The sequence below is a fragment of the Zosterops lateralis genome (assembly GCF_965231275.1).
Source record: "Zosterops lateralis genome assembly, chromosome: 3".
Taxonomy (NCBI): Eukaryota; Metazoa; Chordata; class Aves; order Passeriformes; family Zosteropidae; genus Zosterops; species Zosterops lateralis.
The window spans coordinates 28,029,996-28,102,084 of NC_139764.1; the positions used below are offsets into that span (position 1 = coordinate 28,029,996).

Here is a 72,089-nt window from a genome sequence, read left to right on the forward strand (position 1 = left end):
AATTGCAGTTTGGTTTACAAGTAAAGTGGTAAAGAATGAACAGAATCCAGGAATATTTTGATCTTTTCCAGGATTATTCTAAGAATTTGTCTGGAATTTGACAACATTTTCTCCAGATTTCATTGGGTTATACAGTTAACATATTGCAGTAATGTGCAGGGAAAACTGTTGAACCACTACTGGATCCCATTCAGAAGTAAGATAGAGGATTATGCCTATCAAAAGGACCATAAAATCTATATATGATATTTAAAGGATTTGCCTGCACAATTGTTAAAGGTTACTAGTTCAATTGTTAAATTGTTACTAGTTCAATTATATTATATACAGAGCTGTTCAATCGATTTTTAGACCTACCAAAACATATGCTAAATATGAAATTTCTATTAAGATTTGCAGCATAATAAAACCACATAGCACAGCACACTGCCAAAACTGTCATGTGGCTGATATAGTCTTAAGGGACATAAAAATTTTGAAGTTTTAGAAGTACAGAATTTCTTTATGTCAAAGATGATGGCATTGAAACAAATAAGATTGATTAGCCATAAGGATGTCTTTACTAGTACTTCATAGGAAGTAGATTTCTTGTTCTATGAAAATTTAATGCTGAAAAAGCATTGATTTCCAACAGGAATACAAAAGAAAACCATTCTTTAATTTATTTTGCACTATTGAGTTGTATTTTTTTAATTTCATAATAGAAGAAAAAACCTTTTTCAATGGAAAACGATGCCTTTTATTTGTGAAAAGGAGCTGAAATTTCTTTATGCAACAGTTCTGCTTTATTTTCCTGAAATGTTATGTGAAAAATACACCTCATGAGGAATGGCCTACTCACATAAATATTTTTTATTTTATCAATCAGTAATTTCTGACTAGAAATGACAAAAAAACTTCTTTCAGTCCTAGACAATATAATGTGTACAGATCTGTGATAATTTCATTGGTTTTAATTTATTCTAATTTTTACTGTTGTAAAAAAGTTCAGTATCATGTCTCAAAATTTGCTTGAAACTGTGTAAATCCTTCCAGTTTCCTGATATAACAGTGATGTAAGCTCTCTGGTGAAGGTTTTTTTTTATTTTGCACCTGGATCTGAAAAGAGAAGACGTTTTTCCTTCTTACTATGACATTTTCAGAATCTTTAGTGTCTGCGTTTACTATAGTGTTTCTCTTCTCCCTTTATATTTGCTTTTATTCCAGCCTTGCTTCAATCTCTTGCATGCCACTGGGTTCACCGTTCCTCCTTTTTTGCTTCCAAACATTATAAAGGCAAGGAGAGCTTTCGTTTTAAAACAGTTGAACTGTGGGTGCAAGTAACATGGAAAAGCGCACCCTACTCTGTGTTTGATTTAGGGAGGCAGGTACAGGGCTTGACTTCATTTGGAACTGTTTATTTTTAGTTTCTCAAAACTAGAGGCTGGTACTTTTGTTCCATTTTTCCCTTATCCCTTTTCCAGTGTGCTTCATTCACAAGTAGAAGTGGGCATTTGTAAGGCAGAACCAGCAGCTGTTTAGAAGAGAAAGAAGCAAAGATTAAATCTGCCAAAGGGCCATTATATAGGTGGAAAAAGCTTAAGTAAGCACAATCAGTGCCTCACAAACCTGAGGGCTACAGAGCCATGGTGGGTCATTACAGTTGGGTTCAGGACAGCCTCTCAGGGAGCCCTATGTATGCAGCAAGTGAGCAAAATAATGATGAGCTGGAGAAAAAGAACAGACTCCTCAAATACTAATGACAAGACTTGTTCTGCAGCTCCTTTTCGTTTGTCTTGTTGCTTCCGTGGCAAGACAACCATCTAGGAAAGTCAAGGTTGAAATGGATTTTGTCTTCTTTGGAGCTGTGATGTAAGTGGTGCTTGAGGACAGTTCGCCCCAGATTTGTCCATTCCTCTTATGTACTCTTCCTCTCTGTAAAACGATTATCAATCCACTGCTATTCATATTGTCTTCTTTGCTTACCTGTGTCTTTTCTTGCCTTCAGAGAATCCTGAATTGAGTTTTTGGTACCCGATTTATTTTTTTTTTTTTTTTTTTTAAATTTTTTTTTTTTAAACTTTGTGCTGCAGCTCTCAAAAAGAAAGACTGCCTGCCAAGATGTCATCTCTCATTTAGGGGTGATGTTTATTTCATCTGGCTGTAGATGCTCTCCTTGTTCACTGCCTTTCCCCAGCAAGTGAGAGACATAGTCCTTTCCTCCAAGCCATATTTCACATGGGATAAATCTATCTCACACAGGCAGCATGAAGGGATTTGTCTATGCTGTGTCTCTAATCCAGCCTAATTCAGAGCAGATGGCTCAGGGAGCTGTGCATGTGGCCACCTGCAGCACTGCCTGACTGTCCCCACGCCAGCGTTTGCTCCCTGTCAGCCTGGCAATCCCCACACACCTGTGCAACAGCAGGGCATCCCATGCCGTGTCCCCCTGCAGGAGTCCACAGCATCTTTTCACATGTCTGCCTTACTTAATTATTTATAATCTTCTGGAATAAGGTAGTTAACCTTAAACCCCATTCTGCTCCTTAAAATCCCATGAGCTGGAGGATGTGGAGGAGGGCTGCTATCCGGTTAGTGGCTTAGTGTGCACTGGGGCTGGAGTCCTCAGGGGCACAGGGAGCTGCAGGTGCAAGGTGTAATGCTCAGCTGAGACACACTGAATCGACAGAGAGAAAATAACTTGCTATTTTCCTCTTGAAGAGTTGGGTTAAACACACCCTTGGAATAGCTGGAAATGGACTTCTCTAGTAGGGCCTGAGAAGGACTGACTTCTCTAGTGGGTCTCATGAAATCTCCAGCTTAAGTGTCCTACAGCTGGCTGTCAACTCTGCCAGGTGCTGTAAAAGACAGTCAGCAGGCTTTATTCTGAAGGGAGAAAGGGTGTGGTTTCCTTCTGACCCAGTCTGGTACACAGGATGGATGGCCTTAAGTTTTCAAAAATCATGAGCAAGGCTCACCAGAACCCAATCACAATATATTATGGTGTTAAAATAACAAATTTGGCATTTGAATTACCTTCTGATCTTCAAATTTAGCCAAAAGATTTTTTTTGCTATAGTCTGGAGGGCTAAAAACTTACTTTTTTTAATGGAAGCTGACAATCTGTCAAAATAATTCATGTGTGGGACCTTTATGAAAGACACCAAATATAGCAATGTCCTGATAAAAATCACTGACTTTGAATCCACTTTTTGCCTTGAAGCATACCGACTGACAGACCTCAGAATTTTCATGGCAGCAAGAGTAGTTGAAGATCCTATCATTACTTACCTAAATGAAACATATAACCCTTTTACTGAAATATTTTCAGGTAGAGATCAGCCTAATAAATTAGTGGGTTCAGACCAGGTACTTATTCTGTCCCCATCAATCCAGCATCTAAATGGATCATAAAATTAAAATATACTAAAAATTTCAAGGTCACTGTCTGTTGGCAGTAATTAAAATAGTCTCTCTTCTCTATGAAGAACTATTTTCTTTACTTTTTTTTTTTTAAACATGTGATTCTGCACTTGATTTTGCTTGTAATCTGTTAGCGCTACAAGTTTATGGAGTGATCATGTTTAAAAGAGATAAGATTTGAATCTGAAATCAGGGTAGTTTGTGATTTTGGTTATTAATCAGTGTAAGGTCAGCTATACCAAAAAAAATTTAGTGTTTATGATCTCTGTCTTGGTAGGAAAAAAAAATCTCTTGCTCCAGTTGAATAGGGATGCAAGACAGAGTTTTAAGTCTCCTATTCCTCCAGTGTTGGAGACACTGCAGATGAAAGCAGGAGACAGACACACATGAATGATGAGAGCTCTTAGGTGTTAAATAAATACTCCATGGGTCATCTCCTGGATATGGAGGTTGAAAAGCAATCAGACTCAATAATCTAGATGCTTTTTTTAAGTATTATTTGTTATTAGGTGGCCTAGATATCTTTGTAGGCCCTCTCTCTGCTAACAAGAACATGAACATAATGCAAAGTTAAAAAAAAACATGAATGAGGTTTGACTAAAGAGTCCCCCCTATTTGGAGTCATTAATTCAAAGGACAGGGGACAGTTTTCTAGGTAATAAGTGTTTTGTGATATTCTAGAAAAATAACTCTTCATATTTGTGTATGAAAGGCCACTGCTGAATTAAATACAAGCTGTAAATGTATACCCTCTGTCACCAGCATGCTGTAGTGCTGGGCATGGGCCATCAGACTGTCCCATCAGTCTTTCCTCTCTTCCCTCCATTAGATAACCACTCTGACAATGCTGTAGACTGAAGCAGGAAAACTAACTGTATCTTCTGTCCCCTCTACCCGATTCCACTCCCTGAGGGTAACTCAGATCTCACTGTGTTCAACTGCTGACTAAGCAAAGGCACAGGGAGTTTGTGCCTAATGTGTTAACAAGAAAATACATTCAAATTCAGGGGCACTTGACAAATCCATCTTTCTCTGTTCTAGGATTCAATCCCCACCGATACCCTGGGAGGCAATTTGCAAGTGATTGTGTTCTGCAAATCTACTTTGTTTCCCGTGATTCAGAGATCAAAGTTGGGAGTACAGTTCTTTAGTATTTAATACATAAATCCTTCCTGCTTCAGAAGTGTCTACTTAAAAGAACACACTGGCAGTATATAGGCACGAGTATACACACATTTCCCACACAGCAGGCAGAAAGAAGAGCAGAATGTCACATTAAAAAGTGTATCTGACAAAAAGATAAATTCAGTGATTAAGTATTAAAATTGCAATGCACCAGGTGGGAATAAGCTCAGAAACCCAACACATTTATTGCTATTGAATTTAATTTCACTCCTTTGCTCCACAGTGTGGAAGGGAAGAAAATCACAGGAAGATCACGTAAACCCATCCTGCACCCATGAGTCAATCAGTTTGTTTATCCTGCCTCATCTTGCTGTATTCTCATTTTCCTGTCTCGTATTGACCTGATTCACACTGGCTTTACAGCAAAACTTGAATCCCAATCCCTGATGCTTTTTATGCATCCAGTCATCACAGAAATGAAGAAGGAAACCATACCTAAAGGGACAGTGTCTGAAATTCTTCTCTTTTGAAAAGAGGTATTCATCAGAAGGGAATGAAATGTGGTGAATAGAGTCCCTGATTTTTAGTAAGGAATTAATAGCATGATCAAAACTAGAGACAGATAGCTGTTCGTACAGAGTCTTTGCATCCAACCTCTCTGCTTGGACCCCATCCCTTTCCATAAACTTGGGCATTTTACTTTTCTTTGGTGAGAAAAATGAAAATTCCATGTCTGTCACTGAATCCTGACAGAATTATTATATCGATGTGTGCACAGATGTGTATATATGTACAAGCTTCTCTGGGCAGCCTGTTTCTGTGTCTTTACTTCACAGTAAAGAATTTTTCCATTACTGCTTTTTTTTTCCCCAGACATTTACAAATTGCCTGTATATTTTCATAGGCTTAGTGAAAGATAGCAATCAAAATCCTGCATGTACATTTTTTCTTTCACACCAAACCTACAAAAGGGGTATCCCAAAAGGAAAGGAGTGGTTTGAAATCTTCCCTGGAAGTAATAGAAGAGTTGCACTGTCAGTACCTGGATCAATGCATACCTATATGGTGTCTGAGCTTTCAGTTTCAGACAGAGAATATACAGTCATATAAACATATCTTCCAGAGATAAGGTGCACAATAAATTGAAACAGAAAATTTATATGTGTGTAAAAGGGAAGAGAGATCAATGAAGAGGCAAGGACATGGTTCATTTCTGTCAGTTCTTACTGTAAATTTGAGGAAATCAGCTGTTGCCACCTGTGATCAGAGAACTATGTGTAAATTCAGTTTTTAGACAGCTTCAGAACTGTACAGTGGTCAGACAGGAGTGGAAACAATGGCTCTGTGTACTTTTAGTGCCTGAGATTTATACAGTCAGTCAGCCACTGACAGATACGCTGAATGGAAGTCATATATGAAAACTACTGAAGAAACATTTTCATAGAAGTTAAAAATCTTTTGCCACGTACTGGACTGCAAAAAACCCAAGCCCTGTTTTTGCCTGCTTTTTATCTCCCACACATGGAGAAATTTCCACATCTTCTCCAAGGTTTTCTGCAAGTCCAGCACTGCTGGGTCATTGGCACCCTGTTATCATGGTGACAGGGACCCCCCAAGAATTCAGGAGAATTTTAAAATTGTAGATTATCTCCTGCAAACTTGGGTGACTTCCTCCTTCTGAGACAAGCAGAAGGTCCTAACAAAACATGTTAGTTAGGTCCTAACAAAATGTGTGGAGTATGAATTCACTCAAAAATCTCCCATTGGAGTAACTTTTCTCTGTGTGCTGTAGGATGTCTGCACCTTAAGACAGGTCAAAATTTAGTGAATAGGAGACCTGGTCAACACATCTAGTGATTTGATTTTTTTGCTTGCTTACTGGAGCAAATGAATGTTTGCTCTAGGTCAGAAATTTTATTCAAAGGCACCCTAGGCCTGATTCTTTAATTTAGATAAATTGAAAGAATTATTCAATTAGAATAATTGAAATTCAGATTATGCTCATATATACAAATTGAGAAGTGTCCCCAGCTCCTCTAGCACTTCTTCACAATGTTTTAAAAGAATTCTACCTTTGAATGAGAGGGCAATACAGCCAGGAAAAAAGTGTGAGTGAAGTAAAACTTGAACACAGACTAATTCAGATGTTTTTATAAAGTCTTGCAGACTTCTCTCCACAAACCATTAAGTCCTAATTGCCACACTAATGTTATTTTATATTGTAAGTGCAGCTCCTGAGTCCTGATATTATGGCACCCAGTGGAATTAAAGCAGGCACTTAGCTTTACCACCTTCTTTGTGGTAACCTTTTCAATCTGTGATTATTATTCTGTCAATGCACACTTGTTCATTATTACTTAAAGGTGTCGTCCCTTCCTGCAGGAAGACACCCTGCTGTGTAAATTAGGGCCATAACTAACCTCGTTCAGTGCTGAAGCAAGCGCCTTTCTTCTGACAAGCCATGAATTAAGGGCTTCTTTCCTCCCAGTGGAAGGAGCCTCTCTCCTTCATTCCTAATAAGGGCAATGCTGAGGTGGATTTAAAAGGCTCTTTTCTGTTAAAGGAGTTTGATCTGTGATAATCTCCTATAATCTGGATACTAGGAGCAAACCGAGTATTAGGTCTGGATGGCAAATCCACCCTCAGCCTTTTAAAAAATAATTTATTTATTTCAAAACTCATTTGAATACATTACCTTCCTTTTCCCTTCCGTAAAGGACATTAAGGAAATGCCTTTCAAATTAGGATTCAAATTTGATTAACTATTATTGGTTAATCCCAGTTCTGGTAATTGCATTGCTCCTTCAGGAATTTCATGACCCTTTTAGAAGCTGTACAGTCTTGGGTTGCAGACTATAGGCTATAATTCCATGTCAGCTTCTCAGCTCAATTTCTTGCTCAGAATGTATATGGAATAGATGCAGCACAGTTCAGGAAACATTATAATTTCCATTTTAACTCACCAGTAAAGCTCTTAGAGTTACATCTTCCAGATAAATCATCTAATGAAATTTGTTTTGTTTCTGTTGTGTTTTCATTTGTGAGTTGCCTCTGATCTACCCTAATGTTAGCAAATCTTTTGCACAAGTCTCATTTACATATTTTTCCAAAAAGAGGTTTTAGTCTAGGATTTGTGATTATACTGGTAATTTCAGCTGTTACATTCCCTGTACAGCTATTTGTGGTAAAACTAATGTTATTACTTCTAGTCCCTTACTGTACCAGAATAAATTTGTCTATGGCCAAGTGATGAAGAAGACAAGATGAATAGCAAATAATGAATGGAGAATACTTGTACTCATGTGGGAGTACTGTACCCTAAAACAGGCAGTGGTTCCTCCTGCAGTCAAATGCATGGAAAATAACTGACAAAGACATTTAAGAGTTGAAGCTAACATGAGGTGAGCAAACCACACCAATACCACACACATTTTAAGTGTCTCTGGGTTGTCACTAACTGAAGTAGTAAAGAGAGCATCATTCCTTCATCAGCTGCTTTATATCAGGTAAAAAATAACAGGGGACAAAACATCCAAGGGAAACTATTATCTTTGTGGGAAAATATCCCCCGGCTCTTTTGGGAAGGACTGCTAAATAAATCCTGCTTTGAGAGAATGAATATTACAGAAAAGGGGAAAAAAATAGACCTGTAGAACTGCTGTATTTTATACAAGTTTCTAGCAATGGTTAGGTTATACTGTGGGCTGTGAGAGAGTTTAAGACTGGAAGAATTCAGATCCACCTCTGTTCAGAATATTTGGGGTTGAAGTTTTGGACAGAAAGCATATGTGGATATTTCTGTCAATAGCTATTTCATATTTAGCTCTTATTTTCCCACTCTGGTTTGTACTAAGAGTATAAATTATTGAAAGACTAGATATTTATTTTGGTGGATTTTGAAAAATATATGGTATCTGTACTGCATTTCATTCTGAACAAGAGTGTGGCCCATCTATATATACCACAAATAATATGGATAATGGGAACATGCCACACTGTATTGTACATTTATGGGAGTGAAGTTATATAACTACATAAAATAAATATTTACAGTTATTAGCTTACTAAACATACAGAGCAGATACTCAAAAATATTCAGGAGGGGATAAGGCACCTGAAGGGTAGGAGATCCTTTCCTCACTAAAATGACATCCAGGTCACCTGTCCTAGAGATTAATTCTGAAGCTCTTTACCTGGTACCATCCATTTTAATGCCAGATGCAATTTAAACATGGTGACATAACTATATGTCACTAACATATCTGACATAATAATACATTTTAGCTCTTTAAAAACTGTCTCATTGGTTTGATATTCTTGATGTCTATGCTTTATATCCTGTGGGAACAATGGTAAACCTAGGGGGTCTGTTTAGTCAGTGTATCTATGGTCAATTGCTTGCTCTGTGATTGTTCTGGAGAAATCATCCTGAAACGGCCAACCCCAAATTATTAATTAGGAGTGAAAATATAGCAAGGTCCCCAGTATTGAACTGAGTTCATGGAGCTACTGAGAGAACACTAAAGGATAATTACAGATACATCTCCAGAAATTTGGGTCCTCAGTTTGTGAGTGATGAAGGATATCAGTTCATTTGGTTGTCTTGTTACACTGAATAATTCAAATAACTGTAATTGTAATCATCAGTCAGGGCAGCCAGCAGCAAAGTTGCAGCAGAGTAACTGAGAAAGGAGCATGACCAGAGAGCACATCAGCCTTGTTCATCCTCCTGTCATATGCAGCTGCTTCATGGCACTGACTGTGCATAACAGTCATGACTGAGAAAAATAGCCTCCTACCTGAAATCAAATGATAAATCAGTACAGACAGGAAACAGAGAAGGAATGAAATCTCATGGGATGATGGCAAAGGAGGCTGGAGGGGTAGGACAGAAGTAGAGGTGGGGAAGGTGATGAGTACTGGAAGGCCAGGCTAGAGATGTAAGTTCATTCCATCTCAAATAAACTCAAGTTCTTACAGGCTGACCTAGATATCAGAAATGGGGTTCCCGTTCTGTACTGAGGTTCTGCAGGGTTCTGTAACCTAAATTCCCCATGAAGGGAAATTTTCTTAACCCTTATTCAAGATTGTGCTCGGTGGTCTTTGTAAAGGAAATACAACCCAGGTGGCTTTGCCCCTCAGGTTCTGGTGGCCCAGGCCAGCAGTAACACTGATTTGGGCACCCAGCAGGTACAGAAAATTGTAGCCCAGAAGTTGCAGCCAAAACTGTATTGGTCTCATCTGCATTCATGACATCCAACCAGTGCTACCCATTAGTCAACTCTCAGCATATCATGGGCAGCTACATTTCAATCGTTTGGGTCTGTGCAGTCATTTTGGACGTGTTTGTGTAGCAGCCCAGCCATACAGCAAGCTGAGGCTCTCTGGCAGCTGTTAAAAGCATTTGTACTAATGGCCTCTGGCCTGTTTGCATTTTCATGCACCTGCTGAGCTTGGAATTGGCCTCACAACTTGATTTTAAAGGTCCACAATCCCGCTGGGATTTTTTCAGTAGAAAGCCATCACTTATGGCTTTGTATCAAACAATAAAAAAACCCCAACTCCTACTGGCCCTAAATTCAGGAACACAAGTTTTTCAGGATCAATTTGGCATTATATTGAGTGTTTCTTATCTCATCTCCAGATATTACACAACCTGGTAGTATGCAATTATCTCTTAGCAGATGAATTTTTTTATTATATGCACATCCAGAGGTGTATTTGAAAACAAGAATGAATATCTGGGTTTTTTTTCTCTAAACTATGTAAGGAAGTCACTATTTGAGGTGACGGGGCTTTTGTTTGTTGTTTTTTTTTATTTTTATTTTTTTTTTTTTCATTATGGCCCAAAGTTTCATATTTTATAAAGTTGCTAATGTGTTTAATGTTTCTGTTGCCATGCACTTTGGTCTGCACACAGTGACAGTGATGCACACAAAAGGTGCACTCTATGCTTCTTGCAAATGAGGAATATTCTCATCATCTCTGCAAATACTCACCTGTCCATTTCCAAGTGCCTCAGGCAACCCAGTCTCAGATGACAAGAACTATCTTGTTTTAAATTCAGGCTTGACAGGCTCAAAGGTAGGAATTTTAAAAGAAAAAGCAGCATTCAGAACTTTTTTTTGGTCCTAGTATTATTAATTCTGCTGTGCTTTATTTTTCAGGGTGTGAATTTTGGAAAGAATTCTTTGCTTCTTTATGGGAAGGGGATAAGGATGTGCAGCACATCAGACTTTGGAACAGAGTTCTCTGAAGTTTTCCTAAAGGTATTTTCTCTGAAATAACTAGTGTCCTGTCACAGGATACTAGGACAGAATTATTTATTAGACATGGAGAAGCTGGGTCTAACATGTTCCTGCATCTCCATGCCTCCTGTCTCAGCTGTGACCTATGCTGTGATCCTCTCCTGGGGATTCTGCTTCAGTAGCCTTTGTGCATGATGGTCCCACCAGTGATCAGCAAACAACTCCCTGCTGCAGCAACACTTGGATCCCATCTGTCTGATGAGCACCATTATTCTGTCTGCAGCATATCACACATATGAGACTAATTATTTGAAGCTTCTCATCTCTGAGTCATGTTTAAAGGAAGGAAGATTAACACATCTGCTCTTTGGATTTTACTTTAAGTCTCATCAAGACTCAGGGTATAAAGCTGGAGTTTCATCCTGCCTTCTCAGATCCTTCATTTTGTGCCTGTGAACCAACACTATTGTCAAAGAGGAACAGCTTCCCTGAAACAACAGTCTCTTTTTCCTGTTTAGATACCTATCTTGTGATTTGAGACTCATAAATGGTACAGGTGGTGTTTAACAGCTCAGCATTAAACTAGTCTTCATTTTTCATTGCAGAGAAGAGGATTGGAGTATTAATACTTTTAAAATAGACTAGTCCAACAGAAGGAACTTGAAAAGTGTCATCAAAATGTCCATTCAATTTCTCATTGCATGAAAAATATTATGGGCAAAATTTTGCCACAAGCTGATGCCCACCTCTGTAACTGTACAGGTAACCAATGGAGCACTTTCCTCTCCTATTTGCAAGCTAAGATTTATGGATTTAAAAGTTAGGAGCTATTTTCTTCTCCTACAGGCCATTGATTTTCAATGTTTCTCTTTCCTGCCAGTTTCTCTAGACTTGCCTCTAGGTGCCTCAAGTGACTGAGCATAACATGAGATGCTGCTCTCTCCCAAGAAACAAAGTAACTAACTAAAGCACAACCTTGTCACAGAGCACATTTAAGAGCCCATATAGGGACAGCGAACTCAGAGCAGTAACTCCTGCCTGGCTGCCTGCCTCTCTGCAGTGAGGACAAAAGTCATCACTGACAGGAGACTTATCTGCAGCATGTGGTGGGAGCATCAGCTGAATAAACGCTCTAATGGAGGAGTTGAGCCTTCACTGTGGTCTTAGGAAATGAATGAATGCCTTCACTACCAATTAAGATCATTTGAAGCACTGATGTCTCCCAGCTGGGATGAGATGCAGCTTATCAACTAATCTGCTTCTTATAAAGAAGAGGTTTCTGCTCTCTCCCCCCCTTTCTTCCATTAGTATTTAAGGAAAAATGTAAATGTTCATTAATTCCCAAGGAATAGGGAATACCTTTATGTCATGAGCCATACACATAAAGAGCACAACATGTACACATGTGTATGGGAATGTATATGCTTGACTATGAATGCCTGCACTTGCTGATATCTATATCTGGATGTGTATTTATATCTCTGACATTTGCCATCTGTTGAAAGTGCAGTACCGGGAATAAGCATCTGGCACTGTTTCGTATAGTTGGGCCTTTTGACAGCTGATGCTAAGGAATGCTGTACCTTTGGGGATTAAGGAGTAATTAATTAGGACAAGGAAAACATACTGCAGAACATAAAATCCCTATATTGAAAGCAAGAGTTTCAAGGAACTCTGATTTGGTTTTCATCTGGCCCACAGCTTAAAATAAACCCTAATTTAATGTTTTGAGAGGGGTACCATCATCATGATATGGGAATTTAAAGGTGAAGTATGCAATATATTAATAACGTTTCTTGATAATTCCACATCCTGAATATTATTACACATCCAGAATTGCCCAATTACAAACACTGAACATGGAGAGTCACTGAGAAAAGGTTCCAGATAAATAGGCTGCAAGGGGTAGAAGGGTGTGCTGTGAGCACCATATGGTGTACGGTGGGTTACCCGTGGGTTAATGGGTGCAAAACATTGCAAGCAGATGTGACATTCAAGCTGTTCAAAGACTAAAATGTTTTCTTAGCTATTCATTGCCCTCCAGGTTAGAAAGTGCTTAAATTTGCTGTATTAAAGTTGCTGCACTTATTGCACTCATTCAGAAACCTGCAAGGACTGTCTTTGGTTGTCTGTCTTTGCAACTTTTTGCTGGGTGAAGGTTGAGAAATGAAAGAAGCAGGCATTTGGAATATTATTTTCTTCTCTTGCCAGAGCAGATCAGTCCCATGATTTGGAATGTAAACAAGTTTGGCAAAAGAAAATCTACCACATTTTCAATCTCACATCATGCCGGGCAGAGACACCTCTTATTTCTTGGTTATGCATTGCTTTAAAAGTGAATTAATCCCAATTACAGACAAGTGCAGTGTGTAGTTTAGAGACATACCAAATGGGTTATCTTCCTCTAAGGAAAGTAGGAACGTTTGCTGTTCACTAGAGCTGGCAAACTCAGAAAGAACATTTGAAACCAGAAATATATTTCAATTCATGAAATCTGTAAGGATATAAATGTAAGGAAATAGTCTGGTCTGCTATGCATAAGTACATACACAGGCACACGCACACCCACACACACATACACACACACTTTTATTTTCATTTCATACAACCACTTGGTTCTTAGCAGACATCAAATGAAATCCACATAATTACTACTTTCAGAAATTTCCATTTTGTCATCTTGTTTAATATTCTCCAAGATGATAAGATGATATTTTGGGGATTTAGGTTGGATTTTTAGCAGGACTAACTGTGTGGAATTTAACAGAGGAATCATATCTTCTTCTTTCAAGCCAATGACACACATTTTTAGGGGGAAAAAGCTAGTTCCACTATTATAAAACATGTAAAAAAAATTAACTTACAAGATTACATATGCAGATGTCTTTAATTATTCCCATAGGCTTCACTTTAAATTCTCTAGCACTCTTAACTTCTCAGACTTCTCTTTTCCAAGAGCTCCTGTTGATCTCCATTGCTTTCTTTACTATCTGCACTACCTGACTTTTGCCCCTACAACATGGGTAGTGCAGCTGTAGATCAGGCTACCCCGTATTAACTTGTGAGACACCATATAAACTTCTCAGTGTAGAAGTTCTCTTTTCTGCTCTCTTCTGAGATGAGAGGAATAGGCCATTGGTGCTAGCTCAGCTCCCAAATGAAGAGTGAAAATATTTATTGCACCAAGTGGGTATCGATGTATCATTTAAGGCACCACTGATGTGCAGTTGTGCTCAGAAGTGAGGCAAGAAAGGATCCCCACCACACAGCAGCACTACAGAAGAATAATCAAATCCAGAGGTGCTGAGTGAGGGACACACAGGAAAACAGAGGCAAGGTAGAGATGAGGTTGTGTGTGGAGGACCCTGAGGCCTTAGCAATAAGGGAATGGATTCAGAATGTAACCCAAACCACAGAGCTGCCTTCAGCTGCTCTCACAGGGGTAAAGAGGAAGCTACAGGATAATTCCAAAGGCCTGCTTGGTTGGAAGTGGAAGTAGGGCAGCCACTGGTGGCACCTAAAGGAAGATCACAACCCATAAGCAGCTCCAGCCCTCTCTGAGGAGTGGCCATTTGCTGGCTCAACATGAGGCTCCCTGCCTCACCTCTGAGTCCCTGAATCTTCTTCCTCCCAAGTACTGTAAGCATCAAAGGTAGTTGCTTTGCACCTGTTAAATTTTGCTCAGTATTTGCAAATCATCTGATGTAGATTGAGCCTCATTTGTTAAAGTTAAATGAATTAATATTATGATTAACAGTAATAAATGCAGTTGCTACAGTGTGGAATTTATTACCTTGGTTCTTTGGCAACTATCCATTATTTTAAAACTGTATCTGTTGGCTTACTTCCTTTAATTTTATATGAGAATGTGAAAGAGTATTCCGCTTTATGAGAGAAAACAGTGTGTGATATACTTTGAAAATTCATGGCTGCATATGCTGCTAATACTGAAGATGAGCTCAATGTCTAAATTAAAAACGACCCAGATATCATGATCAGAGCAAAGCAGCAACATAATAAAAAAGTCCAATTGCACCACAGTGAAACAAGGACAAGAAAATTACTAACTTACTACATGAACATCTTTAAGAGTTTTCAGTGCAACATAAATGTATATGTCATTAATGGTTAATATGAAATGCCATCTGGACAGTTGGATTATGTAGATTCTGGCACTGAAGGTGTCATTCGTCTCAGAAAGCATGAGAAAAAACAGAGAATTTGAAAAATATGCCAAAATAAAGTTTGACTGGAGCTCTCTTGACTCTATTAATGCTGTTGGTGAGCAACAGTCTGAGCAAAAACCTACAGAAATTCAAGTCCTAAACCTAAAAATGCTACCTCTTCTGTCTGCAGATTTTAGATCATAGTTGAGAGTACTCCAGTAATACAGACCTGTATAAATGTAACAAGAGAAAAAGAGGTGAAATGCCTTTTACAAAATCTTTTCTCATGCGTTCCAAAAAGGTATATATCTCCTGATTCCTGCTTTATACCTAAAATCCTGAAGTCAGACAGTTTGTGGGAAAGAAAAAGCAAATGTCTAAATTTTAAAGATAATTTCAAAAACAATTTCTTCTTAGGTTTCAAAGCAGACCACAGAATAACAAAGAAATGAAAAGCAGGTACTTTTTTTTTCCCCAAGGATTTTTTTTACTGTACATTTTGTAGCAAAAAAAAAAAAAAAAGAAAAAAAAAAAAAAAAAAAGAAAAAAAAGAGAAAGAAAATAACGCAAAAAATATTCTGATCACAGGGATGTCATTATCTAAAACTCCAAGTAGGAAACATGACGAATACAAGATCAAGTACACAGCCATGTCACAATATATCTCTGAACCTTTAAAAAAAAATATACATAGAATTTTTCATGTGTTATTTTCTCTGTGCCTTGCACACTTTCTCCACCTCTTCTACAAAATCATAGTAACAATGTGCAATTTCAGAATAGTTCCCAACAGCTGATCAAACAAATAAATAAACAAATGAAAGGACATTTGCAGTAGCCAGCAGAATGCTAGAGATTGCAGTAAAATTGGTAAGGAAAATAGATTCTGCTGGATAGGCCATGTGTATTTCTACAACCACAGCAATGCTCACTAAAAACCAATTTGAGAATCCGTTTACAAACCCTGAAGAGCTCCTGTTGTAAGTATCTTCCTGAGGATGAGAGAGAGGGGAGTAAGAGTGCACCATACTGGGGAAGGGCTATATCTAATGGACGGGGTACACAGGGCATTCCCAAATTTAACTCAGCTTCTGTGGCTAATTTGGAACATAACCAATCCCCTGAAATATGCAAAACCTTAATTTTCCTGATGTTACTAATACAGTCAAGACGTGTCATGGTGACTGTACAGACAAGGAGATTTAGTCACAGTAGGGTGCAAGTCTGACATTTTAGCGGAGTGAGAGCATGACCTCTACTAGAAGCCACTGCTATTCATAATGTGTAGTTCCCAGGAGCTACTTTTGTTTTCCCTTTCTTTATCCTTTGTTAGGGTATCCTGATAACTATTTTCCCCATCTTTGTTAGCAACATCCCTACAGATATCAATATCTGCTGCAATCTGCCTTGAGCATTGACTAAAAGAAGTTATGAAGGAGATGGAAGAAAGAGGATGATTTTTTTTTTTTAATTTGTCTCTAGATTTAATTTTTCCTAGGACAAAAAGGGATGGTATTAGAAGTGGGTTATACAGTACATCAGATATTTGACCTTTGTACATCTCCTCCTTTCCATCTGGGAGATTTGATGAGGCTGAAAACAAAACCAAAATATGCATGGAAACATACCTTTTGTTGTGGGAAAACAGCAACTCAAAAACAGTAATAAATCAAAACAGACAAGAAATAATTAAATACCAACCAAAAGTCCATTCAACAACAAATATTGTTTGCCCAGATGTCACAGTTAAGACCATGAGATTACACTGAATAATTTACTCTGATCTGCCCCTGTGGGTGCCCTGCCTGCACTTTTGAGAAAATCCTTGCAATGACAACCAGATTCTAGCACCATAGCACCAATCATGTCCACAGAAATGTATTTCTGTGGGAAAAACAATAATAAAACAAAAACAAAAAGAGAAAGAGAAAGAAAGAAAAAGAAGAGGTGCCATTAATTAAAAAAAAAAAAGTAAAAAGAAACCCTGTAAAATTAAATTTCTGCTGTTAAACCCCTTTTCATCCTCCTTGTTTAATCTTGTGTGAAGGTTCACCAAGAATCTGAGTAACTTTTGGAAAGCAATGCTAAATACAACTAGCAAATTCCTTGAAACATTCACGCATGGTTTAGTTGGGGCCAGACAGGAATGGTACCATATGTGCCTATTCACATTTCATGACCTTTTTTTCTCTTTTATGATTCCTGTAACTTACTTGCTTGCCTATCTTTTTGGCCAGTACAACAGAAAATGTTTTCTCCCCTCTCTTTCCAACTGCATGGCTCTGCAGCAAACCACACTTTTTAACACATGAGGGGAGAAGAGGAGGGGGGAGACACTGATATTTACACCGTGCTTTCCATTACCCACTCTGAGCTCCCAAAAGTCCCTTTTGCCCCTGTTAGGTCATTGTCATCATACTGCAAAAGCATGCCGTTGACCGAGAGGCTCCTCTTTGTCCAAATGTTTGTTATCTTTTTTGGGTAGGTGCAACACTGAGATGTGGCAAAGTCCCCCATGTCAAAAGAATGGCTACGTTTAGTTTTGCCCTCCAGAGGCAACATGAGGAAGCTGCGTAATTTGGACTCTGTCTGGCCCAGCAGTGGCTCTTTGTCCGAGTGGCGGGCCACCGTGGAAGTTCTGGAGTCTGTCATTTCCTCCTTTTTCTGACATTTCAGTTCCAGGGAGGCAAAAGCTCCCATTAGCCGGTCAATATTGTGTTTTGACCGGGAAGGAGGCCTCCATTTACTGGACAATGTGCCCTGTTCACTTTGGAGGCTGTAGTTGTCACAGTCACGGCTATTTGCAGAGCTGGAGGAAGAGGAGATGCTGCTCCGTGCAGACTGACAGTTAAACTCCATAAGTTCATTTCTCACCACCACTTTGGGATTGACTTGGGGCAAGACTCCATTCTGAACTGGTTGTGCTCCATTTGTCTGTGAATAGACGTTGCTGACATTAGACATCTTCCCTTGGGAGTTGTTGCAGACCTTGTAGCGGACCATGAGAATTACAATGAACACCAACAGAGTTGCCACAATGATGCCTCCAATGATCAGAATCATGGTCCCACCCAGGAACTGGCTGTGCATTGACTGGCACTGAGGGTACTCTTCTTTGGTGAAGAACTGGGCGCATCCCACAATATTGGTGGCAGTAAGGGTTGTGGCCGTGTCATCCCACATTGCCAGGACGCAGAGGTCATAGCCTGTTCCAGAAACAAGGTTGGTTACAACAAAGGCCTTGTTTGTAGCTGGTATCATCCTTGGGGAAAAAAAAAAAAAAAAAAAAAAAAAAAAAAAAAAAAAAAATACAAAAGAATTGGTTATTCTTGACACAAAGGTAAAAGAGAGAACAGAGATTAGAACAACATTATGTTAACTGTTCCGAGTACCGGCAGAGATGAGCCATTAAATTCAGAGCCATAAAATTCGAACAAGCATTCCAGCTTTCCCAGCTCCTGAGAGTTCAGCATCCCAGCATTCAGTAACACGCAAGTTTTGAGGGCCACCTCTCAACTGTGCAATAAAGGGAATAAGAAAAAGCAGGCCAAACTAAAGAAGAGATTCTTCTTCTTCTCACTTGCATCTGTCCTAATCTGAAATATATTCAAACCTGAACAAATAACTCAGAATAAAAGCATACAAAGAGCAGTTCTTTCTGAGTATGCAAATGACCCTTGTGCTTGCTGAGTCTCAACGTGGCAGGTGTCACATCACTTCACAGGTGCCTGAACATTTACTGTCTAACATCAGCAGGTTACTTACCTTGTGAAGGCAAGGGTTTACACTTAGTTTTCTCATTGACTGATAATGAAAAGCAGGCAACCATTTTTCTCTTTTTCTCCCGCTTACTTTCCCCATCCTCCTACTCCCCACTGTGGGAAATATCTCCTAAAAATGCAGCTAGCATCATCATCTTTGCATAAATTTATCACTGCAACCACCTTCCCCTGTGTGAGTTAGAAAGAAACACTGGTATTGGCAGTATGGGCTGTGGAAGTGTGAGGAGAGGCAGGAAGATATAGATATGGAAATGAGAAGGCTTCTTTAAAATAAAAAATTCTACTAATGTATAAATCCATTTCCAAAAACCAAATAGCTAGGGCAAAGCTCCAAGTTGGGATATCTAGGGACATTATTCTTTGCTGCCACAAATCTTAAGCAGTCATTTGAACTCATGCAATATTAGAGCATCACTAGCATTCAAAATTAGCAGATGGGAATGAACATGGTCTACCCCCATTTCAAACTGGTGAAAATTGCAGCACATTAGTGGAACACAGTGGAGAATCTCAGATTTGGTGTCTGGTGGGTAGCCAAGAATAACACCAAGGAGATTACTGCTCATTACTGCTACATTACAGGCTTGGGTGAGAGAAAAAAAGCTGAAATTAAAACAGCCCATTATGACTTAGATCTGCAGGTCTTTTGCACCAGCATCAAGGGAGTCCTACAGGCACTTAGAGCACACAGTGAGCTGGTGTGACTATTTGAGATGGTAAGGCCTGGGCACAGGAACAAGGCAGACTCCTTGTGGGAGTGCCAGGCTTCCTCAGCCTCAAATCATTGCCACAGCTAGCACAAACTGCAGCTCTGCAGAGCACTTTCTGTGCAGTGGGAGGGAACAGACCTGCACAGAGAAGCAGCAATGTCAAGGCACTGCAAAGATGATTTTGTGATCATCTTTGCATTTATGCATTCACGCCACTTACTCAACCCTTCAGTCTGGCCACAGGCGAGGATGTGGCTCCTTTTTAAAAAGCAAACACAAAAATAAAATTCTGTAAGGAAAAGAAATATCGGTGAGAGACACTTGGAATATAAACATCATCTGTCAGGTTTACTCAATGTTGTATTTGAAATTCTAGGCACATTTATCATCCTAATGGAGCTGTTTGACACAGATATAGATGAGCTATTCAGAATGAGCCGAGAGGTCATAAAGCAGCCCTCATACAACACTGAAGATACTGTTGCTAAAATGGTTTCCCGAAGTTGAAATATTTGGTCTCAAACTATTTCTAATTGTAATGCTTTCCCTGTGGCTCTGTGAACAAAACACCTCTGCTCACAGCAGACTGCACTTTGTTGAATTGTTCAAGTATATAAATACTTTGCACACACCAAGGATGATATATGGAATAACAGAATACTATTGATCATCGAACATTTGATTTTAAAACCTTGAACAGTTTGACCAATTGTTTCCTATCTCCTTCTGTAGTCCTATACTCCACTTTTCACCACCACTCCTAGACCAAAGCTTAAAAAATTTCTGCAGTTAAGTCATACAGAAGTTATTTCACTGTAAAACCTCATTACAAACAAGTTGCACTGTTAGCAGAAAGAGTAGTCAGCCCTACATACTGGGTCTTGGACTTGGGTCATAACTGTTGGAAAAACAGGACTATAGCACCATCTGTTAGAGTGGTTCCTTTGGCTTTGCACTGATGGAACACAGAGACAAGAGAGACCATTGTCTCTGAGCAAGCAGCAAACACCTGGGTTTACACACTTTATAGCTTTGCATATGTCTGGTCATCTGGTGCATTTTTGCTTTCTCACCACTTACACAGCCCTTCAGTCTGGCCTCAGGTAAGGAGGTGTCTCTTTCTAAAAAGCAAACAAACATACAAAAATAGAAATACAGTTGTTCAGCCTCACACACTAATGCCCAATTTCAGTGAACACTGATAGCCCAAATCATTTACAACTTGCTTTCTTCAAACACAATTACAAAGAAGCTTCCAAGGAAGTGTAACTGCCTAGAATATTTCAAGGACTGGCAGGTAGTGAATAGTTGCAAGAAATGTATAGCCAATCCATTTTTGAATGTACAGAAGTGAGGCCATAACTAGTCCTAAAGCCTGGACAGGTTAACTGTGTTGAAATGTGCTATAATAAAAACCTCATCTTAGCCTTAAAAAGAAACAGGGGAATTTCTAAATTCAATGAATTCTGGAAGCTACATCTGTGATAATATTTGGACTAATAATGTGTTTTTAAAAGATTACTGTTGTAATGCCAATTAAGGAAAAAGAAATCAACTCTCCATATGCATCTAAAATTAAGAATTTTGGATGTTTCTGTAAACTTTAAATGCTCTTGTAAAATATTCAAATTATTCTGCTAAGGAACAGCTAAACATAGGAATAAGCAACAATTTCAGGCATACTAGGAGCTGGGTAATTAATTTCAGACTTAGTTTTCTATCTTACAGGGAAGGCAAACTTGTTCTCTTAAACTTGCCAAATTTTAGGAGTATTTGGCATTGCTCCATGCTTCAGTCTACCCTCCTCAAACATGCTGCCAGTCAGATATGATGGATGACATCTCTCAATGCGCCCCACATCTAAAATCGATGCAGACACATTTTCATTCTGGGATATTGATGACTCTTTATTTGATTGTCCCTAACACAGGTAGCTGCAAGGTGCCACTTCAATCTTTGCTTTGCTGTCTGAGAGGGGGTTTCTCTTCATGGCTTCTCCATACGTGGAGTGCCATTAATCGTGGACCACCTGCCCTTAGCTCTGGGACTGAACAGCACAGAGCTGCTGTAAACCTAAGGAGACCCAATAAAACTGGGTCTAGGCAGAGATCTAGCAAGGTATTGTTCAGTCACTCAGACCTAAACACAGAAAGCTGGTTTCAGATAGCAGGGATCTGGCGCACTGGAGGTCAAAAATAGCTTTTTAAAGTCGTTAGCTTCTAGAACTCAGAAGATCCTGGTGTTCACTTGCCAGCCCTCAGATAGCAAACATACTTCACAGTTGTGGTATCTTGAAGCAACAAGCTTGATATTGTCCACCTGCTCCTCAGGGCAGAGTGACCTTGCAGAGATGCTTCTTATCACAAAAGAGGAATAAAGATCTAAATTTGATAGTAGCATTTCTTCAGGGGAAAAGCATGACAATTGACTAAGTGTAGGAGGAGATCAACTAACAAAAGGCTTGCTTATAGATTATAGGTTATTAGGTTTTAATCTATCCAGTTTAAGAATTTGTGGAGCAGTGAGGACTGGTGAAGCAAACACACAAATAGGTTTATAGAGAAAGTGTAAATTTAGTTCCAGTTAGGTCAAGGCAAAATTTGAAAATCTTATGGAAATTTCTAGATCCAGACACATAAGACACAGTAACTTCTGCCTTTCTTGTTTGGTTTATTCTCTTTGGAGTAGGAGGAGCAGGCAAATCTCTACATTCCCCCCAGGATTTTGTTATCTGATTTTTAATCTAGCTTCTGAATCCTATCTGAAGGTCAAAATATCCCAAAGAAAACTGCTCATATATTAACAAGGTTCTAACCTCTCTGAAAATCCTGCCTCTATAAGGAATGAAATGAGGATAGGGGTTTTACAACTGACCTTCTTAATGTACAAGATAAAGCCCCCTTCTCTCACCCTTTGGCACAACAGCTTTAGTTACTGGAGGAGGAGGAGACCTATGGCCAGGATCGGGGCATGGCATTAGTGTCTGAAATAGAACAACAGCAGACAGATGCTCCTTGGAGAGTTAATGTGTGAGGAAGAGCTGTGGAAGCCATGAGGGTTTGCAGGGCTTGTTCAAGCTATGCATTCCCTTCAATCCATGGAAAATGGTGCCTCATTTTGTGAAAGCACCAAAATGAGTCCATGAGACACTTTCATAAAAAAGGGAAGGAGAGTGCTAGAACTCTTATTTGAAGTCAATCTTATTTTGTATCATCCCTAAAATGTCCTTGTTATGTCCTTGTGGACGCAACATACAGAAAGCAAGAAATTTTGTGATTATTCACTTTGGAGTGTGGTGATATTAAGAAAATTAGAAAATAAATTAGTTAGAAATGCAGGGGAAAAAGGTTTGCTGCAGACTGCTGTCATAATCCCAGATGTAAGTGAGCACTGAAGCTTGCAGAGAGTGAACTGTGCTGAGAATTTAGGATAACTGAGTTTTATTCTTCCTTTATCAGCTTCACTGATATCAGCCTCCACTTTATCAGTAACTCTCAGTTCCTGAGAAATCATTTTGCTGTACTGTAAGGCTCCTCATTTATAAAATGGAGATAATGCCAAGCAATCTCCTTTCAAAAGAGGCCTGTAGTGTATCAGAGGAAATTAGTAGATATTGTGATTACACTGTAATATACAAACGGTTCTTTTTTTCTGTGTAGCGCTGGAGATTAGCCGGACTGAACTGCTGGTTAATACTGTGGCTATGCATAACAGACAAATTAGACAAAACTCAGATTAGGTTAATTGGCTAGGCAATTCTCTTCCTTTTCTCCATCAAAAGAGGGATATGATATGATCTAGTTTTAGCATAAAACTCCTTTAATCATAGAACTTGCAGGGATTTGTCAAGCAAATTCCTTTGGGAAGGTACTTGCAAATTCCAAGACTCGTTTTAAAGTAGCATGCTGTACTGTGTTGCTTTTCTAATAGTATTTTTTTTTAATTATTCCATTTTTAATTACTACCCAGGACTATATACTACCTATGCAAAATTCTTGTTTCATTATCTGGGTCTATAGACCACCTGTATGCAATTTCTCCTTCTGAAATGAATGCTAGGACTTTAAAATAGAGTCATGCTAATTTATTAAATGATGTATCAGAAAAAGGTGGGCAAAAAAAAAAAGGTTAAAAAAGCTTAATTCCTTGGGTGTGAATTGCAGCTGTTGTATACTATACACTAATTATGGAGCAACTGCCAACCGACGGTGTCAGTAGGCACTATAATTTGTAATGAGGAGGAGAAAAGAGAAAGAGGGATGCAAGGGTGAAATAGCAATTGCTTTGTAAAGTTATAATCCAGTTAATTATCACACTATCGTTTCTGTGTAATAAAATCTTACTGTGAAAATATCAGTCTCACTGTACAATCCTAAACTTCCTCTTAGATAAAGTTGTTTTCACTGGAGTGCAAAATATTACTCTCAGAACTAGAAATCAATCCAGAAAAGATAAACACTGGAATCTGAACAATTTTCATTTTTCAGGGAAAAAGTCTCATGAGAAAAATGATCCTTTTTTCATTAATATGTTTGTCTCCTATTTTAAGATATTTGTGGTGTGTTTTTTTTTTTTTTTTTCCCTTCAGTCCCGTTTCATATATTTTTTTTTTGAGGAAAAGATAAAGGATTCCAGGTAATTTGCCATTGAGTGTTGTAGAAGGGTCTGAGAGAGTCCTACATTTCAGGTAGAGTGTCCACCTGCAATCTCAGTAGGATAGAAGTAGGATGTTAGAAAAAAGGGAGAGGGAAAATGTCAGTGGGGGCATACTACAGAAAGATTGACTAAAAATCATGTAAAAATATGACCTTCCAGGCGAGTCAAGACAATTGTAAAGATAGTAAAGTGAATCAAGAGTGGAAGGACTTCAGATGGTGGACAGAGATTAAGAAATCTGGAGAAAAGGGCAGAAAAAGATCAGAGGAAGACTAGAAGGATCTAAATTGAAGTGAAAATGTCACACATGATGTATTGCCTGGGAGAAAGAGCATGCAATTGACAAATTTGGGCTGCAGACTTAGCATTCTTTTTGGCTGCCAACTTTTGTGATTTGCTTGAAAGTTTTATGAGATATGCTGGGGTATTTTTTTTCTGCATTTTTGTCCTGGAAAGCCTCAGTTTCTGCAGTGATGGAATAAACAAAGAATCAAAAACATTATTAAAAATTAACTAAGCTAACAATGGAGATTAATTTCTGACCCTCCAGATTTCAAAAGTAATCCTTGAATATGTGTCTTCAGATCATCCTAAAGCCTCAGGAATAAAAGGAAAAAAAAATCCAAAACTAAAAACACAGGTAAAAAGTACCAAGTATATTTATGTATGAGATCTCTCTTTCGGCACCTGATTCAAGATTTTTTTAATTTAGAATCTGGGAAAGACAGAGACCTATTGTGACCTGCATCTTGAAAAAATGACAGTTTTATTTCTGGTGTCCTGGGAAAATAGATGTTTGTTAGTATTAGCAACAGGGTATAATTCCTCTGTCAGTCATGTCAACATAAGGAAATGTCAGATAATACCAGGAGGTAGCCAGACTTTTTCAGTAAACACTAAATCAACCCAGCATGAATAATTTCCTGCATTTTTATTTTATTAGTTTTGGGGGCTTTTATGATATGCAATCATAATTTTGCCTTCAGATGGAACATTTATTATTAAACACAAATCCCTTCTTGCTTTTCTGAAACTTATCTTCTCATCACTCATTCATCCAGCTGCCCTTCAGAGAATCTGTCTTGTCAAAAGAAACACATAGTATGTATAATTTCATCATTATTTCCCAATTTGCTTATGTTCTTTCCTGCTCTTTTGGGGCTGAAGGTGGGGAAGAGAAGGTAGAGACCAAAGCAATTGATATGCCTGCCAGAAGATGGTGAGCCAGAGAGATACTGATACTTGATATATGCCTTATGCTATAAGGAAAAGTAAAAACCAAAACATCCCAAACTTTAAACTATTGGCTCAGAGAATATAAATTTTTTTGATAGGCTGCTGAATAATGTCCCCTGAGGGTACTTTGAAGTAATTTATCAGGTGACAGAGGAAAATGAAGGCCTGTGGGGGATATCACAAGGCTGAGAAAGGGGAACCATGGTATAAGGTGCTCTGCTCCCCTCCATTGCCATTGTTCTAAGGGAAAACTCTCTCCTCTTTATAATTCTCAACAAGATCCTTGCAAGCCTCAAGGAGCTGCAGTCAGGCACAATGGGCGAGGCACTTGGATGAAGATCACCAGAAACATCTTCTGATTCTTTGAATCAATGAAGGTGCCCACTTCAGCTGACCAGGAGCAAGCCATTGCTCTGGGACAATCTCGTTTTGGTTCATGTTGGTATGACAACACAAAATTAGACTTTCAGGTTCCCTGATCTATGCTATAATTTCTTTCATGTGGACACAACAGCAGCAGACATTTAATGCCCTGAGCTTTCAATTTTATCTTTAGAGGGAAAGCAGATACACTCTAGGAAGCCTTGTCAGTACTAAAGATTAATCCAGTCACACCCAAGCTATTCAGCAACACACAGAACACCTTTCACCTCATTATACTAACTGCCTCAGAAAAAAAATTTCTCACACTAATTCAAATCCAACTAAAACATATTTAAGCTCATTAGCAGAGTAATTGAAAGCCCACACAATATTTCTGTTAGTAAATGTGAAGCTGAAGTATTTATGGAAACAATGCAGAGGCACAGTAATGAATTCACTCTGTATCTACACATAAATGTAGAGTTAGAAAGCTATCATAATTCACAGCAATGTTTCATAGAGCCAGCATGTATATTTCAGATTACTCAACAGTAAAGTTAGCAACTGACAGTGGCAGCAACATACTACAACTACCCTGTTTCTAAAAATGAGGAGAGGCAAAAGTTTTCCATGAAAAGTGTGCTCCAATCATTAGGCAGAATTGCAGACCTGGGAGACAGGTTTTTATAGACAAATGTCTGCTACACTTGTCTGAAGGGTCATGGTTATTCTCTCTGACTCAAGCAATTCTGAATTCTTTTTTGCAGTGTTGGACAGTTACATCAGAAAAGGTCATCATTCCATACCAGCAGAGGTTACCAGAAGGGAGCAACATTAGAAGTAATGAGCACATTTAGAAACTCAAATGAAATTAATTTGGAAAAGGGAATCTGCTATTTTCCTGGCAGAACACAGCTGTCAGATTCTGCCATATGTTGTCCTTTCTTGAGAGTTACAAGGGGGTTTTCCACTTATTTCCAGGCAGTGAAATCTGTGTAAATTATAATGAAGGGATCCTTTTTCTCTGAGAGCTCATGTGAACTGAGATGAATAGGATCCTCAGTGACTTACTAGCAATTTTGTCCATGGTTGCAACTCAAAGCAGTTATGCCACGTTAAATGTCCTGTAGAAACTTGGTGTCCTACCACATGGGATAATTTTGTGTCTGGAAGGTCGTGCTGGAATGACAAAAGCTCCAGGCACTGCCTGAAGTTATGTATGCCCATACTTTGTAATTGGCTGGACAAAGCAAACTCCAACATGCTGTTTCAAGTTCTTCTGTCAAAAAAATCTTTGTGCTCTCGTAAGAGCAGTGTGGAGTCAGCCAACAGCTGACAAGACTATTCTAATTATTCCAACCAAAAGAAAGAATCGTGAAATGAAATGAAATGAAATGGGCATTACTACCCATAGAAACTGTCTATACACTGATACATCAGCCCCCTTCTCTCACCCAGAAGAGTGTCTCAGCATTAGTTTAAGACACAATTTATGCATTATCATTAAACACATATCATTCAAGTATTTCCCCACCCCAGTGATTGAACCTGTGGATAGTCTCAAGAGATAAGAAATGGTTATCTACCAGAATCTCAAGCATCTCTCTTATCATAAAGGTTAAAAGAATAGTTTAATTCCTAGAGGAGAGAAACGGAGAACTGCATTTGCCAATTTCTGTAAAATGAGCTAAAGGAATATCTATCAACTCACCAAAGGCACAGCCATAGTTTACCTATATTTAGAGAACCTCTCTGGCAAACTCTTTACTCAATTATTAAACATTGGAATTACCTTGTGTTATGTAAAAGGGATACAAAATAATTGTTTGCTTCTTGTAAACTGAGGAAAATTTTGAAAAACAGAAGCAAACAATCATCGAGCTTCTAGATTCTGAGCTAGAAGAGAGAGAAAATTTTTTGGAACAAAAATTTCCATGAAGCATGCACAAAGTAAAGAAAACCAGAATGATTCAAGGTGACTTTTGAAGTAACATTTGGGAATTTTTTTTTCCATATGCAGAATGAGAACAAGGGCTGCAAAAATCACTAATGGTCAGAAAATATTGCCTCATAAGGGTGAAAAAATGCCGAAAACAAAAAAGAAAAAAAAGTAACATAAATGCCTTCAACATAATGAAGGTATTTCCTAAAAGCAGAGGTTTGGTATTTTGTAATTTTCTGGGTATTGCACATAAGGCAAAGGAAAAGGTAGGCTAGAAAGACTGGATAGCCTAGAAAGATGAGGAGATGTTGAATTTTGGAATGCTCTACAAAAGAATGGAACACAGTTACAGCCTTTCAGTTTGTGATACCAAAGTTAGACAAAAGAATTGCTCACCAACCAAAGACACCCTGCTTTTTTTTAAAGCTGAGACTCGAATGAAAGTGAAGAGTGACAAATCCATTACTGAAAAGGAAAGTAAAACCCACCCAACAAGAAAACAAGTTTTAGCTTGTAATTACCTCAGGAGAAAGAAAATGAGAAGTCAGTTATAGCTCCAAATAGTAACATGATCTTATTGTCTAGAAATATGTTTTATCATTTAGGAATATATTTCTCTGATAAAGGATCTTATATAAGTGTCACAGATTTCTGGTACATAAAATTTAGTAAAAAGTAGTCTACTATTTATTTACATTCTACAAACTCTCTACAACTAGGAGTCTAAAAGCAGCCTAGTAAAGAACAGCAGTCCAGAATCCAAGCTATGCATCTCATTAGTGAACTCATTTGAAAGAGGAAAGCTTGAGCAGTGTTTATTGGATTTTTGTCTCTTCCAGGTATATTGCAAATATATTTTTGGCCATCCTCAAATTAGTTCTCACTCACAGAAAGTATGCAGAAGATTTTTAAATATCAGAAAAGGAAAGAGATCCTAGTCTTTAACAAAGTTGCATATTAAATGAGTTTATAAATATAGGACAGCTCAAATTGGGTATCTCCCAGTTATTTAAGAGAACTCCAATTGTTCTCTTTAGGTTCAATGGTGTAACACTAAGAAGAGAGCAGAATTTCTTCTTATGTTTCAACTTCCCCAACTGAGTAAAGTTTTCCTGGCTCCTGAGATTTACTCACTAATGGCTAAATTACTGAATATGGTTTTAAGATCAAATAGACTCAGACAGTGAGCAGGTGACCAACAAGTTGTTTGCACAAAATCCCCAAATACAACTAATGGTAGGTATTGTATCAAGTCTGTTGATACGGCTACCTCCAGATCTGCTACGTTTATTTGCCTTTACCATGATTAATTGCCAGCCATCATTCCTGGAGGTTTTTGCAGGCATGGATATTTCATTGTTTACCAAGAGAATAAAAGCTTTTACTTGTTATAGACATCCATATGAGGTCATTACAGACAATAAAAAGCAGCTTATGAATAATTTTACTGAAAAACGATAAATTCTGTGGAATAACATGTAAGAGTGCTCTGCACTTTTGAAAGGGAAATGAAAGAATGGATTTTTCTTTATCTTTGCTTGAAAAACTTTCAAAGAGTAATGAAGGAAGAGACTGACAGATTGCTCTGCTTTGGAGAGCTTCAAGGGTAAAGACTGAAAACCTCAAAATTTTCACTCTGTGAAATCTTCTCTGAGCTTTCCTGCTGTTAAGTCCAGATAGCCTTAATAAGTAGAACATGCAAAAATTACCCTGAGAGCTAAAAAGGAGAGTGGAATAAAATGCAAATCAAATGCACAATGGTACTAAGTGCACAACTTTTGCCTGCTTGAAGAATACAGAATCATTAGTCACCTCTACTGTCAGTCAAGGGAATGCTGTCCTCATCCTGTCAAAATGAGCAGTAGTAGAAATTTGCCAAATGTTCGTTGATATTTAGGAACAAAAAGGTTGTGCTGAACATTGATTCATTACACCAAGCAGCATCAAAGCCTCAGTGTGATCCCTTTAAAAAGACTAAGAAGTCAAAAGTCAGACTCATTCCTAGAAAAGGAGCACAATAAATACTTTTAAAAATCACTATATAGAAATATAAGATTTCAGGTTTCTTTGGAGAGTACAGCCAGCACTGTGTTCTGGGTAATATTAGTTATAGGGCTCTGTTTTCCCATATGTGTGTTTGTCATGAGTACTATTAGTACAGTAATCAACACTTGACTCAACTTGTCTAATACCCAATGTAAACCTAAAGAGGAAGCTTAAGCATGATCCTCTGTAACCACTCTGAGGGCTGGGAGATTTGTTAGATCCGCTGTGATTAAAGAGCAAATTATGTTGCACACGGGAAAGCATTCTCCCCTCTTTTGTCAATAAACGGTTACCTTAGAAGTACCAGAGTGCAACTCTGAGTTTATGAACATGAGAATAAGGAAATTTTAGTCCCTTACGAAGCACTGCACAGTTGTTCTTCATCAGCAGATCTGCTGATTTTGGCTTGTTTGCAGTGGGCTGGGTTAGAGGGAGTCCTAAACTTGCCTCTGTACCACTTGATACACAGCTGCTGGGCTCTGAGTTCACCTCTCTAAATGACATTTCAGGCCCCTTCCTGGGTCTCACCCAGGGCCAATCCCATGATGTGGAATTAGAATAAGTGGAATCATCAGTCTGTGGCAGGACTCTAGCAAGGCATAGTATCTGTCTTTGGCATGAAGAGAGAATAAGGGCCAGATGAGCATCTTGATTGATGAGATGGCCTTTCCTTGCTGAGGAAGTCAGCCAGCTTTGTAGAGGTTTTAAATTTTTTTTAGAAGTTTAATTTCCTTCCTTATTTCTCTGTCTCACCAAAATGATGGAAGGATGGTCATCCGCAAAAAGAATGAAGCTGCAAACCTGCTGAACAGCAGCTCTGACTGTACAAAATGGGAAGATGTAGCCTGTACCCAACTGCCTGTCAAACGAATCCCCACATTTCCCTCATATATGTAGTAAAAGAAACAAAGTGGGAATGGTCTAATAAAAGCTGTCTGAAGATCTGCTTGGGAGCTGCCTTTGTTTCCATAGTGGCTGGAGACACCTCAAGCAGAACACATCCCTTGTGCTTCTCTCAGGAGATAGTAGACATGTAAAAAATCCTGTGTCCAAGTGCCTCAAGGGCTTTTCATTCACTTTGAGATTGCTTTCAAACCCATTTAGGGTGTAGTCATTTCCCTGCCATGTTCACTCTGTCTTTGCAGGTGTGTATTTGTACCATTCCCCCACATTCAAGCGTGAATCTTTTACTGATATTTGACATTGATGCTATTGATGTTTACCTTACTCTAACAGTGCCAAAAATCATAGTGACAGTGCCAAAAATCATAACTTGGTGGTTGGAAAGGATTGCAGTTAGGGATGAAGTGGAGATAGCTGTGGTACTGCAGAAAACTTCTATGAGCTATTGGCTTTAACAAAACTCTTAGAATTTACTATTTAATATGACTCATATGCAGACTAAAATTAACTTACCTCAGACAACAGATACTCCAGATAGAGCCAAATGATTCCTCACAAGGCATGTGTTTTTCTCTTCCACAATAACCTGACTGTAAGCTACAAGTCAAAAATGAGTCTGATCCTAAATTCATGTGGCTATGCACTTAATGAAGATAAAACTGTGACTCATAGTGATTAAATTTCAATGAAATATTGAAGAATGCTTAATTGGTTTCAATACTTCAGCAGTAAAAAGAATTTATTCTGTCATGACTAAAATTCATAACCATGTTTCAGAAAATGAGTAGGTCTTTAATGACTATGATGGCAACATTTTGCAGTGCCATAGAAAAGGTGAATGATCAGAAAAGCTCCTATAAACACCTGCATAATTTCTCACTCCACAGTGTAACTATATGGTAGCCTGCCACAGATTTCACTCAGGTCTTTTTTCCTCATGTGCACTCTGGGTTTGTTGGCAAATACTGGCCTCTCTAAAGTGTCCTAGAACTTTCATAGTCATATTTCTGGTGCCACTGCTATGTGGATATTTTTTTCTTACCTTGCTATGGAATGAATCACTCCACCCTCCCTCCAGCACGAAGACAAATGTGAATGTTGCTCCTGAACATATGGTAGAGCCTAAAAAAAGGGTTATCTTGTAGGAGTGTATCTGTATGCCTCACTTATCACACTGTCCCCAACAGAGAATTTAAGAGATGATAGCTTCTTTTTTTCTTTGTCAAACTGCTCATGTTCAGCATTTCTCTGTCTACAGCTTTCCAACATGCTCATGATTCCTCGAGAGAGGAAAGCCCACTCCCAGTACAACTGGCCTTTTATGTATTGCTCAGCAAACTTGGATTTGCTCTGCTTTCAGGGACAAGTTTTATAAGGTTCAAAAACAAATGTACAGAAATTTTCCTCCTTTGTGTGTTCATAATTCCTGTGTGACATTATAGACACTTTTTTATCTCTGAAGACTGCAACCTGTAATCATATAAAGAGACAGATTTTCGAAGTTACAAATTTCTACACTGCTCTCAGTTTGAGAGAGAAGGTGTTGGCATAATATTTTATCCCAAAGCAATCTTCTCAGATTACAAAGTTTGTCTCCCTCAAGAAGCTGTAGACACCTTCAGAGTGACCCATGTGATGACAGCAAAGGGCCATTTTTCTGTGAACATTCACTAGTCTCAGGCAAATACTTTGAGGATTTCAGAAAGCTTTAACCAGTGTTGAAACTATTTAACCAGAATAGTCTCTAACGGAAATGCTTTCTGTAACTCAAGTGATAGCTACCGCGAGTTGAAGGAATACCTGGCTCCATTTTTGTTTATAAGACAATCCTATACAGGTGAAGAAGGCTCTTCCAATGGTTCTGGGTAAAATAGATTTAAAGGTGGGTAGAGAAATGGCTGCTGTAGTTGCCCATACAAAAGTTTACAAAGCCGTTAAAAAAGCAGACCTAGGCTAAAAACTGAATGAAACACAACCCCCTTACCTAAGCAGAAATCACAAGTTTGATGTCAGAAATGCACACTTCTAAGGATGGGAGGAAGACAATTTTGCCATAGATGCAGGATGCCTCAGATAAAGGTGAATTTTAAGTCTATGGGTCAATATGACTATAAAAGAAAAAGTATAAAAATTGCAAAGGCATCAGCATTTTCATCTTGGTTTAAATCAGAGTAGAGTCATGGGTATGTGCACAGGGGCCCTAGTGAGCTGTCTGGTACTGAGACTGCTCACCCATCCACAAGCACACTGTGTCTTAGTAATTCCTTCAGTGATGACCAGCAATCATTTCAAGGCTGAGTTTGTGCTCACTAAACCTGGCCTAATATGCACCACTGCACTGAGCTTGTAATTATTTCTTAAAATGAGTCTGCTCATGCAATCTCTCACCTGCAGCCCTGCTGCCTTTGCAATGCTTGAAGCCTGCACACAGACATATCAAAAACAGAAGGAGAAGCAGCAAAGAGGGTGACAGTGATGAATGGCTTCAGGGACCACTGACCATCCCAGACAGCAATACACCCCAAAAGACACATCTAGACCAAATCTCTTCCACAATGAATCACAGCACAGAAGGTATCGTGAACGGCAGAGAGGTGTGTGTGCAGTGATGAAAATATCCTTGGATGCAACAATCAAGGGACTGGCTAGTGAAGAACATTCCTATAGTGAAGCAAGAAAAAAGCATACATATTCATATTTTTCCATCTCGGATGCAGCCCAATGCAAAGTGTCATAATATCCTCTTAGTTTACTCAAGTACAAGTGCTTTTTGCAAGCTGTACCCTGATAAAATCAATCCACGAGATTTCAGTGGAGCAGGATAGGAGACACTTCATGGATCACAGCTTAATAGCTTACCCAGAGAATAAACAAGGATAGGGAAAGAATTTGATCCTGCCTTATGCTTTCTGCACCTGTGGACACTGCTTAAGGTTTGGTAAGACCTTTCCTACCACACTTCTAGACAGCCAACAGTGTCTGAAATGGTCAGTACCTGTGGTTTCCATCAGCCTTACTTTCAGCAATGTTCAGGAAGGGCTGGTACTTGGAGACAGCCCCTGCCATGTCTGGTATAAAGGCTCTCAAGGAAGACGAGGCCATATAGTGCCTTTTTTGATGCAGCCTAAGAAGATCTATATTACTGTGGTGATGTGACTTCCAGTTAAAATAATGAGCATTCACTCACAGAAGTTAAGGCAACTGAAACCTTAATGCATTCAACTGGAGAGAGATATTCAGTTTTATTGAACCTGCTGACTTCACCAGAAGAGTTTGATTGATGGTTTGACTGCTTTAACCTTGCCTTTGTAAGGGGTGGTTCTCAAATGTTAGGAGCAGTATGGGTAGTCATGATCATCTACTCTGACCTCCTGTTCAGCAGAGTCCAGCACAGGCTGGGGCCTTTATCCAGGGACTCTTCCACTGATCCACAGCACTGTGGTTTACTGGACACGGGGACTAAAGGATTTCTCGGGATGAAAAGCTGTTGGCTCTACCTCTGCCTACTGGTTCGTACCACAACATCAAAATGTCACATCTCATTTCCACTTTGAATATATATGTCCTTGCTTCAGCCTGAGTAAGATAAAGAGTGGTTTGCACATCTGCATACAAAGAAAAAAAAAAACAAAGAAAAGACTTTGAGGCAGGATGGAGAGTCTATTTTGTCTACATAGTCTATTTAAAGCTGTTGAGATTTATTAAAGTTCTGAAATTTAATTTTGGAAGAGTCAGGGTATGAATTTCTATACTTGTGGAGATTTGGAATATAAAAAATAAACTCATGGGTGATTCTTGGTCTGTAACTGGCCAAGATGACTGGCTAAATAGTTAATGGATTTTTATAAAATCACTTTTATAAAATGATTGAAGGGCAGACTTGAAAAAGCCTAGGTGGTTACAGACAACCTGTCCAAGGAAATGATAAACATGAAGACAAGTATCAACAGTTTAATTATGGGAAAATACCTAGGAAAACTGGTTGAAATTGAATTGGATACAAAGACAACATGGAAAGACGAAGTCCAAGATATTTCATGCATAAAAGGTATTTAAAGTCAGTTCTAGAGTGTCCAAAGATAGGTTGTTTTTTGTATCCAGTTACTTCCATTTGAAACATGTCTGTGACTGTGAGGAATTTCTGTGTGTTATTATCACTATTAAAAGTTGCATAGAAAAAGTCCCCTAAGATTTAGCGGCTTTTTCTGAAGGTCACAGGACCATGTGAACACAGAGGAATGTAAAATCAGCACCTTTTCAGCTTAGTTTCTTACAGTACTACTCAGTTCTAAAGTGATTCTACTATCACACGTGTCAGGGAAGTCAGCATCGTTCAGCCCAAGGGTTTTGTCCAGCAGATCCTTTCATGACAAGCCATTTTCAAAACTTCTGTTGTGTAGATGAAACAAAGGTGACCTTTATCCTTTGCTTTTCTCCATTTAAGGTCAGCAGCAGTTCTCCAATCTACTGACAATTGCACGTGATGCCCATGGAGAATATCCCATTGTTACCAATGATTAATAATTGCATTGCACTCCCCTCAGGGTCATAGCTACCCAACACCTGAGAATTTGAGAATGATGGAACACCCCAGGAACAGATAAGCTTAGGAATCCTTCCAAGCCAACAAAAAATCACCAGCTCTCTAGGAGGTTCTTCACAAGTCAGAGTATCATTCTCAGAATAACATGTGCATGTATCACAAGATTGGGGAAACCAGACCATAGGAGGTACCAGAGAAATAGTTTAAGACTGATTGTTGCCACTTCTTAACTCTGTTCACTATTGTTCACTTTGCAGAAAGAAAATGTCAGAAAGGCAGTAATTTATTGTCCACTCTATCTGTGTCTTTGGCAGACATTTCATTTGCAGTTGTGCTGAGAAGTGCACTCTGAAACACACAACTTATCCCAAAACCAGCAGTATAATAACATCACGAACCAGCTTCCAAAAGGGCTGCCTGTGGGAGTAGTGTATCAGTCACTTGGAGATATAGCTGCCGATTTTAACCACCAAAAACTTTTATTTCTGGTAGCTCTGTAGAAAAAAAATTCATGCATCAAAGAGAACTGGACTATGTTTAGGCTGGTGAATTGTGTAGAAATGGCTCAGCCACTAAAGCTCAGCCTTCCTGGCTGCTAAGAGCTCTGAATCACTATGTAGAGACAGAGCCTTGCCCCTCTCCTGGCAAGGTGAGGGGCCAGCCCTGGTGATTCCAGCTCTTGGGTCCACCTGAGGTGTGGCCTCCAGAAAAGTGGGAGTGCCTCTCACCCGGCCCAGCTGGGCGTGGGAGCTGCAGGAGGAAGAAAGGCAACCCTCCTTGGGCTGCCTCTGCAGCCATTGCCTGAACAAAACACTGGATCTTGGGGATACAGAATCCTCTCCAGGGGAGCCAGGCTGTCTGTTTGTGTAGGCTGACAACTACACTCAACTTTTTCGTAAACAAAACAGAAGGCATGTGAGATTGCCAAAATGCTAACTCTCTGCTACACACTGTAATTTTTGGCTGTGAAGTTCAACAGAGCTTTTCTGGATTCGTAACAGAAAAGTATCTTGTAATTCTCAGAAGCTGCAGTTCATTTAAAAAAAAAATTAAAATGAAGTAGTTTTGTTGGCATCTTTTGTTTTTAATAAGAGTACTCATACATTCAAGCAAAAAAGTAACCCTGTTTAGATACTCATTTTCAAAAACAGAACTTAGGGAGCTTGTTTTTCAGTGAAAACCTTTAAAATATTAATGGAATAGAATATTATTTCCTACATATTTTTCTTACACCTTCCATAATTTCACTTTTCAGTTTGGGGGAAATAGATTTATAATTTTCTAAGTTGTTCTACCTATAGATATTTAGAATTAACAACAGTCTAATTAAGAAAACTTGAATTTTTCATTGAATAGTCACTCTCCACCAAGTTTTTGTGCTTATCCAGATCTGATTGAACAGCAGTTAAATTTCCATAGTTTCTGAGGATGGAAAATAGGACTGAAACCCACAGAAAAGTCTGTTCTGCTTCCATTTCTGGTCTGCTATACAGCAAAAGAATCATTTTACCTCATTTTACCTCTGTGGTGGAGTAGAGAATATAGTGGATTTTTAGAGAACTGTGTGTGTTAACCCATCATTGGAAGCAGCACTGAATTTCTAATTTCCAAGTCTTCATAGAAGGTTATTTCACTTGTGACTATCTCAACTGTAGTTACTATTATGTTTGTGATAGACACATGTATAAGGAGCATCCTATATTAGCTCATGAAACTGTGTCCTAAGTATATATTCATCTATCTATGCTTAGTAAAATATTGCTTATCAAAAGAGGTGTCCAAAAAAAGTGGGGTGAGAAGGAACAGCAGAAGGATAAACAGGCAGTCAAACCATAAAACACAGGATCAAATTACTTATCAAGCAGAAATATTTAAAGAAAAAATCTACTACAGAAAAGTCAACCATAATAGATCTTAAGGTTCACTAGTTAGCAAAAAGTCTCACAGACCTGCAAGCTTGTTAATTTCTGAAAAGAAAATAAAATCAAAGAAATTTCAGTCTAGCCATAAATTAAATCACAAGTGGGAAAAGAGGATCCAGTCCTGACAAAAGGTCTGTTGTTACTTAACACTAGTAAGCTCTTGATTTGTAGAAAAATCCTGAGGGGAAGAGAAGGAATACATTAGGCAAAGTTACATGTAATCCTTATTTGGGAATGGAAAGGAGGAGTAAAGATAAATAAGACTTTTTCCTCCAAGATTGATCCCTCTGCCTTCACGTACCTTTCTATGTGTTCATGTCACCCTTTTCAGATTTTATCTTCCATCTTCATTCCTCTGCCTTTAGCTAAATGTTTTGAAGCTCTCTGCCTTTTTGAACTGTCATTAAAACAAGGTATAAGAGACAGCACTGCACATAAACAGCAATGCATGTCACTTGCTGAACTGTGCTGTCACTGCCGGCAAAAACCCAAAACATCACACACTCAAAATTGGGCAAAACATCTGAAAATATATGAGGGCTTTTTTGTTTCACCTGTAGCAGGGAGTGTGCAGTTGGGACAGGACAAATGTGGTATCTATTGCTGATGCCAGAGAAAGGCTGACAAATGTGATGACTCCCAGGACAGGAGCTTCAGCTGGAGGTTTTTAGCTCCTGCAGCTGTGACTGTGTGAGGCAGAGCTGTTTGGTTTGTGTCTGGCAGATGGACTCATTACCTGTGCCAAACAATTCCCTCCCTCAAGGACCTTGTGTAAAGAATTTTGCATTACTCGGATGTCTCCTGGACCATGTGCTCAAAGCTCCTACAGGCAGTAACTTTGGATGCTAGTAAACCCATGGTACACTTTGACTGTAAAGTTGATTGGATATTTCAAATTAAACATATTTTTAGTAATAAAATAGGAGGCTCTGCTAGATCCATTTTTTCTTGCCTCTTGTAAGAAAAACGAAAATGAAAGCTGTAGCTGTGGGGACCAACAGTGTTCTTCCTCTCCCTGGCACCTGTGAGGGGTGCTCTGCTCTGCCCTTGCACTGCCCCTCCACCATGTCCTCTGCTCCTTCCCCACTCACCCACGAGCACTTGCCTCCTCTCCCTGCACACTCCAACCATTCCTTTGCCACTGAAGGAGGTGAAAGCAGGGACAATACAGGCTGGGAGCAGAAACTCTGTGGTGAGGGGGGAGAGTGCAAAGTGAATGTGATGAATTTAAGGAGTCTTACATCCAGAAGGAGAGTAACTCCTCAAGTAACTCCTCAACTCCTCATGCATATGATGTATGGTGGAAATGGGGCTGTCATTCTGAAAGCTGTAACATCCCAAAGAGATTGATAGCAACACTTCTACCTTTCCATATGAAATGCTTTTATTTTATTATTTTCTTTCCCCATAAGCAAACAAAACAACTGGTATGGAGAATTTTCAGTCTACAGAAACAGATGTTGCAATATTGGAATTTCCCATGGGAGAGATATTCCAGCATTTGTTCCATTTTAAACAAGGCTAGAAAATAAAACTGAGTTGATGCATGGTTTGTTTCCTCATAGCCATTGCAGAGGCAGGTGTTTGGAGGGTGTGCTAGACAGATGTTGCACACTGCTGCAATGACTGTAAGACCGATTACCGTTGATCTGGGTTTTTAAAATCAGCTCCTTGTTCGATGTCAAGAACAGTCAATTACATTGTGGTTCCGTCCCATTACATGCCAGATTAAGGTTTCCTTTGGCTAAATTGAGGTACTAGATTCAAAACTTCCCCAAGATAACATCTTTTGTTTGGGAACTAGTAAATGTGACCTGGTTTGGAAAGCAGCCTGCAGCACTTTTGAGTATATGCCCCCCGGTCCTCAGCAAGCTTTAGCTGGGGTTAAGCAAAGGAGAGGAAAATTACAAGAGCCAAGAAAACTCAAATCATGTCCTCGGAGATTTTAAGTAGGAAGGACTCCTGTTAAGTTTCTATGGCTTTTCTTGGACTCCCTTTGCTACCTTAAAACCACAGAAAGTTTCTGGGCTGAAACCACATAAAAAGGGTAGAAAACAGGTTTTAACCTAGTGCAGACATACATGGTTTCACTAACAAGTGGATGTGAAACTTGGCAAGCACATTAACCCAGCCCTTAAATGGAGAGGTACAGGGACCAGCAAACTGTCAGGAGCTGCATCAGAATGGAAGCTATTTAAGACCAATGAAATAAAGGACTTAGTCTGAAAAATAAGCTCTGGCATAATTGGTTAATTAAACCACAGCCAATAAAATTATCTACCATGAAAGAGCCCAAACAGGGAAAAAAAGAGGAAAAGTGAACCAAAAACCAATATTATGTTTCAGTGAGAAAAAAACTTACCTCCCAAAAAACACACAGCTAAAACCTTGTATGCTTTCACTAGGCAGAGTTTGTATAGCACAAGGCCTTCCACCCCACACCAGCCTGTACAAAGGTGCAGCACTGTGCCTTGGCATGGGACTGCTGCAGTCCCTCAGGCTGTTGTTAATACTCCTCACAAGTGGGAATTCTGCTCCCAGTGCTCATTTCATCTTTCCCCTTGCAAAGAGTTCTTCACCTCACAGCAGTTGCTAGTGTCCCCAGAGAAAAAGAAAAAACAACAATTTAACCTATTGGCCATACATATAGCCTTGTGTGCTCAATGGGGGTCACTCCCCCAAGCAAACCATTCAAGAGACAGAAGTACTTCTGCACTGTTTTATTCTAGCAAAGAGAGTGCAGCATTTCTAGTGCCACTGAGAATGCAGGAGGTTTGTCTGACACCACCCAGAGAGGACAGAGCTGTCCCTGCCCCTTTCTTCAGCCAGCAGCCTGTGACAGCAGCCAGCCTGGGCTCCATGAGGCCCTGGGCAGGAGGAGCCAGGTTCTGATGGTGACTCCCTTGATGGCTGTTCCTTCTTCTGCCTGCCCAGGGGCAGCCACATCATTGACTGAAACAGCAACCAGAGGAGGCTGCAAGGACCCAGGGGTGGAGGGGAGAAGCAGGGGTCCTCTTGCCTTCGTTGCCTGCTCAGCTTGCAAGAACATTTGGCTCCCTTTCAGGGCTAGAATGGAAGATGCACAGAGAGACAGGACAGTTCCAAACCAATTTCTTTTCTCTTCCCCTCTCCCACTGCCCAACCTTGGCAGCGCTGTTAAATTCTTCTCCCACGGCACTTCCAGGCTGCAGGCATCACTCTAGTGACACAGAGTCACCAAGCTGAAACTGTGCCTCTACACACCCAAATTAGCCAGATTCGAGTTCCTTTGGACACTGCCAGCCGTCTCAAGCCCGCAGTTGAAGGAGCGTGGGGGCTGCGCATCTTTCTCATTCCGCACCAGCCTTGTGGAGCAGAGGCGTCCCCACCCCGCCGGCGCCAGCAGGGCTGATTCATCGAGCTGACTCCCCGGGGCAATCTGCCAGACGGCAGAGCTGCTGCTGCTGGGGTGTCTTGGTGCTGTCAGCTGCCCATATGTCTATTGGGCAGCTACTGCCTGTGCAATCCCCACTCCGAGAAAAATTCCGAGCACGGTTTGGGATATCTACATAAGAGCCAATTCTACAATCTAAACTGATAAAATAAACGGATATTAAAAAAAAAAAAAAAAAAAAAAAAAAAAAAAAAAAAAAAAAAAAAAAAGGTATTGGGTTGAGCAAATAGGACTTTTGTGTGTTTTCTAGTCAAAATGAAGTAAATTATGGGACAATAAATATATTACAAGGCTTAGACAAATTCAAAGTGATGGAAGAGGAAGGGGAGGGACAACAGATGGGCGAATACAGCATGAATTCACACCTAGTGCTGGCTGTCTCAAACTGTTCATCTCTGCAAATAAACTAATCTGTAAACCAGGAGCAGCTGATCAAAAGAAGCTTAGGGCATAGCCTTACCTTGCTGTCTGCAGGGACATTTCAGCCACCTAAAGCATGGCTGTAGCCATATAGTGGATGGACTCTTTCCCATCCAAAGATACCAGACCAACATCCCACTTTCTTGCCCGGCACAAGTGCATCTATCTCTGCTGCTGTGGCACACATGTGATTTTGCTTCCACTCTACATTGACCTGAAAAGGCCAAAGCCTGTTTCCTTTCTGGACAGAGCCACATTATTGGATTGTTGACAAATGTTCCAGGATCTAATATGATCACGCTGTGGCTCTGAGAGGTCAGTGGGGCTGTGGCAAAAGGGCAGATCAGCCTGTTGGCCAGGCTGCTTTTCTCTGCTATGAAAATCAGAACATTTCATTTTAAATGCATATAATTCTCAATGGCATTACAATTTCAAGGTTTCTTTAGATAAAAGTACTAGCCTGCTATCCTCAGCTAGGGCTGGATTACCATTTTGCTTGGCCCTATCACAGATTATTATGGATTACAGGGTACATGTATATATTAGACTGCAAAACAAGACACATTTGTGGGAAAGGGTAGTATGACAATGAACTAACCCATATCTTGCTTTCAAATACATCCATTACCTCATATTTTCTTCCTTTACTACTGAAAATTTGTGCTACATTTCTCCTGTGCCCGCTTAAGAACAAAGAAAAGATAAATTACTTCCTTGTAGTACAAGCCTTCATTGAAAACCTACAAGTACAGCACTCAAAAAATTACATAGAGCATGAACCTGGTTTCTGACTCAAATTTTAAGTTTCTCAGCTTGTCTGAATCCTCTTCTTTCATCTTCCCTAACCAAAGCATTAACACAAAGACTACCCACCATCAACATCCCAACTGAAGCCCCAGAACAGGTTTAAATGAGAAAAAAGTGTTCCATTCAGCTTGCACTGTATCATCTGAAAAGAGACTTTTTCTCACTCTTAGTGCAAATTTTTTGCTCAGAAAACCTGCCTTTTATAGGCAACTCCAAAAATAAGCAGACTTGTAAGGGCTAAAGCTAATCAAGTCTTTATAATATAATTTATTTAGTCCCGTGTGTTCTTTTCTTTATTTTTTTCAAGTGCTGTGTCTTTTCCAGTTCTTTATTTTTAAATAATTTCTCTAGGAAAACAAGCTGTAGAAACAAGACATCGCTATTATGTCTTAGGGTTAAACAGTTCCATCGTTCTACCAAAAGAAGTGCATTTTCTTCTGAAAATAGCCTGAGCCTACAAGCAGAAAGCCTGGTGTGAAAGAGAAAGGGTGTAATAGGAAATTCAGAGCAAACAATTAGGTAGGTAAGTCTGCAGCTATGCCAGTGAAATAAGGCACTATGTTCTGGCTGTGTTTGCAATTTTGATTTATTCTTTCCCTGCCATTCTCTTTGTCCTGTCTCATGTATTTGATAGATAAAATAGTCTTACATAACCAAATGAATATAATTGCTCGCACAACCCTCAAAACAATATTCACAGTCAGAGCCCAGTTGTTTAGCACTGAAAAGACAAGGAGAAATAAGAACCTACTGCATGAGGAGCCAGTGCCCTCTTCCAAGAATCTAAAACCACAAAAGCTTTGAAACGGGTGCAAAGGCTTTCCAATGACTGCAGGTGGGAGCTGTATGGGGTAGGGTGTCAGAAAGCTGGGGAGGTAGGAGCTGTCAAGGCACCCTCTTTCACCTGCCTACAGCCTGGAACCTGCACGTGAGCAAGTGGGAGCTCAGTTAAGCAGAATGATCTCAAACTGGCAAGGCAAATTTTAGTAATATAGTGTTTTAGAGCACAATATGCCTTTAAGCATTTTTTAAAATTATTTGTAACTCTATTGCAAAACACCTGTGGATAAAAAAAGTCGTCCTCTCCTTCAAGCAGATATTTTTCAGCCATTACTTTTATTATTGGTTCAACACACTTGAAGGAGATTTCTTAGTTGCCTGAATTGGTGGTGATCCAAATGAAATGGAGGGTGAAGTGAGGGGAGGGAGGAAATTCTCAGCTACAGATTTAGAAAGACTAGGAGTAGTTGTCACACTCTGTGGTTGCTGATACCTTTTCCATTCCTCCTATAACAACCCTGATATCAGTAGATGTGACCTAAAATGAGGAAGATATTAGAGTAGATCTCTGACACCAACTAGAATTCAATGGATGAGCAGTAGAGAGGAATATTGGGAACTTGCTGCAGGTGTTGAAGTGAAAATGCAAAGATCAATTAGACCCCCTTGGGTGGTTAAATATGCATTAGACATACAAATTATGGATATGTTAAAGATTTTCATTTAGAGATCAAATTGTTGACTCACCTGAAGCTAAATAAAAATCTTATTTCAATAGTTCATTTTAGCATCAGATGTATAATTTTTATTGCAATAAAGGGGGTGGGAATAGATATTGGGACTTAGGTTCAGAGCATCTGAGAGAGGGGATGTGGCAGATGTTATGGGCAAGAACTAGCTCATCCTGAATTCCCTTTGAGTGAAAATGCTCAGCCTTATTGAGCTGAATTAATAATTGGTAGCAGAGATAAAACAGGGTACTGCTGTCTTATGCCGAGTCACAGAATTACAGAATATTCTGAGTTGGAAGGAACCCACAAGAATAATCAAAGTCCAACTCCTGGCCATGCACAGGGCTGCCCTAAGAATCACATCATGTGCCTGTGAGAGTTTCTAACTTTTGCAACACCCCTAGATGTGGGGTGAGATGAGAATTGGGTGATTTCCCTTCATATTCAACTCCTGAGGCTGAATTTGGGGGTAAGCCTGTCACAACTTCTCCACAGGCTTCAATAAATGTTATTTGGCAGGAGTTAACCTTTGAAGGACATGGGAATGCCTCCAAGCTGGCAGCAGGTGATGCCTGCCCTGCCCTGCTCTGCTGGGGCACTGCAGCACTTTCTCATGAGCCCTCACATACATCTCACATGCTCATGTCAGGGGCATATCTCCCCCAGGGATAAGGGACCATTTAGTATTTTGCCTTTCTTTGTCAGTAATCAAACAAGAAAATGGTCTGGGCAGCATCCACACAGTCAGGCTCTGCTCATCCTGCACTGGACTTGCTCTGACCAATGGATTCCTCATCGGTTTCTGTACAAGCACCAAGTGGGTGATTGTTTGTCACAACAATATAGGATGACTTAAGGGATATTACTGAGATGTACATCTACTTTTCTTCCATATATTTATTTTTAAATATATTTATTTCATATTTTATATTTTTACTTTTCACTTCATTTTCTGGTAATACATGTAATTTTTTCTCATTTTCATTACATTTTCTTTTTTATTCTTTAAAGATCTTTCATATTTCAAGGGAGTGCGGGGTTGTGGGGAAAAAACCAAGCACAAAAAAAAAAAAAAAAGGCAAAAAAACCAAACCAAACAACAAAAAAACCAAACAAAAAAAATCAATAAACCAACCAACCAACCAACCAACAAACCACTCCAAAAAACCATTAAAACCAAACAAAAGAAAAAAAAATCAACAAAAAACCAAAACAAAGGAAAACAACCCCCCAAAACCCAAAACCCCCTGTCCCTGTACTTTCCACAGCAAAAGAAAGAAAATAAAAATATAAATAAAAGACTAGACAAAAATGTTTTCAACAGACACAAAGAAAACCCCACAGTCCCAGAATACAGGCATCAGTAAAGCAGCTTCTTCATTATGACTGCTGCCTTGCAGCAAGCTTGCACTTGCTGAGGGTTCTCTAGGAGCCAATAGACACTCCTGCTGCAAACCACTCTCAAATGATCTGGAGTAGCAAATGTCCATGCCCAACTTCTCTCTGCACTGATTATATAATTTTTGCTTCCCTTTGGACTGTGACTTCATATTTTTATTTTTATAAAGTGGCACTCTCTACCTGTCAAATATAAAAGATTAATACATGCTCATTAATGTCTTCATGTGCTGTCCTCCCTCCCAGTTGTTGTTTTATTTAAAGTTTAAATATGTAAATGCTTCAGCCAAATCGAGGTTTGTATCCTGCATACAATGGAACTGGAATAGCTCAGCTCATATGCTGAGTCTGAGTGGGGAATTTTGCTCTAGGTGTCACCCATGGAGGCAGGTCAGTGCCTAGTGAGGTTGGAGATGAGTGGAACTGAAAATTGGCAGGCATTTATCTGCAAGTCTTTATTTGTCCAAACCCAATGACCAAATCACAAGTAAGGACAGATGTTTGGGTCTTTCAGAATAAATGAATCCTCTGTTTTTTTCCAAAGCTAACCCATACTCTGTATGTCTAACATTCCTCAGAGAGAAAATGACATAAACATACTTTGCTACAGAATCAGGCTGTTGAGAAAATTTGCCCTACCAGGAACAGAACAGGGCTTCCTCCGTTTTCTGTCTTTAGCTGGAAGACCTCCACACAAGAGGTTTTCCTTGCAAGAAGCATTAGACAGTGGCATCCTCTCTGATGCTCAGTGTGGCACTGCTGTTTGAGAGAACACCCTTACGTGAATTAGATATTCCTGAACTTTGCTGCACCTCAGTCATGAAGCACTTTCTTATTGACGTGCACTTGACTAGAAGAGTGCATATATTTATACCACCATGCTGTGGGAAATTCAAGCTCAATTAATTACTTCCTCCCTAGGTTAAAGTATCCATAAGTGCAAATGTCGAAGCTATTTTTTGCTTATGAAAAGGAACTGAACAATCACCTGATTGCTAAACTGCAGCCAACATTTTACTGAGAGATGACAGGCTAGTGGGGAATCTCAGTTCAGCCACTCTGTAAAGTACTTGCAATGAAAGGAGCTGTGTAAATATAAATCATTATTATATTGTTTAAGTAATCAAATCCATGGCACCATTGTTTAAATAACTGGAGATGTGGAGCCATTTATTCATAGTTTAATGCTTAGACTGCCTGCTACATAAAAGATATATTTAAAAAATAAGCTTTCAGAAACATATAAAATACTTTTTTTTTCCCCAGTCCTGAATTTATAAGTTAGGGAGACTATAGTACTGCAGTAATTCTTAATTTGTACAGCTGTTTTCATAACTTTTAGTATGAAATACCACAAAATAAACCAGACCTAAATCTCTCGTAAATCTAACAGTAATGTCGCATTTCAGATGCACATTTTTAAATGGCTGCATCTTTGCTTTAATTCAAAACACAGCCAGAAGGCTCAGTGTGACCTGGGAAGTTCTACAAAACACTTGCAGATTTATTCGCTTTTGAAAAAACAGGGAATGTATATATTACACCAATGCCTGCTGGCCAAAACTGAGACTTGGTCCCCCATCATGTAGGGTGCTCAATGCACAAAAAACCCCACAATCTCTCCCTCCAGATGCCTTACTTGGATTCAAGTGTTGCAGTTATGTAATCCTCCATCTTAATCATTGATGACTATCCCTGTTGCTGCAGACCACACAATGACTTCAAAGCAGATTTCCCTATTTATTTATGTGGGCTCCTGGTTCCATAATATTTTCTAATGTGTTTATCCCTGTGAAACAAGGTGGTGCTGTCACCCAGGTTACAGATGGGAAGCTGAGGCTCAAAGATATTCTTTACTAAATATTTATATTTCATTTTAATTTCTTATTCAAAATGAATTAAGCTTACCAGTGCATCAGTTGCCCTGATCTTAAGTCTGATGCTTTTACACATCTAAAAGACTTTGGAGTCCAGACTGCGAGGAGTAGGTAAGATTTTTATGACAGAGGAGGTTTCCTAGTGTTCACTGCTTTAGCCCTGAGTCCAAGAACAGACATTTCTTTGTAGACCTTGGCCTTCATCCATTCCTTTCTCTATTGGACATTGGTTACTCTTTCTGCATGTTTTTCCTTCAAATAAGGAGTGATATTCAGTTCTGCAATTTGTAACAAGCTTCTGGTCTTGGCTAAAACTGATGGGTACAATACACATTTACTGGCACTGGTGTTGGTATTACAGTTAAGATGAAAGAATGGAAAGACTGCTGCATTAAAACCCACAGAGTGCAGATCCAGGACCTACTAATTAGATCAGAATCAGAAGCATGCACCTGGAATGCATTGAAAGAGATAAAAACCTGCTATGAACTTGAGCAAGTCCCTGAGATAGCAAATACAAGGGAAGGTCAGATGGGAAAGCAGACAAACAGTGCTCCTCCTGCTAATTTTCATTTTAATGGCATTGGAACATCCAAAGCCAAACTTCAGCTTCTGGTACAATTTCAGCTCAGTGCAAATGGGAGGCCCATTTGCCACAATCTCCAAAACTTAAATTTTTATTGAGCCATTGCACCCTACTGTAGTCCCCCTTTGTACCACCCTGCCAGTGGAAAATCACAGCTGGCATGGAAGGGGAAATGGGACTGCTGTCCTGGGTAATGATCAGTGGAGATGTTGACATCAATGGAGAGGGGAGAACTTCTGCTTTCACTCTTTCACAGTGAGTACTATGTTAATGAAAAATTCTTAGCAGAGAGAGCAGCAGATTTTTGTCTTTTATGCATACATTTCTTGCTAGTGAAGCAGGATCCCTAAAAGCTGAGCACAGCTGATGTGTCTCAGTCCTGGAATACCGACTGTCTTAGTGTATATTAAGTGCCCATCATTTTAGCAGCTAAGCAGTGTCACGTCCCATTTAGCACATACACAGCATTTTATAGAGCACAGCACTGTAGAAATCCTTTTCCCTTAGGTTTTTACACACACTCATTGCAGAGATATGCATCTGACCAATTAAAGCAAAACAGCTTTAGTTAATTAACTCTAAGGGACTGAGTGGTTCCCTGACTGGAAGTTGTAAGAACTGGTTTGATATTATGAGTACCATTGATTAACTCTCAGACGCTGGACAATCACTTCATCTTTCTATGCTTCATTTTTCCCTGGTGCAAAATGTAGAGAGAGAAAAAAATTGTTTTCTTTGGTGAAGTGCTTTTGAGAGCTGTGAATGAAAAGAGCTATGCATCATCAGTGAATCCTCAAAAAAGGCCTGATGGGAGATTTTTCAAAATAGCACTGTTCTCACTGAGCGTCTGAAAAACTGAGCCACAACCAAATAAAGCAGCAAAGGGCTAAAACATCACTGGGAGGTGGAAGTAGGGACATGATAAAAAATTTAGGGGTTGCCTAAAATCTTGACAGTAACTTTTTCTTCCAGACCAGGCTAGCAAGATCGCATCTTTCTTCATTTCTGCCCATGGCACCCAATTCTTACCCATCCAGCTCCTAGGCTGCATATCAGTGCTTTTGCATGGTTTGTTTTTATTTTTTTTACCCTTGCCATCTTCCTCCCTAGAAAATTGACATATCCAACGACTTCCAAATTCTGACAATCCCTGCAAACTTCTCTTTCTGGTTGCAGGGATATTCCTGTTCACTGGGCCACATCCATTTTACAATGAACATATGACTTATACATCTTTCAGAGTGTTTTTCAGCCTTACACTGTGCTTACAGTATTAACTACTGCTGAGTTTTGCCAAAAGCATTGCTAAAAAAATGGGCCTAGCATGTTTTCTTCTCATTTTCTTCTTCTTTACTTTGTCTTATCCTTTCATTCTGCTTAACTCCACATAGTTGCAATTCCCAAAGCTAACACAATGGTTCCACTGTACAATAGCCAGAGCAAAATGAATAATTTTCACTTTCTAATTGATCTATTTCAAGATGTTTTTATAATTGAGGAATGGAGGTGGACAGAACTCAATTTCATCAGATTAATTCAGTATTTGGACAAATACCCTTTAAAAAATGAGGTTTGGACTTGCTGGTCAACATTCCGCTTTTGGCAATGAGTGAGTAAATTTGGAGTAGCTAAATTGATTACTTTATTCTTTCAGTTCTACAACTGATTCAGATAAAAGGTATTGTTGGCACAAAATTTTGTCCATGTCAACTAAACATTCTGTTCTGGAGAATCTTTAAAATTAGATTTCATTGCCAGAGGAGGGTGAGGGAAAGATGTCACATGAATGTTTACTATCTCTCCTTTTGACTTCCTCATGCTAAAGAAAACCACCCTGTGGTAAAGAAGAAAATAACAAGGCTTGTGGGATCTGGAGGCCGAGTACTATGACTTGATGAATGCCTCAGCTCTCCCTGCAGGCAGCAGGAGAAGAACAAAGAGCTATCAGGTAATAACACCAAACCTACCATGAAAATCAATGGCTTTGACTATATTTTGGCCACATTTTATTCTCAAATTAGATTCAAACCCCAAATCTTATTATATCTCTACAAGATGCAACTTTTCTCCACTATTTCAGGATGCTTATAAAGCCATAAGAGTTGAGATGTTTGGTTTTCCTTGTCCATGAGATTCTGACTTCTGCTGGTAGATCATATATGACCAAAGATACAGTTCAGTTCAATGAAATCTTGGTAATAAAAAAGAAGGACAAGGTGATTTCTAGGGATTCATCACTAGCATGAATATGTGAATCATTCTTCCAATACACAAGGAAAAAACAGTAGTACTGTTTTCCCATTTCTACACATTTTTAGTCCCTAAAAATTCATTGCTGCTTCACTGTAAGAGCGATTCCTGCTTTACATCATTAAAAGTCAGAGCAGTTGTAGAACTGGAGGATCACATGGAACATTCAGGGTTTGCTTTTGAAATTATATCTACCTCTTCTTGCATTTATATGGTATAAAAAATTAAATGCTCCAAAGTTGTCAGCCATTACAATTGTGTAAACAGATGTTATCGAAATAAGAAACAAGCTCTTTCATATAGGTGAAAAATGTCTTGTTAGCAACCCCAGATCTTGAATCACAGAATAATTAGAGCCTGTGTTATCGGTAGACAGCACAAACTTCCTCCCACGTTGCTTCCTCTCTAAGTAGTCTGTTTCAATCCCACCTACAGGAGGTGGAAAGGGAAATTTTTGACTTCTAGTCTTCAAGCTTTTCTTTCTTTGTTAAGCGTACTAAGGAGACTACCAACTGCAGTACTATTTTTTCCCAAATTGAAAATTTTACTGAAAACAGCTGTTGGAAAATGAGTACTATAGAGATTTGCAGTGTGTGACTTGGACAGAAAAGCAATGAACAGACCAACTGTTTGCCAAATGTACAGAGAGAATGCAAATTTATAAGCTACCGCTAATGCTACTGGTCACAGTACCATCTTAGTCCAAAGTCAAATCAGTAAAAAGTCAAAGAGCAAAAGACTTCTTATGTTGATTTCCACCCCCTGCCATCATCAGAGGATGAAACAAAAATGCATTTACCTGTAGATCAGGACTTCATCATCTGAGCAGTTATATTGCAGCTGATACATTTTTACCCGAGGGGCCGACTTGCTGACTGTCCACTTGACCAAAGCTGAGGTAGTGGTCACATCTGACACCAGGACAGCCCTTTCTGGTGGGCCTTTTGTTTCACCACGATTGGACTTGGTGGAGCTGGTGATGTCCGAGAGCCTGGACTTCGGTGGAGCTGCTTTGCCTGTGCCATTGCTGAGGTGGGGAAGCTGAACAATCGAGAGTTCAATTGTTGCAGTGGACTCCCCTGCAGCATTGGCTGCTATGCACGTGAAAGTTCCATAGTCCTTGGAGGTGGTGATGTGTATATCTAAGGTGCCATTGTCATAGACAGCCGTCCTCGAGGAGTTTCCGATGAGACGGTCATCAGGGGCCACCCAGTGAATGATGGGCGTGGGATCCCCAATGGCTTTGCACTTCAGCGTTGCAGTCTGTCCTTCCAAAACCAGCAGCTTGTGAGTGTGTTGTGTAATAAGAGGAGGCTCACAAACAAATTCCTCTTCCCTCACATACCAGAAGTACCTTCCCTTCAGACTTGGGGGAGAAGCACAGGTTTCCATATCGTCATCCCTGTCGAGCCGCCTTAGCCACAGCAGCTCACAGTTGCAATGCAGTGGATTTCCTCCAAAGCTGAGGGACAGAGGTGGCGAAAACGGGGTGACAACTAATGGAATTACTTGTGATCTGGCAAATATAGGGTCAGGAGGGAGCTTCTGCAGTCTGTTGGATGTTAGATCCAATCTGGCCAATTTCTGAAGATCTGCAAATGTCCCCTCTGTTATATAATCTATTAGGTTGTGATCTAAACTGAGCTGGTGCAAGTTTATCATCTTTCTTATAGATTCCCAGGGAATGCTTCGGAGGTTATTGTAGGAAAGGTCTAAGTCTTCCAATGTCAGTAAAAAATCCTCAAAGGCTTCATCAGAAATTCTGCTTAGCTGGTTGTTGTTTAAAATCAAATGCTGAAGGTTAATTAAACCTCTTAAAGTATCCTCTTCAATCTCAGGCAACCTGTTGCTGTCCAGATGTAAAGACCGAAGACTCTCCAAGTCAGTGAAAGAGTAGGGCTGAATGTAACTAATGGTGTTTCTGGACAAAGTAAGGTCAACAAGTCCAGACATATTGGCAAAATCCTGTCTGCTGATATTGATAATAAAGTTGCCGCCAAGACGGAGTTCAACAGTCCTTCGATCTATGTCCAGTGGTACAAAAAGGAGACCCTTGGAGGGACACAAAGTCCCCAGTGACTCAGACAGGTTCTGACAGACACAGTATTTGGGACAAGCATTGACTGTGACAGCCATTCCAAACACCAGGATGCCGCAGAGCAATTTTTCCATTGTAAATCACGCAACAGTACCTGAAAGAAATGAAAAGAGTGAAAAAGAACATCAGCAATTATGATATAATAATTATGATACCTGTCTTCCTATGTTTTGCCTAACATCTGCCTCCAGAGAGACTTTGTGATGCCTCCTCTCAGGATGCACACCTAAAGGCATCAGCCCTCCAGGATGGAACAGTTACATGTTATAAAAACATGATAAAATCTTTATTTTCTTTCTTTCTTTCTTTCTTTCTTTCTTTCTTTCTTTCTTTCTTTCTTTCTTTCTTTCTTTCTTTCTTTCTTTTCTTTTCTTTTCTTTTCTTTTCTTTTCTTTTCTTTTCTTTTCTTTTCTTTTCTTTCTTTCTTTCTTTCTTTCTTTCTTTCTTTCTTTCTTTCTTTCACCACAGATTGCAAGGCTAATTAAAAATCCTGACAGATTTCATTTGAAATAGTGTCTGCTTCTTTGGGAGTAGAAGCTAGAATCAGTATCTATAATAATTACTTTCTGCTGAATAATAATGTGCAATTAGTTTTAGGGTTGAAGCAGCTGACTTTATGGATAAAAATAACTGTGTTTTTACCCTTCAGTAATGTGGTTAGTAATGACCATGTAATTATCTGGCCAGTTCTGGGGCAAGCCACTTGTCCACTCATAATAAAATTAATGATAGACAGCATTAGACGCAGAAATCACATGTGTAATTGCCACCTGGTTTCGCCCTGTGCTCTGCCAAACCATGGAAAGGGTGAGAGCATCTAGCTACAAAGAGAAGGGATCCAGGGGCAGACTGTGTACCTTCATCCCCTGGCAAGCTTTTTGACAACTACATGCTCTCACACTGCAACCCCTACAGTTGTAGAGACAGTGAAACTCTTGCCTGTCTCCATGGCCCTACCTTGCACCCTGTCAATTCCTCTTTGCACCATTATCTCCCTTTTTTCCAATCTCTCATACACTTTCCCAGCTCAAACTGCAGAGATGTATCTTTGAAGAATAAACAAAACTCATGACTGGGCTGGCTTTGAGAGACAATTGTGGCTGGGAGAAGTTGAAGCCCTGGGTTTGGGAATATTTACCTACAGAGACATTCTTCCCACATGTGCAGGACATAGCAAAACTTGCTTTCTTTCTGTTTCTCCCTTTCCCAGACCTTGCTATCCAGCAGGGCTGAAGAATGGCTAGGTCATTCATTTCTAGTCCTCATTCTCCTTCTGAGGAAAAGGGCAGATAGACAAAGAGCTATATTTCTGTAAGGACTATCCCAGGTTTTCTGCTAGGATGGCGTGCTCCAGTCTCCAAGACCCTCCCCTGTGGCACTAGCTACAGGCACAATTCAGGTTCTCATTTTGAACGTGGCCATTTTGCCTCTCCTTAACTGTAGAAATGCAAGATGCTATGAATGCTGAACTATGTAGAGTGTGTTCTTTACAACAAGGTTTTCTGCATGGTGTGATGATGGTAATTACATACTGTTATTACTGTTATTTCATAGCAGAGGAAACGACTGAAGCATCTGTGTTTGCTGAGCTTTACAAACAAGATGAAAGCAAGACACTTTTAAAAAGGATGGCTTGAGAAGAGTAATCTTACCTTCAATAGTAAATAAAGGGCTACTGAATAAAATGTTTGGAGATAAGCGTATTATTGATGCAAATCTGTGACATACATACCAAAGAGCTATAAATATCCCTTACAATATTATCAATTGGTAGTTCAGTAGCAGGCAATTGGCTTTTTCAGTCTTAATTATAAATGTATTATGCAGCTTTAATTTAGTGTACTACCCTACCAGCTGAAATGATAAACAAAAAGCAGTTTAAAAGGGGGAGAAATAGATACAGTTAATTAGTAATAAGCCCTTTCATAGCTTCTCCCTCATCTACATTCCCACCCTCTGAATATCTATTCAAAAATGTGAATGCACACTTGCGACAGCCGTGTCTCCTTTAAGTGTCTCAATTCTCTAACCGCATTTTTTCCGGATGCTGGTAAATATCACAGTGCTTTGGGGAGATGGTTGACTCTAAGTGTCAGAATAAAGAGCATTCATGGGAAAAAAAGTAAAAATGGGGGGAGGAACAGAAGTTAATTACACAAAACAGGGACTGAAGTACCAAGAGGAGGATGTGAAGCAGGAGGCCTAAATGGCAAAGCAAAACCCTGATGGGGAAACCATCTGTGGATGGCTCGAAAGCACATCATCTGCCTGTGTGTGCCTGCACGTGTGCATGAAAGTCACAGAGAGTGCAGCATGTGCTTCTGCCAGCAAGAGGGCAAATTGGCAACAGCCATTGTCATTCCAGCTATTGCACATGCTTAAAAAATACTAATGTAAATATTGCTTGTTTACAGAAGAAATCTCTTGCCTCTATGATCATTTGCTAGCATTGTTATTTCAAGCTTCTGAGCCCTGGGTTTCTCTACAATGTAATCCTAAAGTGAATAGTTCACAATGCAGCAAAGAGAGTATAAACCCAAAGGACTTCCTACAGGGCATTGGAGACAACAGAAATGGACAGGACTCCTTAAGGAGAAAATCTGGGGCTTCCATAGGGCAAGTGATTTTCTTTTCTCTGTCCAGACAGACAAAGCACTTGGGGCAAAGATTAGGTGAGAATTCACAGACTAAATGAATCATAGAAGGGTTTGGGTTGGAAGGTACCTTAAAGATCAGCTGGTTCCAACCCACCTCCCAAGGGACACCTTTCATTAGACCAAGCTGCTCAGAGTTCCATCCAGCCTGGAATTGAGCACTTTCCAGGGATGATTCCAGGTAATACTGCAATTCTTGAGCCTGCACAATTATATCCTTTAAAATCTAGACCATCCCACAAAGTCATTGTAATTGCTAGTTGCCAAGGAGATGGATGTATAATAAAAATTGTTTTGATTTCATTTCTGGTAATTTTCTTGTAAGACAGAAAATAAAGTGTCAAGTTTAGGGCCTGTTTTTGCTGACCAGTATGCTCACCTTGTACACAAAATCTCTTGTTAACTGCAACACCAAGAATTTTATAAGCCGCTAATCACAGTCTTGTGATAAGCTCTCCATTCTGATTTACATTTAAAAGATATCTATCAGCCTGATAAAGCATAGTTCTCACAGCAAGTCAGTAAATCTGGAGGAGTTCCTGTCTCAGCCCAAGATGAAAAATAGCCCCTTTAGTCCTCTTAGAACACGGAATAGTATGAATTAATATGTGCAAGTGCCATAAAACTTGGTGTTTTGTATTCAAATTTTCCTCATAAAGATACAAATTCTGGGATTTGGCATCTCATTTCAGCAACGTCTCCAAGGCATTTTTTAATTCTATATTCATTGAACTTTGCATTTAAATCAAATAACCTTTGCCTACCACATTGCCAAGCACAAGGTAACTGTCAGACAAATAATATGCAGCATAAAGGCTGGGAAAATGAGAGAGAAAGAAAAAGTTATTAAAGGAGAGGTAGTTGGGTAGTGGTTCTGATTCTTCACTTTCCAAGCACCCTGGGACCCAGGCTCCAGGGGCTGTATGGGTGAGTTAAGATACCTCCCTTTAGTTTTGTAGGTGCTGTGGAGGAATTGGGTTTTCTTTTCTGAGAGCTGCCTTTTTTCTTGTTCTTTATCTTCTCTTATCTCTCTTTTAAGTCACCTTATGTGACTACGAAATCTACTCTCAATGCAGAGCTTGAAGGACTGCAGTGATGGTTGAAGTTTCACACATATTTTCATAAGCAGTTTAATCAACAAGGAATAAAAGAGAATGGGACTATGTCAGGACAAAACTTACTCCTTAATCCCTTGCATTGCCAAAAAACTGTGTGGAAGGGTAGGTTTTGTGTTCTCCCTGATCCATGCAAGTAGTTTACACTTCACTCACCAAGCAATTGCAATGCCCATAAGGAAAGTAAATATCTCTGCATCTGGATGTGTCCTCAATAGTATATCCATGGAAACACAGGCTTGGTGTTAGGCCACTGCTGGCTTTGTGAGCACCTGTGAAACTCTGCAGGTGTTTAAAGTCAATTTGCACCTAGCAGCTTGCAGGCTCAAATTCAGGATAACCAACACTGCTTTTTTTGAGCTTTTGCCTTTTTTGCTTGCCTAGGCTCCTTCTTTCTTTGGGGGCAAAGCTGATTTTCATCAGGTGCATATAGAAAATGCAATGGAGGCTTTGGCTAGGTCTTTTAAGGAGCTGGTTTCATTGAAAAAATTAATCTAGCATGTGAATTGCTTGCTTTTTCCAGCAACCTTACATTTTACACATCATAAAGGGGGAACATTTACAGCACACATTTCTCCAGGTAGTTATGGCTGTCTATACTAAGCTCCACCCACATCAATGTGACTGACATTGTTTCCACAGTAACAGAAAAAAGGGAATTCTGGGTAAAGTGTAATGAATTTATTGCCCTTTGTACAACTTTTTTCTTGAATATTGCAGCCATAGCAAGGTTGCAACTAAAAATATTTTTTACCCCTTTACCACCATGAAGTTTATTTATGTGGTTTGATTCTTTTGAGTGCTGTTCTCTTGTTTTCTTGTTTCCAAGCAGCTGGGAGTCCTTTCTACCTGCTCTGTGCTCCCTAGCCCTGAAAGCAGTTTTAGCTTGCTAGTATTTAGGAAAAGCTGGGCTAAAAGGGTGGATGTGTCCAAGGAAAATTGCCTCATAAGATTGTTCCAAATGTAAGAACATTTTTTGTTACGGTTGCAGTCTTTAAAAAACTGATTGTAACTGATCCAGAACAGAGGTAAGGAAAATGCATAAAAGCTAATTTCCAAGAGGGCTCACTCTGTGAAGGCTGCTTTAATCCATTCAACAGATCCCAAGGAAATAACCAAATATTTTCTTAGGCAGGGCTTTCTCACACAGGAAGATACTGGTCTCATTCAGTCTTTCATGGGCAAAATCTGTGTCTCTATGTGTGCATTAAAACCTGTGTCTCTATGTGTGCATTCTTGGAAAGCTTTTCTTTATTTTTCATAATGCTTTCCTGTTTTGTTCCTGACACCAGTCATGTTTTTTTCTTTTTTTTTTTTAAATTCTAACATAACCCAATTCCTTACCACTCCCAAGATGGAAGTTATGCATCTATCAAAAGCCCAAATTATCAATGTGGCTTTCATCTCTCCTAATTTACTAAAGTATCTAATTTCTTTAATTAAAACCAGTCCTTTCCATATATCCTAAAAGAACAAATTCATGTGCTAATGTTCCAGCATGCTTAATCTCTGGAATTAGTCACCTCTTCACATTTCACAATTACTTCAGCCAAAAAAACTCCTTGCACACTTTCGTGAGGTTTTAACATGTAACACTTAAAAGACAGTAGTAACCCCAAATCTTATCAGACAAATTTTGGAATCAGTCAAAAAATTTGTTTCTCTTTGATATAGTTAAACTATTAGTAAATGCTTCTTTGATGAGTTCTTGAAAACCATGGTACAAATTCTCTTTCTTGCAGTATATATGGAAAGGGCATTTTGAGCACTAATATGTGTGTGCTCACTGTCCTAGTTTCAGCTGGGATACAGTTAATTTCTTCCCAGAAGAAGAAATTCTGAGAAATACGTATTCATATATTTTCATTTTTCACAGAGGTATTGATCCAGGAGAAACATTTTATGGTTTCTTTTAGCTTCTCTGCCAAAGATGCCCCTGATGGCTGGGCAGCATATGTCTAATAGCCTTAGTGACCCTAGAGCACTTAGACCTACAGTGCACTTACATCCTACTTCCTAAGAAATGCAGCAAGAGCTCTTAAGTAAAAAGGACACCAGATGTAGGCTGTTAGATCATGCTACACTATTACTAGCACTTTGCTGAAATGAAGTTACTGTTATAAGACATTTGGTTTTAAGAAATGTGCAAAATTAGTCAAGATTTTGAGATTCATTTTGTGAGAAAATAAAACTTAGTGAACACATTCTGTGTACTTCCGAGCATCTGCCTGTCTGGCACTTCCCCACAATACGTTTGGGACATTTTCTTCACTTCAGATAAAATCTGAAGTGCAGAAGCCTCAGAATTATTTACTAATCTCACTTTTCAAGAATACATTCAAGACTATAGTAAGTTCCATGAAAGCAGAGGAGAGACACTTGGTTAGCTTTGTTAGACTTCTGTGAAGGAAAATATGCATCGTTGTGTTCGCGTCATGTTTTGAATCAGAGTATCCACAGAGAAGACAAACATTATCAACCTCTTGGCTACTGAAAAGACTTTGGCCCGAGTTCAGCCTTTTTAGACAACAGTCAGTCCGCTCTGCTAAGATGGTCTGAGCTGTGCAGGTTCTCCATTGTCTAATAAGCAGTGAACTTGTTCCACAGTCATGCTATAGTACAAGGACAGGGTCAGTTAAGGACACACATCCTTTGGAAGCCAGACTTCCTTCTAGTTTCCATCCAAAGGGTACAGGTGCCTCTGCTTCCTTATGACTAATCTCTAGACCTTGTCTGATCTGGCATCATGCCACTTGAAGCTGGGACTGAAAAGCCTTTATGCGCACACAGAGAACAGAGCAAAAGACACACGGGCTTAAAATTCATCTTGGTAATTAGCCTAAATTTCTTGTGCTGCAGAAGATGGAAATTTTTACTCTTGGGTGATGCCTACCTGCAATGCCAAGGTCGGTCTCATTTATATCTGTCTTGAAGCTTACTGTTCAATTTTTAATAGCTGGATGCTGATTTTAGTAACTAGATTGATTCAGTCCTGTAGCATAAATCCAGTAGACATGCTTGATTTACTCATTCATCAAATATTGTGTTTTAGAAAAATACCCACACAAAATGCATGATTTCCAAGTGAAGACATTACATTTCAGAAACACTAGAAACAGATATTTTGAATGCTTCACCTAATACCTTTCTTAAAGTGGTCTCGTGAAACCTGAACAGTCTTATAAACAAGATTTTTGTCATGGGCTGTTACTTGCCAGAGGGCAAAACCTCTGACTAAATAGAAAAAAATATATATCTCTATCCAGAACTTGTGAATGACACATTATAACCTTAATAATCATAGTCAGATTTTGTTGACTAGTGTGATTTTACCTGTGAAAACAGTTTTACTTGAATCATTCTACCTTCACTGACTAGAAAGCACGGGCTTTAACTGCCTGATTTGTTGGCACAAAACAGTGCTTTGCTACCTGAATGGTTTTTGGTAATGCACAAAATTTAAATGTGCAGGCAGTTACTTGTAAGCATACATACAAAAACAAACTGAAGACAAAGAGGCCCTTTAGAAAATCCAAGTGTGTCTGTTTGGTAAACAGACACACTTAGGTGTGTTGCATCAGCAACAGGTCTCTCTGCTTTTTCCTAGAGCTTTCCAGTGCAGTCTCATCTGTGCAGGATGGTGATTTCCCATGACAGATTCACAGGAGATGAAGAACAGCATTTTCACCTCCACTAATTATAAATGGCTTGAGCACTAATTATAAATGGCTTGGGCTGGTTTGTTTTATCTCTCCCACAGACCATTTGAAGGTCCATTCATTTTTGCTTGTTCATTTAATGCCTGTCAATGTCTATCACAGTTTAATGCCGTGTGCCAATCTCCATGAGATTTCATCTACAAGCTCATGAGTCAGCTAAGCTGGGCCCCTCTGCTATTTTTAGGCATCCAGTTCATTTATTTATCTTGTTCTTAACAGCAATCCTACGTTTTGCTTTATCAGCACAGTAGAGAAGTTACAAGTTATTCTGTTTCTTACTCGTTTTAAGCACACACAGAGGCTGCAGAGGTGCTAAGGAGCAACTCTTTCAGAGATATTGCCCATGGCATGAAACATAAATGTCCATCAACAGACCCTACTGCTTTCTGCAAATACAACTGAAGGCCTCTTCTCATGCTCTGTATCCCAATTCCCCTTGGAGCTGAGCCAGAACAGAAAATCCTCAGGTAACTCTTTAGCTTACTTTAATTCTCACAGAAGTCTTTATGCATTCTTATTTCCTTCCACATCAAAGGAAGAGCAGGATAATTAGAATTGGGATTCTCTTCTTTATCTGGGATTGTTACTTTTTTAAAAAAATCTTTTTATTTATTTTTTTCAATTGATCCTTCATTCAGCCCTAAAGACAAAGTCTGTCCAATATTCTGTAGGAAGTATTCTTTATTTGGAGTGCAGACTGCAATTTTCTTTCATGTATAACCTACATGCAAAGAGGCACTGGTAGGAAATCTAAGGCACACAGAACTAAAGATCTTTTTCTGATTTTTTTTCTCATAAATGTAATTGGGCCCACAAAGTGATATGCAAAGATCTGGAAATTATTTGAAACATAAACAAGGCGTATTTAAAAAACAAAAAAAAACCCAAGAAAACCCAATCACTTTTGCCGAATGCCCCAGAGTTCCTAAGGATGTTAGCTTGGGCATTTGATGGCAGAGGTCCTCTGTTACAGGGAATACAATCCCAATGGCTTGTCTCTGTGGTTGACTCATAGTTCAGTGAGAAATTGGCAGAGTTCTGAGAAGGAAACATGAGAACCCTGCTATGCCATTGTGCTAGGCACACAACACAAGGCCTCCACAGTCTCTGGGCTCTTTCAGCTCTTTATTTTTTCTCTGGTAAACTTTCTACTGTACTTTCTTACTTTTCACTTTGGATGGGACTAATCTGTCCATTAAATTTCTCCTTCTATCACTCCTCCCTTTTTGATTTGCATGCAGAAGAATAATTTACTGTTTCTCTGGAGGACTTAACATTCCCCTTACTTCTACCATGAGAAGAGGAGCTCTTCAAAATTGTAGATTTTGTTGCATCTGGTAACACAGTTACTTTTTTCCAAACAGGTGTAAATGGATGGGGAAGAGAAAGGAAGACTTTTGGTAGCAATATCAGTTCTTTCACACCAGAATCTTAATGCACTTTCAAAAAGAGACAGCTTCTACCTGGTTTTAAGAGGTGTGTAAGAAAAGGCACAATCTGCCTCAAATGTTTTGTCCAAGATAATTCACCACGTTCCTCACAGAAAACCCAACAGTTTTACCTTCTCTTTCCACATGTAAGGCATATCACTGTGCAACTTCTTAACATAAATCTGGTGTTATGGATAGTGTTTACATAATTACATTGAAAGGAGAGATGCAGTGCTTGTGTTTCTGCAGAAGAAATCTGGCTTTAACATTAACTCCTGGATTACTTCATCATGTCTTGCTGTGTATGTAATCTTGGATGAGTTTCAATTAACTTCTCTTTCTCCTCTGTAAGATAATTATAAGTACTGACTTCTGCTAATCAGTTGTTTGCGTGGTATCTGGAAACTGTGTGTGCATGTAAGAACAGTTTATGGGGAAGTCTGCTGTCATGGCATAGGAAGGGAGATTGCAGATCTTTTCTCTGGCTGTACATTGGTTTTTCATTGGTTCTTCATCACCCCAAGACTGACAGTCAGCAGAAGGCAGAGGCAGTGTGTGTCTGTGTGTGGCTAAAATGACTTTGTCCCCAGTGCCCCATTTGCTGCCCTGAGTGCCTGCAGAACAGAAGCCCCTGAAAGACACTTTACTTCCTTTCCTGACATCTCACGTTCCTCTTCTCCAATGGCTTAACCACAGCTCAGAGACTCACCTGTCACCAGTAGGAAGTTCATATATAGTAGAGTAGGTTTCAAATTTTCCTGACTGCAAAGAAACCTTGACTACTACAAGTGAGTACACCAGGAAACAGCACCAGGAAAGCAAACGGAAAGGAAATTAAAAACATCCCGAATCTATTACTTTATAAATAACAACAGTACAAGTACATAATGATATTTCAGTCATGTGCTAACGAGACTCTAGGCTTTTGCCCTTTCCAAAAGGCAACAGAGCTGGTGAATGGTCTGGAGCACAAGTCTTATGAGGAGTGGCTGAGAGAGATGGGGCTATTTCACCTGGAAAAAAGGAGGCCCAGGAAGAACCTTATTGCTCTCTACAACTACCTAAAAGGAGGATGTAGGCGGGTGAAAGTTGATCTCACCTCTCAGGTATCAAGCAGTAGAACAAGAGGAAATGGCTTCAAATTGTACTAGAACAGGTTTAGATTGAATATGAGAAAAATCTCTTCACCAAAAGGTTTATCAAGCACTGGAACATGTTGCCCAGGGAAGTGGCTAAGTCACCATTCCTGAAGGTATTTAAAAGACATGTAGATGTGTCACTTAGAGACATGGTTTAGTGGTTGGACTCAGTGATCTTAAAGGCCTTTTCCGATCTAAACAATTTCATGATTCCATGGGTGTGCTGCTTGATTGAATCATAGAATGGTTTGGGCTTTAAGAGAATCTAATCATCATCTAGTTCTAGGCCCCCTTCAGGGACACCTTTCACTAGACCAGGTTGCTCAAACCACCAACTAGGTGAGGCATCCACAACTTCTCTGGGCAACCATTTCCAGTATCTCACCACCCTCACAGTAAAGATCTCTTTCCTAACATCCAATCTAAATCTACTATCTTTCAGCTTGAAAGATTCCCCCTTGTCCTGTTACTACAGTTCCTGAGGAAGAGTCCTTCTCTGGCTTCCCTATAGCCCCCCTTCAGAAACTGGAAGGTTCCTGTGAGGTTTCAGTGCAACCCTTTCCTCTCCAGGCTAAACAGACCCCACTCTCTCAGCCTGTCTTCATCAGGGAGCTGCTCCAGTACTTTTAAAATCTTCATGGCCCTCCCCCGCACTTTCTCCAATAGTTCTACATCCTTCCTTTGTTGGTAGCACAGAACTGTACACAGTACTCCTTCCTTTACTCTGTTGTCTCACTAGAACAGAGTAAAGGGGTAAAACCACTTTCCTGGCCCTCCTGACCAGGCTGCTTTGGATGCAGCCCAGGGTATGGCTGGCTTTCCGTGCTGCAAGTGCACAGTGCCAGCTCATGTTGAGCTGCTCCTCAAACTCCACCTGGTCTGCAGAGACCTAGTTCCAGGAAAGATGGAAAGTCTTTCAGGTTAGTCTGGAGGAAGGTGAGTGGAAAGCGAGATGAGGAAAGCTGATTTTATACTACACTTACTATGTTTATTTATGAGGAAACAAAAGTCTTTAATCCCCAGGGCTCTCTGTGCAGCACCTTTCACTGGCACTAAGTCAGCAAAAAAAGAACAAGTCTCTTAAAATTAAAATGAAGGGAAAACATGCGATAAAATAAAATACATAAGACCCTAATATTTCAAATATATATTCTGCTTCACTTTGCAGTTTCTGCTCACCAACTATGCTCAGAATGACAGTCTTATCAGATAAGAGCAGCCAGCTGCTATACACTGCATTTAAATTTATATTGCCAACAACAGGCTCCATTACCCAAGGATTTTCTTGTTGCATTCCAAATACTGTCTTTCTGCATGCTTTATTGTTTCTCATTTCCTTACGTACTCTTTACTTTCTAGTGTGTACCAGCATATCCTGGTATTTGTTTCACACATTTTGGGCTTTATCACTTAGTCTGTCTTTGACTATTTTTTCCTTTTTTGTGCCTCTAAACTCTTTCTGCTTCTCAAATACCATCTCTAAAGCTTCTGTCTTACACACTCTTTGCTGTTTCTTTCTTGCTTTCTGCTGCATCCCACACTGCCCCCCCCCTTCATTCCCTAATCATTTGATCACTACACTTCTTTGATGTGTGAGGCTTCCAGTTCAGTCCCAATTTAATTATGTTTTTCAGAAGGCTGACCTATGTGGTCCCAATTTGTTCAAGACATTTCCTTCATTGATCCAAGGCCAGATCCTCTTACTGCCTGTTCTAAGCTAGATTCCTGATATTAGAAGCAGACATGTATTAGCACTTAAGGTCAGTTTGCATATATCAGCAGTTAATTGCACTGATTTATTTGTAGTAGATACAACACACTCTTCCCTGCCCTAAGGTCTGGATGCATTAACACAAAATCAAGGGGAAATAATTAGAGGTATTCTCATACTACAGCAGATGCCCTTTCTTCACTGTTCATAAGAACACTCAAAGAGTAGATTGCATTTTTCAGTAAATTGCAACACACCCCAAAGGTCTATGTATTTATTTTCTGTTGGGCTATTATAGAAACAATGTCCACATTATTGGACTTTCCCTTCTTAAATTCTCCACCTATCATCTACTGTTTGGGAAATAAGCGGAAAGAGGGTTCAAGCTTTGAGATGGAAAGTCAAATCAATGTTTTCCAGAAAGCATAAGAGTCCTGTAGAACAATTACAAAGCAAAACACATTGCTTTTTAGGTACCCAGAGTGGCTGGAAGCTAACATTGTCTATAAAATACTAGTCTGATATACATGAAAACCTTTCCTATATTAGCAAACAAATACCTGCTTTCTTCAGCAGAGCAGTAAAATCCTCCTATCTGTAGCAAAAAGTGTTATGGAAAACTGAAATACGATTTCCCTTCCAGGGAGGGAAAACTGCAATATTTCAGCCAGGAGAAGTGGTAAAAAATGATGATTGCTGCTGTTCATTGTTTCCACAGGGTCTGCAGTCAGAGGAGATCCTAGTGAAGGGTGCAGGGCACAGTAAGAGCACTGAACTGCATGTCCAGCAGGCACGAGGAGTGGCAAAGGTCTCTGCATTAGACAGAGTTAATTAAAGACAACTCTGTGCTTGGCAGGATCTACAAATGCCTCAATCCACTTTGTCCAGTTGTATCCAAGGATGATGTCACATCTAAGTAGACCAGCATGAACATGTTACCCTCTCTTACTGCCAAAAGCCACCAGCCTGATCAGCAGATCAGCACAAAGGTTACACTTGATCTGACTGAGAAGTGTCAAGGAAACTGAGCCTCTGGATAAAACCAGAGCTGCTTCAGGGCTACAACACTCCTTCCCCAAAGCAGGAATCTCAGAGTGGGGTGACGTATTTGCTGCTGTGAGAGAAAAGGTGTTGGTCTCCTGGAGTGAGGGGCTGCCCTTTAAAGTGAGAGCTGCTGAAATTCGGAGTGAACTTGACAGTCCCTTTTTCCTTGCTATGATCATCATGAGATGTTGTTTTTCATGTCAATGGAAAATTTTTGGTTTGAATGAGTTTTTCAGTTTAAATATAGGAGAAAAGCTCCATCTTATTCGTCATGCTATTTGTACACATACAATCACGAGGTGTGAGAAAACGGAGAAATTTTTCTCAGGAGATGCATGACCATATAAAAGAAGAGATTAAAATAATTAGATAATAGTAATTCAGGAATAAATTAAAATTAAGTCTTGGATTATCACAATGCACAGTGATTTTCCAACATATGTTTAAATTGCCTAAGGACCACATCTCTTACCTCAACCAAGCAACTCAGAGAGTCGCACCTTTCAGTCTCAGAAATATTTTATAACATCCAAACTGCTTTCCCAGATGAAATTTATCTGCCCAACACACACTCAACTCATTTTCTCACTTCTGAGTTTGCTCACAGCAAGGTCTGCAAACATCTTTATAACAACTGCTCAGAAGGGAAGGAAGTGACCATGCTGCAGGAATTACTTTCTGCTAGGCATTTTCCCACTCATGCTGTTTTATGCCTGTTGACTCATGGAAGGCATTTTGTATGTCTGAATTCTGGAGACTTCACTGTTCCCTCCTTTTTCTGAACTAGATTTTGGAGTCTCCATTTTTATAACCTGTGGGAGGTTTGCCCAAGTGAAATGTGAGTAAGGATTTCAAGACATGGACCTCTGAGTCACAAACTCCTTGAAAAAGACACCAAAAATGGCAAAATATTCCTGTCCAATGTACTGGAAGCTGGATTACAAGGATATCTCAGTTCTTCTTATACAGAGGTAGTCAGTGGTACCTCCAGACAGTAAAAATAAGGGTGATGAATACAACATCTGTGGCAGGCCCTCTGCAGGGTGTCATTTCCAGGATAACCGTGAGTGTTTGACACTTCTTTGCCCAAAAAAGCATCAAATCTTTGATTTTGCTGGAGAGCTCTAAACAAACACAACAGTTTAACCTCCTCTGAAAGTATTTCTTGATTTCATTCAGATAATCTTGTTTACTTTATCTCTTTTCAATAGCTTGTTTTTCCTTGGATGTCTGAGATACACTCGAGTATACTCATGATTTTTTTTCCTGTTCATCAATGATAAGGGTGCACTGTGGGTGTGCCAGATGCCCAGGAGTCTCACATTTCCTTGGTAACAGCAAAGAGTTACTAATCCACAGCAAATAAAAGTAAAATGTAATGCAGGCACTAAGATAAGGGTTAGGATGCTTGATCTCCTTTCCTGGTAATTTAGTCTGCACTGTCTGTTCAGATGCTATCCCACTCTGGGCTTTATTTTCATCAGTAACTGAAGGGGCAAATTATGTTGCCCAGTAGACAGTACTGAGAGTCAAAACATAATGTTATATTTAAGGATTTAATAACACATTAGGACCTAGAAAAAAGACAGCACAATAGGAAGTGCTAAATACCTGTCAGCATCTGTGTAGTTAATCCAGTGGCAAGCCGCATTTGTGCTGGTGTGCACCACAAGCACAGAGCAGTAGAAGGCAGCAGACACAGCAATTGGTGCCCAGAGTGAGACCAGAAACTTCCCTGAGGGCTCTCCTGTGGTCCTGACACATGGCAGGGAACAGTCTGCAGAACCCCCTGGAGAAACTATCCCTAGTACATCAGAGACCTCCATTCAGACCAAGCTCCTGAGGGAGAATGCATCCCTGTACATTTGGAACCTCTTGGTGGGACTGGGGCTTTGCCCACTGGCTGCCAAAGGGTCTGTGTCACCATGTGATGTGGCTGTGACAAGGTCAGCACACTGCACAGCTCCAGAAACTTTGAGAGAGGGATCAACTGGATCTTCTCCAGGGCTCTGCATGTAGAACTGAAAACCTCAGCTTTTGATGGGGCTGATGAAGGGCCAGCCACCTGGAAAACAGCTTTGTGAAAATGATCTGGGAGCCCTGGTGGACACCTCATTGAACCTGCATCTAAAACATGTTCTTGTGGCAAAGAACAACAGCCTCCAGGCAAAGTGTTGCCAGCAGTTGGGGGAGGCTTTCATTTTCCTGTACTCAGCACTGATGAGACAGTTCTGGACTGATGGGTCCAATCACAACCTCCCCAGGGAAAAAGACACAAGGCCATACTGGAGTGAACTCAGAGAAGTGCCATTAAAGTACCACTTTCATGGTGGTTAAAGGGCTGGAGGCACCCTATCATGAAGGAAGACTGAGATAGCTGGAATTGTTCAGCCTTGAGAAGGCTCAGGGGGAATACTTGATGAAGGGGGATAAAGAAGATGGAGCCAGAGTCTTCTCAGTTGTATTCAGTCACAGGACGAGAGGAAGCAGACAAAATTGAAATACAGCAAATTCCATTTCAACACAAGAAAACACCTTTTTTACCATGAAGGCAGTTAAATACCAGAATGTGTTTTCCAGAGAAGTCGAGGAGCCCCCATCCTGGGATATGTTCAAATCCTGCCTGAATACAGTCCTAGCCAACCTGTCCTAGCTGACCCTGCTTTGAGCAGGCAGGGGGACTAAATGATCTCCCAAGGTGTCTTTCAAACTCAACTATTCTGCGGTGTAAATAGGCTGTGTATTTTTGTTACTCATCTAAAGAGCATTCTAGATCTAAGTGTAGAGGGAAAACAGCTTCTGCCCTTGTACTGTACAACATCACCTCTCTTGCAACTTTGAACATGATGCAGACAAGTGAGTTCCACAATAATGGACTCTACTCATAAGGAAATTAATTTCTAGTGAAGATGATTCTGTCAAATCAGCTCTGACTATAGCAAATACCTCACTCCAGAACACAAGCTAATGATTTCCCTCATCCATCACACTTTGTAGTCCTGGCTCAGGCACCAGGTATTGCTGAGAACCGCCAACATTCATGGATCAATAGTCCATACACAAACAGGGCCAGATTGCACTGGTTGATAAATTATGGTAAACTCATTGCTAAAAATCAATTCTTTGTTAAAATGACTGAGAATGATTCCAACTGAATGTTGCTTAGGGAAGCAAAGATCCTAGACTCCCTCTTTCATTATTGCCCACTTAAATCAACTGAAATCACATTTTACTTTTGGTTTCTTTTTTCCCCCACTTTAGGTAAATAGTGGATGCAGCTGAAGTAATCACTTTTTCCTATGACTGTCAGAGGAGTGGGGTGCAAAGAGAGGGTGGATAGGGTGGGTGAAGGAAAACATTTGTGCTCATCATTCTATGGAAAGAAACTGAAAACATGGGTAAAATAGGATTAGTTATGACTTGTAAACAAAGGAGGAGTCCCAGTTCCATCTCTCTGGCTTGTCTTGACTTTCCATCCGTCCTGGCTTGATGGTTCAGTGCATGTGGTTCATTACAGCAATGGACCTGAACATGCAAATTTTCTCTGGTGAAAGGTGAAGATTAGAGATCAATTGGAATCATGAATTTTAATATCTTTCCAGAAAAAAACTTTTCTGGAAATAATATACATAAAAATCATTATATATAACATGGCTATTGATTTGGCTATAGAATTTTATATAATATGGCTATGAATACAATCTAAGGGATTCAGATCTTTAAAGAAAAGCTCCCTCCCCAGAGTTATAGATGCATGTTTGTCATCAGGTAAAGTGCTTTGGAACACAGAAATGACACAAACAAGATCAGAAAACAGATAGAAACAAACATAATATGGAAATGTTTCCCTCAAGTATCACATCTTCCATTTGACCACAGCTCATGCTGAGCAATATGGTGAGACACTGCAACGAAAGGTGATATAGTACGGCCACAGGGAGAACCTGCAAACAGAAAGGCACACCCTAAATCAGTGATGGAGCTTGTAAGAATACCTTGAATTACTTTACTGCTCCCCAGTACTAGAGGCCCTGATCACAAAACAAGTTTTATTGCTGCCTGTGGAACTGGGTACATCATCACTGCAGTGACATACAAGCCCAAAATATTTACGGCATGTTTCATCTTAAATACTGAGGGTTTGTATCTGTGTCAAAGAGAGCCAAATATAATCCCTCTGTCAAACTGTTGATAACCTGACAACTACTGCTGTATTGTTGAAGCATGAAAGAAATCTAATTTCTCTTGATAAAGGGTCTATTGATGAGAAGCCTTCAGTTTCTAGGATTTTACCACCCTTAAAATCCAGTAAAAGGGTGAGTTACTCCTTTACCAGCATGAGTCAGGAAGCAGCTGGGAAACTGCTTTGCATATGATGCAACGTCCTGAAATAATATGAACATCTCAAGGTTGGAATAGACTCACACAGTGCAGCTGCTTATCAAAATGCAAGCAAATGATTAATCAAAGCACAAAGAGCTGGGAGAAAATTCAACAGGTCCCTTATCCTTTCAGGTGCCTAATTCACTATTTCCCAGAATTTCCAAACCACTATGCTTGAATTGGTTCCTTGTAGGAAGTTATAATTTCTGCAAGAAATTGCTGGCATGAGGAGAATATTCTTTAATGACAGGGCTGTTTTTACGGGCTGCTGTCCAAACTCTTTGTACAGAAATGATCCAAATAAGAGGTTGGATGAAGTAAACATAGGAGAAAAAAATGCCAAGGACTGACTTCTTGACCCTAATTATACCTCAATTGCAGATGTGCTGGAGTCAATTAAAGTCTTCAGCATTTAACCCTTGTTTATCATTCCACATTTAAAATAATTAGTAAAAAAATTAATTGATTCCACCAGTTTATAAAAATTGATCATCAGAATTAAGGTAAGATCAGCTTCTCCATCTGAGTCTCCCAGTCATATATAATTTTAAAGAGTTTTTCAACTCCTGTAGTGCAGAAGGAAGGCAAAATTTAACTATGGGGCTTGAATAGGTTGGTTAAATTGGTCACAATTTGATAAAACATGGAAGAATTATACAAGATTTGTTATTTTTCCTGTGAGGTTTTCACCTTCTTATAATAATAATTGTTTAATATTATACGACTTTAATAATTCCATTTCAGGATAATCCTGATAACTGATATTAGGAATCCTGGAGTGATGAGGTATGTATTTGGCTTTCATACCCTTTCTTTTGTAAAGTTTTCATGGAAATTTCCATGGCTGGAAGTGGAAAGAAAGGCAGGAGACTGGAGATCACCAGCAGTGGCACGACTATGTACCCAGAGCTTAAACCTTGCCATCTTGTTCCACCCTGGCTGCTGAAAACTGTAGTCAGAGCACATTTCCCTAAGGAGGCAGCATATCATTGATACATAGTGTTGAAATGCTCTACAGGGTATTAATTTCACAGATGGATCCATGGATGCTTTAATAGAACTATTTTATCTTTTTTTTTTTAGGAGGACAGATTGGAATAAAAAACAAAACAAAAAATGAAATATATATATATAGCAATGACTAACTGTCTACAAATAGTTGAAACATCTGACTGTTAAAGATGAAAAGGAATTGTTTAACACATTGCAGAAGTATATAAATCATCAGAATTTAGTGTGTATGAAATAGCTGAAGATGAAAAGGAAAGATGATCTTGTCGTGCACAAGCAATTAAATTCACTGCCTTGTCATAGAAAACTGTTATTTGTCTTTTGGAAATTCTCTTATATTTTTCCATGTGAGTTCTCTGTCCTTACAATGAGATCAAAGAATTCTGCTCCTCATTGATTTTTGGTCCTGTCAACACATTTGAAAGCATTTTGGGCCAAAATTGTTTCTTTCGATGCATTCACATAATATAAGCAAATTATATACCAAATTGCTTTGGGGGCCTCACAGCACTGACCTAATTAAATAATTATACTTGCACAAAAAGTGCCTTATGAATGTTAAATGTCATATTCTACCTAGTCTAATTATATTATGTACCTAGTGCTGTAATGTATAAGAAATTACTGTTTTCAAAGGCTAATTCTACCCCAATATCAACAATCTCATTAAAGGCAAAGGCTACAATTTCAAAGAATCTTAGTGGTTTGGGAACTGCAGACATATTAAAAAAAAAAAAAAAAAAGAATCAAAAAACCCTCCCAAAATAACACCTACAGACTTTGGGCATCATTGAGACCCTTTGGGAATCTCATTTTTGGGTAACTAAGTAATCTATGAAATTTCTATAAAGTTATGAAGGACTGTTAAGGACTTCTGAAATTTTGAACCCAAAAGTCTTATCTGTGAAAAGTCTCCCAGGAAATCAATGAGAGTCACGTTGCTAAAAAGAATATTTAAATGATCTGGACAAAACATTCCAAATTTATCTCAAAATCCTAGAGTAATGAATCCAGATCCCATGCTAGAAGAAGTGTAGACCACTTGAGGCTAACAGGTCTTCTTTTGATCTCTCTCTTTGGTAAGTCTTTTGAAGAGCATTATTTTTTTCCTAATGGCAAAACTAATAGAAGAAACCTTTCTTCAGTACAGCCTTACACTCACTCTGTTAATACGCCGGAGAGTAAAGCTCCTTTATTAATATAGTCTACACTCTCACACACATATCAAATAATATTTCAAAAGATAAGAAAGAAAAAGAACTTGGGTGACATTTGTTGACATTTCCAACACGGAGGAAACAAACAAGTTATGCCGTGGCTGAATGTTAAAAAGGCCGTGGAGAGTGAGCTTCCCCTCATCAATATGGCCCTTGGGGCGTTTTTAACTCAGCCTGATACTGTGTTCCCTAGTAGGAGGCATTCCTGCAACATGGGAAGACAGGGAAGGCTCGTCTCAGCTCTCTGAAGACCTCAATAAAAAGGTCATCAGATCTTTTATTTCCATTTACATTTTTCAAAGATCAAGGTCACTTTTAGAAGAGAATAATCAAGATGCTCAGCCTGTATCTAAACAAATCTTCAACTCCAAACAGAAATGAAAATCAAAATACAAGTGGTTTCTTTCATATTTTTTATTTAAAATTTAAAAAGAGGTTGGAAGTTCTTTTTCTTCTTTGCTTTTCTGAAATCATGTTAAAATCCCTTTAGAGTGCAACCGAGAAACATCAAAAACCTTAATGTGGCCTGAGGGTGGCTTACTACAAAGCCATGTGCTAATAATACCTCACATTTATAGCTCTTTTCAGCCAGAACTGGATCCCCAGGCTGTGCAGATACTGTGTATGCAGGAATAATAATTCTGAGCCCCCTTGCTGACATGTGGCTCTCTCCATGGGGGCTCAACATTCAGCCCCCAGTGCTCCATCCTTTGGAGCTGGGGGGGCACCCTGTGTTATGGAAACTCTACAGAGTACCTCAGTAGAGAAAAAGCAAGCAGATGAGCAGGAACTCCCGAGAAAAGAGAAGCTCTGTGACCTTACCCTTGCAGAAGGTGTCTTGAGCTCACTGAAGAAACAGCCACATTGCTGCAGGAGGTGCTCTGGAGCCTTTTGGGGGCTCTGGCTAATACCAGGAATGTACAGCAGTTCCCTGCTGCCATCCTGACAGCACATTCCTGGTACCCCTCTCCCCGTAAGGCTTCCCATATGAGGAGAAGCAACTCTCTGACTAGGTCTGATCAAAGGTCTCAAAACCACAGCACAAGCCACACAGTTAATAAGGAAAATCAAAACTTCAGTTTTCTTGTAACACATCTCATGCTTCCATTTTCTGAGCTTTGCAGAGCACCAGCTTATCAGGTAGGAAAATTTGATATAATGAAATCTATTAATAAACCACCAGGATTACTCTGAATTCACGTTTATCACTTGCTAAGTTTTGAAATTATATATGAACTTAAT

General features: G+C 39.5%; 1 protein-coding gene across 1 annotated transcript; it reads right to left on the reverse strand.

Annotated features, from left to right (window-relative positions):
* Positions 1 to 17,284: 17,284 nt before the first annotated feature.
* LRFN2 (leucine rich repeat and fibronectin type III domain containing 2) lies at positions 17,285 to 51,498 on the reverse strand (the record flags this gene model as incomplete). The annotated part of the gene is made up of 2 exons (XM_083856106.1): positions 17,285 to 18,203; positions 50,126 to 51,498. The coding sequence occupies 2 exons, from the start codon at positions 51,496 to 51,498 to the stop codon at positions 17,285 to 17,287; spliced, it is 2,292 nt and encodes a 763-aa protein (XP_083712232.1).
* Positions 51,499 to 72,089: the final 20,591 nt, after the last annotated feature.